Source organism: Uranotaenia lowii, unplaced genomic scaffold (assembly GCF_029784155.1).
Source record: "Uranotaenia lowii strain MFRU-FL unplaced genomic scaffold, ASM2978415v1 HiC_scaffold_30, whole genome shotgun sequence".
NCBI classification, from domain to species: Eukaryota; Metazoa; Arthropoda; class Insecta; order Diptera; family Culicidae; genus Uranotaenia; species Uranotaenia lowii.
In genome coordinates this window covers 1-71866 of record NW_026598201.1, presented here as the reverse complement: position 1 = coordinate 71866, position 71866 = coordinate 1, and the positions used below count along the sequence as shown (strand labels likewise).

Sequence of the window (71866 nt, the reverse complement as noted above, 5' to 3'; positions counted from 1 at the left end):
GAAATTTTTTTTCCACGTTTAAAAGAATGTTACGTTTTTTTTTTCTAGAATAACGGGGGCTTGAATGCTCACTTTGTAAGCATTAGTATTAGTATGAATAAGGCAAAATTTATGTTAGCCTTTCAATGATTATTCAAATTTGCTTAGGTTTAAACACTCTACACACCCTTTTCCCTCAATTGATTTTAAACATTTAGAAACTACTGTAGACAAATCGGCAATACTCAATTGATATTCCATTCCTATTTCAGTTTGGGATTTGCAATTCTAAATGAAATTTTTCCAACTAGTTTAACCCAAGTTTTATACTATTGATTCTGAAGCACTTTAATTTTAAAATTATCCTCTACTAAGGCAAGTAACCGAATATCAGCATATTACTTTCAAGTTGACCACCCTCAATTTTTGATTTTTCTTAAATACACACTCAAACCTCAATTGCAAATTTCATTGAGTGATTTGCTAAATATGCATATGATTCTAATCTTATCTTCTTCCCTATTTATGATTTAGTGTTTTGAACATTTTGTTACATTAAGAAGAACTGGTTGACGGAAGTTTCTGTTTTATTAATATTTGATCTGTTGAGAATCTCATTATTAATACAAAATTGTAAATAATCCACATATTTTTTTCTCATTTCAAACCCATTGCTTGCAGACAATTTTTTATCGATATGAAAATGAAATTAAACATTTGGATTTAAATGATAAATTTTTTAATTAGAAATTCATTTATTATCTATTTCCCAAATCTTAATTTGAATTTATAATTAAAATTTGAGACACTGAATTGTGGTTAAAAACTCAGCCCAGAATTGTAAGAAATAACTGTGGGCAGCGCACTAAATTGGACTGCGTACTAAAATTTCATACCGTAGATTCATCAAATATCCAGTACTTGAAAATAAAACACGTATTTTTTTTTTAAATTTTATGTAAAATAGTGTTAATTTCGTGTTTGAAAGATGGCTTTTGACGACGCTGGATAAACCACCCATTTGAAATCGGTTTCGGTGGTATTTACAGCTACTGTTCTTTCTTTTTATGAAAACTCAGGCTTCTCAAATACTTTCCATCGCCTACGAAAATGTGATTTTTATTATCAACGAATGTATGTCGGCATATGTCTCATTATTACCAATTGAATTATTTTTGTCATTTCTGTCATTTTTGTCACTTTTGTCACTTTTGTCATTTTTGTCATTTTTGTCATTTTTGTCATTTTTGTCACTTTTGTCACTTTTGCCATATTTGTCTTTTTTGTCATTTTTGTTATTTTTGTCATTTTTGTCATTTTTGTCATTTTTGTCATTTTTGTCATTTTTGTCATTTTTGTCATTTTTGTCATTTTTGTCATTTTTGTCATTTTTGTCATTTTTGTCATTTTTGTCATTTTTGTCATTTTTGTCATTTTTGTCATTTTTGTCAATTTTGTCATTTTTGTCATTTTTGTCATTTTTGTCATTTTTGTCATTTTTGTCATGTTTGTCACTTTTGTCATATTTGTCATTTTTGTCACTTTTGTCATTTTTGTCATTTTTATCATTTTTGTCATTTTTGTCATTTTTGTCATTTTTGTCATTTTTGTCATTTTTGTCATTTTTGTCATTTTTGTCATTTTTGTGATTTTTGTCATTTTTGTCATTTTTGTCATTTTTGTCATTTTTGTCATTTTTGTCATTTTTGTCATTTTTGTCATTTTTGTCATTTTTGTGATTTTTGTCATTTTTGTTATTTTAGTCATTTTTGTCAATTTTGTCATTTTTGTCATTTTTGTCATTTTTGTCATTTTTGTCATTTTTGTCATTTTTGTCATTTTTGTCACTTTTGTCACTTTTGTCACTTTTGTCATATTTGTCATTTTTGTCACTTTTGTCATTTTTGTCATTTTTGTCATTTTTGTCAATTTTGTCATTTTTGTCATTTTTGTCATTTTTGTCATTTTTGTCATTTTTGTCATTTTTGTCATTTTTGTCATTTTTGTCATTTTTGTCATTTTTGTCATTTTTGTCATTTTTGTCATTTTTGTCACTTTTGTCACTTTTGTAACTTTTGTCATTTTTGTCATTTTTGTCATTTTTGTCATTTTTGTCATTTTTGTCATTTTTGTCATTTTTGTCATTTTTGTCATTTTTGTCATTTTTGTCATTTTTGTCATTTTTGTCATTTTTGTCATTTTTGTCATTTTTGTCATTTTTGTTATTTTTATCATTTTTGTCATTTTTGTCTTTTTTTGTCATTTTTGTCATTTTTATCATTTTTATCATTTTTGTCATTTTTGTCATTTTTGTCATTTTTGTCATTTTTGTCATTTTTGTCATTTTTGTCATTTTTGTCATTTTTGTCATTTTTGTCATTTTTGTCATTTTTGTCATTTTTGTCATTTTTGTCATTTTTGTCATTTTTATCATTTTTGTCATTTTTGTCATTTTTGTCATTTTTGTCATTTTTGTCATTTTTTGTCATTTTTTCATTTTTGTCATTTTTGTCATTTTTGTCATTTTTGTCATTTTTATCATTTTTGTCATTTTTGTCATTTTTGTCATTTTTGTCATTTTTGTCATTTTTTGTCATTTTTGTCATTTTTGTCATTTTTGTCATTTTTGTCATTTTTGTCATTTTTGTCATTTTTGTCATTTTTGTCATTTTTGTCATTTTTGTCATTTTTGTCATTTTTGTCATTTTTGTCACTTTTGTCACTTTTGTCACTTTTGTAACTTTTGTCATTTTTGTCATTTTTGTCATTTTTGTCATTTTTGTCATTTTTGTCATTTTTGTCATTTTTGTCATTTTTGTCATTTTTGTCATTTTTGTCATTTTTGTCATTTTTGTCATTTTTGTCATTTTTGTCATTTTTGTCATTTTTGTCATTTTTGTCATTTTTGTTATTTTTATCATTTTTGTCATTTTTGTCTTTTTTTGTCATTTTTGTCATTTTTATCATTTTTGTCATTTTTGTCATTTTTGTCATTTTTGTCATTTTTGTCATTTTTGTCATTTTTGTCATTTTTGTCATTTTTGTCATTTTTGTCATTTTTGTCATTTTTGTCATTTTTGTCATTTTTGTCATTTTTGTCATTTTTGTCATTTTTGTCATTTTTGTCATTTTTGTCATTTTTGTCATTTTTGTCATTTTTGTCATTTTTTGTCATTTTTGTCATTTTTGTCATTTTTGTCATTTTTGTCATTTTTATCATTTTTGTCATTTTTGTCATTTTTGTCATTTTTGTCATTTTTGTCATTTTTGTCATTTTTGTCATTTTTGTCATTTTTGTCATTTTTTGTCATTTTTGTCATTTTTGTCATTTTTGTTATTTTTGTTATTTTTATCATTTTTGTCATTTTTGTGATTTTTGTCATTTTTGTCATTTTTGTCACTTTTGTCATTTTTGTCATTTTTGTCTTTTTTGTCATTTTTGTCATTTTTGTCATTTTTGTCATTTTTGTCATTTTTGTCATTTTTGTCATTTTTGTCTTTTTTTGTCATTTTTGTCATTTTTGTCATTTTTGTCATTTTTGTCATTTTTGTCATTTTTGTCATTTTTGTCATTTTTGTCATTTTTTGTCATTTTTGTCATTTTTGTCATTTTTGTCATTTTTGTTATTTTTGTTATTTTTATCATTTTCATCATTTTTATCATTTTTGTCATTTTTGTCATTTTTGTCATTTTTGTCATTTTTGTCATTTTTGTCACTTTTGTTATTTTTGCCATTTTTGTCATTTTTTTACATTTTTTTCATTTTTGGCATTTTGTTCATTTTGGGATCTTTTGAATTATTTGAGCATTTTAATCACTCCTGGTCTTTTATTTATTTTTGTTTTTTTTTGTCATTTTTGTTTCTTTTGTCACTTTAGTCAACGCTTTTTTTGTAGTTTTTTGTCATTTTTGTTATATTTCGCTTTTCTGTCATTTTTGTTTACATTGTTTACTGTATATCAAGATTATAAATGCAGACGTTCAAGCATATTCTAAGGTTTTCAAATTAGATACTGAATTTATAGCTTCAGAGTTTAGATGAGATTAGAAAAAATGTCATTGTCAAATTACAAATCAGAATCAAAACTGAAAATTCCATTTCTTTAAAGCTTGAGAGAATGAGATTTTACTTTACAGTACTAAAAATTTCTTTGAATTACTTTGTAGCCAATTTTATTCTGAACAAATGGAAGTTTCCAAAAATTAGTTCCAATCTCATATAATTCTCAACCATATCTGGCTTTCTAAGAATTGATCATCGAATTCGCTCAATACGAGAAAAGTTTGCAGTCTCAACTCGTCACTATTCCAAAAAAAAACAAGCTAAGACTCGAAAGATGCGCTCTGCTTTTGCCAACTTCTCCTCCCCATTTTTAATTCTTCTAACTTGAATTTCCCGCTCCGTCCCTCTTCCAGTAGCACTTTCCTCCCTCCGACCTTCCTTCAGTCGAGAATCAGGATAGCCACAAAGCAATGCTCACATGCTACGGCATAATATATTTTCCAGCTCTCAGTGCGTTGAATAATTTTCCCCTTTCCTCAAGTCGCTAAAGTCCACCAAGTCTCAATCATCCCCCCATTCCGGTATTTCGAGCTACTTTTTCGGAAACCAACCATCTTCGAGAAAACGCTCTTCACCTTCCTCGTTAGAAACGCCATAAGTAGAAGATGTGTCTGTGTGCAGTTGCTTCTATGCGTTTAGGACCAACATAACTGGCGACCAAAATTTGCAGCAAAAGTAAGACATTTCATTTTATCATCTTTTATCCCCCCCTACTCCCATCCGCGCTTGCTGCAGACTTTTCCCGGCAGACAAAAAAATCTTCCCTGCTCACGAAAAGATTCTGTATTGCCGTAAGAAGTACTTTTCTCGAAACCATTACAATCCTGCTAGTTGCAGAATGTGTACCCAACCCATACCACGGCATGGCGAAGCACAGAACAGCCAGCAGCAGCAAACCTAATGATGAAGAAGCCGATTTTTGATTTACTCTCTGGAGGAGTTTTTTTTTTGTATTATTTCGGGGGTTTGCAGTAAATTTTTTGAGATTCACTTCATGTACTGTTTTGTGCTAAAGGTACTGGTTTGGAAATGCGCTTTCTGTCTTGTTCGGATTATTTTCTCGAAAACTGGTTCGACGAACGTGTGGATGGTCTTTTGCTTAGGCATTATTAGATTTTTGCTGCTGCTGCCAATGAAAAGCATGAATCGGGAGGAAGAAAATGTGTGAAGGTGGATGGAAACCGGTCCGTCAGAGTCAGCAAACAATGGTCGACATGTGCAGAAATTCACAAAATTAATCTGATTCGAATTTGCCAAACCATTCTCAAAATTTGAAGTGGTGTAAATATGTGGCGTAAGCTTTTGCCATAAGCTGGATTTAATATGATCAAAAGATGTGCCTATTTTTTTTTTAACTACGCGAAAAACCACAACGATTATCGAAACGGCATTTTTAAATTTAATAAATGGATGGATGATGTTTTTTTTCGTTTTCGCTATTCATCTGCATGCCTAAAATCTTTAAATATAATACAGTCACTGAATAAAGACAAAAATGAAAATCTGTTGCTGAACATTAAATTTACGTTAAATTTAAACCACTGTTGAAAAACAAAACTAAGCAATGGCTAATTATAAGCTGTCTACCAAAATGCAGCGAAAAATTCTAGAACACACTTTCCTTGCTACAAACCTAAACAGTTTTGTTTTTTTTTCATACATTTATCTTCCTCAAATCATCACGCCCCCTCAAACTTAAGTTGCATTTTCCTGGCCGCATAAAGATGATCCCATCCACACAGCTGCGCTGCGATCAGTTTGAGGTGATGAGTTTTTTTTTTTTTGTTTTTATTTGTTGCGATCTAGACGAGTTCGCTGACATCTCTTGGTGTTGATTTTGCGCCAATCTCGTCATACCTTGGGGCCCGCATTCTGCTTCGATGTGTGCTTTCTATTGCATGTTCCGAATTTGTGCGCTAATTTTAGATGCAATAACTGCAACTCAGAACGAACGCAAATCAGCAAGCGCACCCATACAGTGGAAAGGCCTCACTTTTAAAAACCAAATGAAAAAACAACAAACTGCCCAAAGCCAAACCCAAACTCAAGCGCAAGAGTGCAGTTTATTTTCGTTGCAAATATGTTGATTGTGAGATGCTTGGCTTTTTTTCTTATTTTTCAAATCTGGTTCGAGTTCAGGGACAACTGGCCTTTTAGAGAAGGCAACGTCCAATTGAGCGTTAAATTTCATTTTCTAATAACGTGATGGCAATTCTAAGTCCTCGTGAAGCAGCAAGCAAAAACTAGGCAAACGTCTACGTTCGCGTGCATTATCAATATTACTTAAATAGCTAACGCTGTCAAGGAATAGTAACAGCTTTCAAATATTCGTGGAAGCACATTGACATTACATTCAAAATCAATTGCTCCGAATATGAATAAAAGGTTTCCTCTGAAAGTATTTTTGGAGAAATTTAAATTATGATAGTAAAAAAATGTTAATAGAAAACTTATATTTCACTTGAACAACCAGGAGAAAAATATTTACAAAATTACCAAACTTTTGAACAATTTTAATCAAAACTAACCCAACCATTGTGATTAGTGTCAAAGTTCAAAATAATCATCGATTTGATCGCTATAAACTTTTTTTCAGACTTTAATCATCGTACCCTCCGGGCTTTTGCATTGTCACTAATGATCTATTATAGAAACGAAAGTTCACGAACTGCGAGGAGTCAATGGCACTAATGAATGTTGGCAAATGTGTTTATATTTCTGGAAATTTTCGCGCCCGCCAGCAGTATGTTGCCCGCCCCAAATCGATTGCAAAACATTTCCTCGAAAACGACCGACAACAAAAAAAAACGACAAAAAAAACAGGATGCGATTCTAACTGTAAATTTCATTCACCTTGCAGTTTTTTTTTTAAATTTTCATTTTATCGTCTTTAATTTGACGAGAGACAACAGCAAAAAAAAAAACAACAAAAAACAAAATAGGTAGCGGGTGTTGAATGGGGCGTGCCATCAGCCTATGCAACAAATGCAATGTGTAGAACCATTGACTCCTTCAGCAGTCATTTCGACAGAACAGAATTGAACACACAACAAAAAAGGGACGCAAAGACCTACTCAAACATATCGACAACAGAGGGTTATCGAGCTTTGCACTTGCGCTGATAACCGGTCACGCGAAAACTTATTGGAAAATTGCAAAAGCGAAACAAGCATTTGACTCCGGCTGAACAATTTTACAATTTGTACAAAATATATAGTTTTGGAAACCTTTTAACGTAACTTAAATTTGGTACTCTAACAATATTCAGCTACAATCACTGGTTTTTAGGACATTCAAGGTCTAAGGGAAAATCTTTGAAACATGCTTCATAAAAAAGATGTGGGTCAGCTACCAATTGCACAAAAAATTTCGTTTAGTGCATAAGAAATCGTATGTTAAAAGCTTTATGATGGGTGTATGAATATATTTTTTTTAAAGATTATGGCAAAAAAAGAAAAAAAGAAGTGTAAAACCCATACTTTTTAATCGTTCAAACGCCGAAATGGTTTCAGTCACAACAGGAAAATTTTGGATGGTGGATTTAAAAATTGACGTAGTTTTACCCATTTTGGCATCATTAAAAAATATGAAACACATATTTTTGACGTAGTTTTAAAAGCAGCTGTTTTTTAACTTTGTGTTAATATGTGTGTGTTTTTTATAATACCTTAGTTTAATTTCCATTTGATTTTGGGTATGCAAGCGCAAAAATTATGTAATAAAATCAACTGTATTTATCGAATTTTCAAGTTGTCTATGCGCAACTCTATGTAAAAATATAAACTTAATTTGTAATCTTAATTTTTTTTTAAATTTCGAATTTCATATCTGATCGAGTTTTTAAAAGGAATTCCAGTTCAGAAATCCAAATGTTTTGCAAAGTATGAACTCTTACATTAAATTTGGAGTTAGAATTGCATTTCTATTTCATAACAGATGAGAAATTTAAGGACGACTAATGATGTTTATTTTTCAATCCTCTATGGCTAAGGTTGCCAGATTCCCCGGTTTTTTCCGGGTTTGTCCGGATATTTAATAAAAAAAATTTTGAGAACAGTCTGGCCCTGCGTGGTTGCCCGGATTTCATAAAAAAATGTCCGGATTTTGACGGGATTTATTTTCTTTATTTGACAAATCAAACAAAAAAAAACAAATTGTTTTGTAAAAGTTTTTTATTTATGCCTCCGAAACGAAATTTTTTGAGCAAGTTTTATAGAAATAATCATAAAAGGTTTTTTTTTTGGAAGCCTGTAATACGGTTAAAATCTGTCGATGAATTTTCCTGAAATTTTTTTTTCAATTATTTTTCCTTGATTTTCGTTGAGTAATTTTTGAGTTTTAGACAAATTTACTCGGATATTGCCTAGAATTTTGACATAAATTTCTAAATCAATTGCCCGGATTTTGCCAAGTTTTTATATAAAATTGCCCGGATTTGTCTGGCAACCTTATCTATGGCTATGCATACAATGCTCATCCAATTTATTTTCATTCCAACCGTATGAAGCTTTAAATTCATGGAGAATTTTTACCATCAAACCCAAACACGAACTGGCGATAAATTATGTATTAGAAGCAACAAAGCAATATTAATCTCAACAGTCTGAAATTAGCGGAAATTCAAACTTTTGTGGTACGAGCTAAAAATTACCATGAGCAGAGCATTCATAGTCTTTGGATAAGTTCTTAGGACTAGGTGCTTGAAAACTTAAAGCGATTCTTTGTTCTTCTCACTTCAATTTTTTTTGTAGATGTGGTTGATGAATTCCTTTTTTTATGAATGACCTTAATATAAGGACCGCGCAGAAATCTAAGCTAAAAAACAACGAAATTTCGCATACTATATCTCAAAAACCAGTGGACCAAATTCTACAAGTTTAGTATTTTCGAGTTACCAAAAATGGTATGTTTAATTAAGTTGAATTTAGTTTCAGTATTTCACTAACAACATTTGAGTAATGTTTCTAAGTGCAGCACACTTGCGGGAGCGAAAAAACGAGATATCTCGTACTTGGTCTGCAATGTGTTAAGATTTGAATGAATTTAGAAAAACGATTCGGAAGAATGGTACTGACTACCAAAGTTGTTTATTCTAAACCGAAACTCTGCGTATCGCAAATTCTGTAGTACTATTCAGGTTGATGAAATCATACAAAGCAACAGCAACACATTTTTCGATCCTTGCCATAAAACTCCAACGACAAAGTGCAACAACCGGAAGGGATGCAGCTGGGCCAAACAGCCAGTATAACTGCATCCTGAATGCACTCGCATTTATCCCCTCGATCCGTTCGGTAATGAAATCAAATCTCAAACAAATGCTTTCTTTTCCCACACTCCCGGTGTCCATAAAAATGGACGAAGCCCAAATATGGCGCATTTATTGCAACCAGGATAACCAGAAACATCACCAGCAACAGAAAAATAATAGCAAAAGCAGCATCGACTACACATAATATTATTGAGTGAATTAAAAAGAAACGGGAGCAGATGCAATTCGCCATCGTAGAACGAAATGCGAGAGGAAGAAGCAAAAAAAAACAGTTCGCCATCGCGTGGTTCCTTCGAGGAGTAGTTACGGGTACGAAGAAACGAAGAATATGGAGGGGTCAGTTAGGGCAGTGTGGTGGCAAATGAAAAAAAAAGTTCTGCTCCTATTGAACGAAGGTCCTTCCTACTGTAAGGATTGCCTGGCGATGCGAAAAAGGAAGCCTTTATGCGTAATTTTTTGTTGTTGTTCGGCATATATTTTGTACTCGTTTTTTTCCGTTTGTCCAATCCGCAAAAAGGATCAAGCTGTTCGAAGTTCCTTCCAATGCATGGAATGAATGTAAATTGCAAATGCACTTTTTACCTCCCCAGGCTCATTGCCCGCCCGTTTCACCCTTTCGGTTTTTTTTTTCATCATTTTTCATTGAACGACGCTCGCTGCTGTTGCTGGTTTCCGGGCAATATCTTACGATGATCGCCTTGTGGTGAAAACACAAACCAAGGGGTCTCTTCCTTGGAGGGTGAAAAAAAATTGTATGTATGAACGATCTGGGAAAGCAACGCAATCCATTCAATGGAGGGCTCAAAACACTAATGCACGAGTGCAACTGATCTGGCTGGCTGGATGAAGATGGTTTCCGGAACGGGTGTAGGCCAGGGTTGCTAGCGATTTTTCGTTTTGAAATTCCACAGTTTTTCCCGGTTTTTCCCAGGTTTTTTCCCGGTTATAAATGATGATTTTCCGAAATTTTTTACTCGTTTTTTATTTAAAATCATGGCGAATAAAAAAAACAATATAAAAGGCTTCAAATTTCTAATGATTGTATTCCAAAACTTGTAAACCGATTAGAAATCATAGCAAATACTTCGGCGTCTTGTAATACGTAGTCTTTTCGTTTCAAATTTACAGGCTTTCATGATTTTTTTAAAACAAATCTAACGAACTGGGCATCTATTTGTTGGTTTGCTCCACAATTTCAACAGTTTTGCAAAAAAATGTCCGGTTAAATTGATCTTGAAACTATGATGTAGTACTTTTCAGCCAATATAAATTTTCTAGAATTTTTATAGAGTTCTAGAAAAAAAAGTATAATTTATATAGAAATATGTTAACAATACATCGAAACATACTGTAAAATCAACTTGAATGGGGATTACAAAATTTAAAATCATCATATTGCCGGAAAATATTTAGTTATTTTTTAAATCCAGTAATATTTTTTTGTACAAATCCAAAGAAATGTTTTTGAAAAAAAAAATGTTTTTTAAAACAAAACAATGAATACCTATAGTAACAGTCATTTGAATTAAAGATTCGTGAAAATATAGAAACTGTGTATAAAACAGGGCTGAGGTTTAATTGTTTGAGTTTAAGATATTATTTTTTATCAGGGTTAAGACCTTAGATTTCGGAAACTATAAGCAACAGCTTAACGTAGAATGAATTAAAAACTTAACACTTGCGATGTAATGTTTCCTTCCTCAGACCAATTCAAACGAAATAGACAACAACAACAACATTGAAATTTCTGATGAATTTCTGATAAAAAAGAGGTGTAACTCTGCTTTAAAACGTCTCACGCTGCCAAATTATTTGCTTTTAGCATAAAATAATTTTATGAAATATAAATATCGAAAATTGAATGATTTTACGTCGAAACTGAAACTGGTACAGCCTAACCTGGATGCAGGGATGCTTTCCTCCGTGGTGTTTTTACGGAGCCGGAGAATTTCAACACCGCAGTATTATTATCATTAACTCTCCGGAGAGATTGATAGTTTTTCACCACTCTCTATCTGCTATCGAAGTACTCGAGTGTCATATACACTAACTTAAACTTGCACCGCCACCAGATCCTCACATTGGAGCAACAATGTTTGCACCGTAGAGCTCCGTAGAGTGGCAAATTTCCTCACCGGCGAGAATCACCTGCGTTTTTTGTGACTTGGCTTTGCCGAACGTAAGGAAAGCAGGAAGTTGAAAGCAATGTGACATAAGACAGTATCCATTCCTTAGCCATTCTTACAGGGCGTTCGTAAATTAATCGTTTTTAATGATGCATCTGTTGATCGATTTATTTTGGTAGATGTCAAAAAACCATCCAAAGCATTTGATTTACATTCAAAAAATCACTTCGACCAAAACCATCATTTTATTTCTACGAGTTGATAACAATTTACGAACGCCCGGTATAATAAGCTTAAAAAATTTAGTAATCTGATGAAAACGAAATCTATTTAAAAAATCCATCGTTGCAACTGGAGACAATTGTCATCAAAGTGGAAAAGTGTAATGTAAATATATTAAATAAACAATATTACACTTCAATAATACAAATACGCATTTTCATTATAGATCAACAAAAATCGAAGTTAAAACCCAACTTTTTTTTCCATATTCTTTGCATTTTTTTTTGATGATTCATGTCACATAAAATTGAACAATTCAATCAATAAGATTACCGGAATTTATCCGGGACAAAACTTGAAAAAAGTTACCGGGAATAATGCAATAAGTTCACTCGGCCCGAACTTTTCAGAAAATTGTAATAATTTAAAAAAAAGTTTTAACAAAATAAACATTTTTATTTATAGAAATCTTTAATAAGAATTGAAAGCAATAGATTTGGATTGGTAAAACATTTCTTCTTCAGATAAACAAACTGTTTCTTCATTGCTCGTCCTATTGGAACTGCCCCTTCAAGTATACTATCACTCGAAATACCCCTAAATGTAGACAATCACCTGCAATGTTCACGTGTTCAATAACTGGATCGATCGGTTTTCTCGGTGGTGTATGTGGTGAACATAAGAGCTCTCACTCTCACGCTCGTTGGTGTTGAATTCAATGTAATCTCTCCGGTGGTGTTAGTTAAACATCTCCGTGGTGAAATGCAGAGAAACTCCGTGGGAAATCGAAAAACCCGCACCGCGGAGATTCTCCATAGAGAAAATGCATCCCTGCCTGGATGTGCGAGAAACTTATATAGTGAGAGAAAACAACAAGTCTCAAGATTTGCAAAACATAAAACCTGTTGCGATGCAACTTATTTTAATTATTTGTATTTTATTTTCCTGGCAATCTCAAGGTAAAAATCTCTAGGTAGCAAATGATGAACCGGCCCTGTTGATACGGATTGAACTTCACGATCCGACATCAAGAGGGCTACCAAAAGTAAAGATGGCTAGTCGACGTAGCGTCCATTTCAACCGTTGAGAAGAAATGCTTGAATTTCGCGCGCGATCTACAAGCATTGTCTTGGCAAAAACCCGAAGCCAACCTCATAGGGGGAGGCAATCGGGAAGCCTTCTTGCAAGCTGGTGACCCGGGGGTCGCTCTCTTAGACTCCAGACGCTGATCGGAAAAGTCGCTCGTTGAAGTCGGAAAAAACCGTATATTTCAAAAACTCGTAGTCGTTGGTAAAGTGGAAGTTGTGTGGTCGTATCGGAAAACCCAAAGTCGTTGAGGCTGGCAATCTCCGACGCCGTTGTTCCGCGCATTCGATCGGTCTAAACGGGAAGTCGGTTAGTGGAAGTGCCTACTGGTTGTCGAACCTGGTCCTTGGAGGGCAGTTGAAGGTCCGCGCTAAGACGCTGAACGTAAGGAATCGGCGCGTAGTCGGTAAGTCATTTTTGCTTTTAAATTTCATTTGTTACATTTTGATTTTTTTTCCTTGAGATTGCCAAACCTTCAACACGAGATTCGCGCAAATTCAAATTGTCCCCCCCTGGGGTAAGAGTCCGGGCTAATTAATTAGATGACCGTTGGCACATCTACACATAGTGGATGGCGCTTAAGTGCCGACGGTAAAATTTGCGCCTTTTAATCTCACCAGTTAAATCCCGATACGTAGCAAACCTTTTCAAGTGAGAGTGTAATACCTCCATAAGCTAGAGTCGTTTTCCTGACTAGACCAAGGAAGTTAGAGAAAATAACACTTTTGTACCATATTGAAACTTACTCAGAATACTTCGAACTGATGCATCAACTGGTGTTAGGTGGATTTTTATCAAATACAGTTGAATTTCTAGATCACTTTAATTCATTTGTATGTTGCTGAGCAATGCTGACTCTCTATAAAAGAGAACCTGGTTAAGTTAGAAACCTCTTTAAGAGAGGAAAAAAGTTCAGTTTTGTGTTTAGTTTTGTCGTTAATAGTTTCATTATTAAATTAATATCATTTGAGTTATGCTTGTAAGTGTAGCACACTTGCGGAGCAGATAACTCGTATTTCTCCGCAATTAGTTAAAAAAGTGATAACATAAACGCTTATTTTACTGATGAACGAAAATAAGCGATTATGAGATAAATCTATATCGAGACTCTCAAAAATACTTTTAAATTTTGAAATAATTCTAAAAATATTTTTGAAACTTCGTGAAAAAAATTCAAAAATGTCAATTTTCCCGGTGAGATGCCGAAATTCCCGGTTTTTTCCCGGTTTCCCGGTGACGCGATGAAATTCCAAAGTTTTTCCCGGTTTTCCCGGTTCGCTAGCAACCCTGGTAGGCTTTCTTGATCGAAATATTTTTTTAGGTATTTCAAAACTTATAAGAACGTATAAAACCATAAGAATTTGTAATCAAAATACTAAAATCAAGTCACAAATGTTTTGGAAAATCCTTTTTTCAAATTCTTAAATATGAACGCCACCCGTGGCGTAGTGGACAGCCTTCAAGTCTTCTAAGCCAGGGGGTGTGAGATCGAATCCCGGTCACGGCATACATAGTACACTTTCGGTGGGTTGGTGGTTTTAGCATTTGTAAGATGCTAGCCATCATATCCTCGAAAGATGTACGCTTAGAGTTAAGAAAAAAGGAATCTCTTCGAGGAAACATCATGTTTCATTGAGATCCTGTATGTGTTTGTGTTCGTTTATAAAAAAAAAAAAAAAAATGTACAAAAATGTCATATCAATATCCTGTCAACACCTATGGCAGTTGAAAGTTGAAGAGGGGATTACGTTCACTCTATAAGCGAAAGAGCAACTTTCCCACTATTATCTGACATGATTTGAAGTTTCTTAAAAATTCTAGTTTTGAGAAACAGCTATTCCACGAAATATTGACTTTTTGGACTTCTTTCCTTTACACTGCAATATTTCACATAAGTACTGTACTTGGAAAAAATGCAATACTTTTTTTTCAAACGTTCAAATGCATGGATACAAATTTTCAGTGAAACTACATTGTGTTGCCATGTTTATGTGTGCACAATTTTGTGGCGTTCAGTAAAGTTGTTTTTGAGATATCGTAGAACGAAGAAGCTCATCGACTTCAATATTTGAGCGCTGCGAGCGCCACCTATATTGCACTCCATGAATCACCCCTTTTCCGAATCATGGCATTCATTGGCATCTATTTTCTGGAGCTGGATCTTCAAAATCATTCAATATTCTCTATTTGATTGAAGTTGTGACAAGCTTAGCGAATTATTGTGGGACCTTTCAAAGTGGTAAAATGCAATGAACGCTGTGACTTGTTAATTTTTTCAATCTTTATGTATCTACCACTTACTGATTTGCTGCTTCCACAGATCAGCAGACACCCCAAGTACTAGATATTGTTTTTCCAGGTGCTCGCTAAAAAGTTTGTTTTGAATTGACTACCTTTACCACTTCTCCATTCAATATGTATGTTGTTAATCCACCATGGGTGCACGGATTCACCGCAGTTTCTGCCTAAGTATGTGCTCGCATGCATTCTTCAGATGATCTCCAATGCTACGCGTACACTATACCCGGACCCCATGGCTTCGTATGAACTGTTGTGGAGTGAATGTATTCGTGTGTTGATGTAGGTATATTTTGGAAGAACGAGTCAATCAGGTGGGCTAGTTTACTAACAGGTATTCCGGCATCCGTGTATATAACTGGCCAGCTGGCAACTGATTGAACATTCCTATTATATAGTCAGTTATAGAAGGAAATACATCTTACCTGTCGACCGCTTATGGGATTCGAACCCAAAAGTTTTTCTTGCCGATACCGGGAATCGAACCCAGTACGCCTGGCATACCAATACCAGACTCGCGCCAGCCTATCCGCTAGACCACATCGGCGCTCTTTTACCACTTCTCCATTCAAAATGTTCGGATATCGTTTGATAATATCTCTCACAGTCATTACCCTCTGGAAACAATCATTTTCACTTTTACGTTTTACCCAAATTTAAGCTCACCGTTAGAGCCATTATGTAGGTCTCTTCGATCGTTTATCACATGAACTTCGGTCGAATAGTTGATTTTCATCTGTGTCTGGGACTTTTCTAGATTTTTTATGATCCTGCTCAAACATTTTCGTCAATTAACTTTTACATTGAACCCTATCCCTAGAACCACTTGACAGATCGTCACAAAATTATGTCATGTGGACATAACATTACCTGGTGGCAATGTCATGAATTTCCACAAAAATAAACTGTTGCATTTTTCTAGAGTACAGTCCATTTGGCCGCTGAAATTTCATTGGTAGGGTAGAATGAGGATATTTGATCCCTGGGGATACTCGATTCTTTCGCTATATCTCGAAATAGGAATGCTTTAAAAATATCAAGAGTTCTAGAAAAATGTGCCAAATTGAACAATTCAACAATGCTGTTATCTCAAAAAAATTTAAACAAAATACTTTTCGAGTTATTGAACTTTGTTTGAAAAATTTACCAAAATCTGTTTTGAAGATCTTTTATATCACTTTAAAATGTTTCTCACATGGAAAAATTATAATAAAAATATTTATTCCAATATGTCAATCGTTAGAGAATAATATGAACTTCAGAATGCCATATTTTCAAAGCAATGGTTAACTCTCAGTTTTTTGAAGAAGAAGTTTTCCAAAATATATGTTATGGGTATAATTGATTCCTAGAGCCTAAAAAGATACATATTTTTCCTAATGTTTTTCCAGTAATTAGATGTTAAAGGTACTTAAAATTCTGTATTTATCAAAAAACTAGAAAATTGCACATTAAAGTATGCAATGATTTTAGGGTAGTAGAAAAACTTTTAGATTTATCTTTGTCTGATGCTTAAAATCTGTGAAATGACTTTTATCTTCACATTTTACTAGATCTTTGCCTAGAGTCAGGGCATCCTGAATTAAGGATCAAGTCTCCTTCAGTAAAGGATCATATTTCCTGTAACTCAAAAAATATCGCATTTTTTTTTAATCTCACGCTTCTAGTTCATCTGCGAGTTCATGTATCGTTCTAACTTTTGAAGCATATAAACTTGAATTATACGCTGTCAGAAAATGAAATAGAAGGCGAGTTGCTAAATTTTCTCAAAAAGATATGATGAAAATAAGAAAAGGGGATCAAGTATCCCCATTCTCCGCTACCTATATTCTCGAAAAAAAAGTTTAACATGTGTCAAATTAAAAAAAAAAATGTAAATGCCGGGTTAAAAGAATTTAATGTTGTTTATGTTATTTATTGTATAAAAATCAACGAATCAAATTTAGATCCTAATGATAACTTAACTTACAAGTTAAAATGTAATAAAACAACAAGGTTCTTGACTTGATTAATATTTTTCTACGGAAATCATTTCTTGGAACGCTAAAGTCAAAGTAATTCCAAAAACAGTTGAAAGATTTAAAGATGCCTATAAGAGAGCTGTTAGTCCCTTGCACGCAAAATAATTTTGAAATTAATTTAACGTAAACTAAGCTTTCGATTCATCACATCGATTCTAGGTGTGTCTTGTGATGACTTCTTGACTTCTACGTAACTAGCGCATGAAATTCACCTAAAGTCTAGCTAACTTTGTGTGAAAACTTCTAAAGGCGTTGAATCTCCTTGCAGTGTAGATCATTTATGAAAAAAATGGTGTTGGTATCGGTCATGTTCTTCTTTGGTGGCACTGTCCGGATTGAATGTTCAGCACAATACTGTTCAGTGGTAAATTAGTTATGTATCTTTTAGATATTGATTTTTTTATAATTTTTATTTTTCTTTATTTTTAAAGAATTTTCCGAATCAACCCGCTGGCAAGAGCACCCGCAATGAATCACTGGGAAAAGCTTATTTTCCGTGAGGAGTTGCTACTAGCGCACAGAAAAATCAACAGAACATGGCACTGCTGCACTATAAGAGATGACGCGGACAAAAATCGGAAAAAAAATTAAATTTCTAAAAAAAATGTAAAAAAGCCCAAATTTCGGAACTCTCCCATTCTTAAGATATTGAATAACGAAAAAATTTAAAAAAATATATATCTAGGCTTGATAAGAAAAAAATAAAACCAGAAAATTTTGGATCACTGATAACAAAAAATTCTACGATCAATAGATATATTGTTTTGAACATTAATCTGTATAAAAAATACAGTGTTGAGTGGCTTCAAAGTCGCTAATAAAAAATAGATTATGAGAAAACGAGGAAAATCAGTAAAAAAAAAGAAGTAATAGTTTTCTAACGAGATGTTAATTTTTAACCCTCATCTGCTCTTGAATGTCAATATGACACTATTGGAATTGCGGCAGCTTGTATTTTTTTCGGGTGCATCCAAATAATGAAAATTTCATCGGGGACCCGCAAAGAATTCTTAAAATCTTAAATTTTGCATCATCACTTTTTTTATGCACGCACCCTGTAAGTCCAGGAATAAAAACTCCCTAATCGGACCTTGAGTGTCAATTTGAAACTCCTTGCTTAAAACCCAATATCTCTCTTGTTCCTCAACCGATTTATACAAAATTTATAGTTTTGCAATGTAATGTAGTATGTTTCTTTGTTGTTCACATAAAACATTTCAGTTTTCCGTTATTCAAAGTCTAAGAATAAATCGAAAAAACATTCTTCGGAAAAAGACTGTAGATCAGCAACGAAATGCTTAAAATAAATTTCACCTAATGTCCAAGAAAGCTGAAGTTTGAAGCTAAACGTTGCGCATTAAAATATAATTATTTGAAATTTTTTACGAACATTGCTCATGGTCATACCAGATAAATCTTGAGACGTGGATTGGAAAGTTGATGTAATTTGGCACATTTTTTCATTTTTAGATTGTCAAAATACGAAACACAGGATTCTTGACGAATTTTTAAAGGTACCTAGTTTTTGACCTTTTCGTATATTTGAAATTTCTCAGATCCTATTGCACCTAAATTCAATTTTGCACTGAATTTTGAGTACAATAACTTAAGATTTCCAAAATAAATTTATATCCACAAGAAAGCCAGTTTCATACCGATTCTAGTGGTGTAATAACATAAGCCCTGTGATTCTTTACACCACTATTTTACATTTTTCGTGGTCATGATCAGTGATGCGAATATCATCCAAAAGACAGTCGGGATCGTGACAGTCGCATAACATTTTCCAATGACATTCGAAAAAACCTCAATAACATTGATGGTCAGCCAAAAAAAAAGTTAAACGACTGGAGAAAATGTTATTCAGTTTTGCAATGACAGTCGCTCAGAAAAATATCATCGAATTATTCATCTTGATAACATTTTTGACTTGTAACAGTCGAAGATTCTGTTGGTCCTCTGACTGTCGGAATGACATTTTTGAATTTTGGATTCCGTGACTGTCATGGAAAAAATCAAAAAAAAAATCATGATTTTCACTGTCATGAAGTTCATTGGCCACGGCCAATCTGGCCAATTCCGGAATCCGAAAAATCAAAATGATCAGATTTTAACATGACTTATGACTTTCTTAGACAGTAGGTAAGTGAAATTGTTTTGAGCACCCCGTAGTTTTTTTTTTTGTGGCGTTTAAATAGCTCGGGGAGCTGACGCTGGAAATGAAAATTAGAGATAGTTTGGAGAAGGAAATTTTAAAGTTTAGAGTATGCAGCGTAGAATAGTAAGCGATCATGAGACGTTGGTTAGACCAACCCCTCCTGATACCAGTTGGAGGAAGGACAAGGGTGGGTTCGAGACTGGCCTCTACTTACTCCCCAAGCATCTCACCTGTCGGGAACTTATGGGATTCGAACCCAAAAGTTTTTCTTGCCAATACCGGGAATCGAACCCAGTACGTCTGGGTTACCAGACTCGCGCCAGTCTGTCCACTAGACCACATCAGCGCTATTTTGAGCACCCCGTAGTTGTTTTAATTTTTTTTTTCAAGCATGTTTAAATTTTGTAAAAATCGGTTGAGAAACAATAGAGATAAAGCGGTTTCCTTCCGAAAGTGTCATATTGACACTCAAAAGCGGAATAGGGTTAAGGGTTATAAGTAAAGCTATCTTTATGAGAAAAATTTGTACGAAAAATATTTTTTTCTTATTTTATTTTTTTGTTTATTCCTGCTACGTAAGATGACAATCTTTTTATTTGTTACAATCTGTCGTCAATATTTCATTTGTCTTTCTTCTTTTTAATAACTAACGACTAATCGTTCCGTCTGTTTGTTCTAGGATCATTTATCTATCTATGTCGTTTTACTCAATTAATTCTTCAAGCAACTTTTTCTTAAACTCTGATTTATTATTTATGATTTTTAAATCGATGGAAAGATTATTCCGATTGACAGTGCCCCAGTGGCGTTTTCTTACTCACAACTAATTGCTGTTTTATTTTACTCTAAACTTGTAAGTAATTTTTCTGTGTAAGTTGGTAGCTAATGAACTTTTAAATTTTTCGGTTTTAATTAGTCGATTATCTAAAACAGATCCATACAGATGCTTGTCATTCCAATCATAGTGCCCTCTAAATCCATCATTTTATTTCAACAATAGCTTACTAGAAATTTTCAAGAAAATTTGACTTTTTTCACTAAAACACCTAGCGCACGCTGGAAACTTACTCGAATGAGTTCAAATCTGGCCAGAGAACTTGAAAATGAATGAGGATCAAGTAAGTGGCAATGTAATCAACGAAAAAGCCGAAATGTAAACTAGTCTAATATTTAGTTTTCATGCAGTTTTTTGTGTGTTGCAGTATGCAGTTCATCAAGTTTATCAACGCTAATCTTTTCTTGACAAGTCTGCGCTGGACCTCGGTGAGTATCGGAGCAGCTGAAAAGGTATTGGTCTGGGAGGTGTTGTTTGCCATGATTATCAACGAATCCGTACTATAGCTGTGTTCAAAGATAGAATAAAATGAATTCCTAACAGTTTCAAAAAAAAATTTTGATTTTTAATCTCATTTAACAGAGAATCGGAACCACGACCACAAGCCACTAATGGTCGCTCGTCTTCGAACTCAATCAAAAAATATAAACCAAACGTCGACTTTAAATAAAGTATAAATTCTAATGCACACGCGCATTTTGACTTAGCGCAGAACACGTTCACGTCATCGCGCCAATGACCGCCAAATTACACCCAACGGGCAAATACCCCAAAAAAGAATGAAAGAAAGAAAGAAGCAAATTCGTGCTGCAAGTGTGCAATCACTCAACCGATGCAGGGAATATAGAATTTGATCCACATGCACACACGCTCGAAAACTCAAAATATGTAGCAACACGCATCCCACAGGCGCGAAAGAAGGAAAAAATACCTACTGCCGAAAAATACAAGTGCATTGCAGCGAATAAAAGCTAAACCTAAACATGTGCAGCGCATCGCATTAGAACCGAATTTGATTCTTTTGGCACATACTGTGTTTCGTATTAACCCATTTAAAAAACTCAATTAAACTTGTTAGATTGTGCCCTTCCAGTAGAGGTTAGTTATAATGCTTCTTTCTATCCTAGCTGATAGAACAAATATTCCCCAATCAACTCGCTAGTGGAAAAACGATGCTCAAAATGGGTTAAACCGCCAAAAAAGCAACAAACTGAAGCGCATCGCAGTTTTTTGTTCCGAAATTCACCCCTCACATTGCACTTTTCGCATCTAACCCGTTGATTCGCTGTACTTGTATGCACTTTCACACAAACACACATCCCCACAGGTCCCCACCCTCGTTTCCCACCCCCAACAACAACCGCAACAAGAAGGGGAAAGCGCAACCCACATCCTTCCCAGAGATACCGATGTGAGTTTCGGGTGAAAAATTGCATGTGTATCTCTTCCTTCCCCACCGCCCATTCGCGATCCTCAAATTCCACCCTTCCTCATTTACCCTTGTAGTCTTTTTTTTCTGGTACCATCATTTCCAAGGAGTCAATAAACTTTGCTTTTCGGGGCGACGTTCGAGAACTGGGGCCAAAATCTAAACAACTTGCTCGCTCGATTGCTCATCCAGTTTTTTTTTTCAATGGTTCTTTCTCCATCTTGATGCTGATAATGTTGACGGTTTGGGGCGTGTGGCCGGACTGGTTGTGTGTCACATGCATGAGGATGTGCATCCTAAACTGGAAACCCGAAATCTTCAGCGGTCGAAAAAATATGGGAAATTGGTAGCTTTTTCGAAATTCTTGGGAAATCCTGCTTACAAGATTGATTCATTTGCAAGATGCACTTGGCGGTTAACTCATCTTCCTACTATTAAAAAGCATCTGCGTGATATATTAACCTTATTTTCGATAAATAATAAACTAACATGAGCCTTCAATGAAATTTGCGATCATTTCTACTTTTTATTGATCATGATTTATAGAGAATTCGTAAGCGATAAGATCTTTTACTCAACATCACAAAATAAAAAACCCGATTTATTATACTTGACAGTGGATTGTAGCCTTTCTTACAGCCTGTTAAAAATATATTGCGATACATTTTATACAAAAATATAAACAAATGATAGTTTTCATAATTCTGAATTATTTGTAAATTAAAAAATTAAATACTGTATATAAGATTAGTTTTTTTCTTAAATATCATAATTTCCCTAAAAATAACTTTATTTGCAACTATTTGGTGAATTTTAAATTACTGGATCCTGGAATATCCTGTATGATTCCGTTCCTATACAAACTTTGAAATAAGTACAATCTCAATGAACTTTTTTTGGAGCTACGGCATATGGTAGTTAACTAAAATAAAAAAAATTAACGTTTGTCCGAATTGACCTCTGAAGTGAAGAAAACGAGTATATTTTAAACATAATTGGGTAAAATTACACTCGCTGGAGTGAAATACGATGTGGTAACGTAGAGTCCAATTATCATTCGAATTAACAATTGATTTTTAAAATTTTGATTTGAATAACGGCAATTTTGAAAAATATGTCAATAATTTTAATTTCATCATTTTGGCATTTTTGTCAATTTAGTAAGGTTTTCAATTTTGTCAATTTTATCAATTTTGCCAATTTAGTTATTATTAGTGATGTATCGAATATTCATTCGGGCAAATATTCGGCGTCGTATACCGCCCAAAACCCGTCAAGCCAAATATTCGGCTTACCGACTGAAACTTCATTAATTTCACGGAGCTGCAAGCAAGTTATTGTCTCTGTTTCACGAGCACTAACTGTTTTTTAATTGACACAGATTTTGTTACGATCTATGTGCTAATTTCTTTAGTTTATTTGGGTTGTTTATTCTTTGAAAGATGAATTTTGGATGGTAATGCTTATAAATCTAATGTGTTTTCTCAAAAAAAAAAAAGTTGACGAAACAACTTTCAAAAAAGCCTGTGTAAAAAATCGTTATCTGTGGCAAGACAACTTTTATTTTATGTTCTGTTTTGTCCATTTTTAATAGTCCCTACGTCATCTAAAAACTTTCAAATTATTCGGTTATAAATATAAATTGTCGGAATCAATAACCAGAAACTATTTTAAAGTTTAAGAGCCGTGAATATTGCTTAGCTTTGAACAGGAGCCATTTTAATTTTTTCAATTATACTACTTCTTACCGACCTAACAGTAATTTATTTGCATTCCAGTAATAACAAATAAAATATTTTGATAACCAAAATTTAAGAATTTTGTTTTGTTTTCAAAACAGACTTATTAATTTTCAGTTCAAGAATTTGTACTAGAAATAATTTGAATTTAGTCTTACAACATGGCTCATGGTTTTTCAACTATCAAAATCATCCTTTTTGTTTTTAAGATTTAAAAACATCGTTCAGGAGGGTGTTGAGCTCGAAAATTCATCAAAAGAGAGCGGTGAGTGAAAAAAGTTTGGAACCACGGTTCTAAAATATCCAAAAGGAATGTTGAAAATGCAACACAATCAGCAAATACTTATGGTTTCAGCTAAACATATTAGGTGTTTCTCTCACTTAGCTTTAGGTTGTCCATAAATCCAATAAATAATTCGAGGTCTGATTGCCCGAATAGTATTAAAATTCTCCCGGATTTTCCAGGGGTTTATTCAGATTATTTGCTAAATCAAATAAAAAACTCAAATTACTCTTTGAAAATTTGTAGATTTCATTTTTTGTTTAGTCATTACAAACAATAATAAAAACTCTAAAATTCTTTCTTTTTTGTCTTGTATGTTTTAGAATAATGCCAAAATTTTGTTCAGATTTGCCGGGCGTGTGGATACGTGTGGTAGAAAGTATGGAAAACTTGAGGTTGAAGATCATCGTTCTTTTTAACAACTTCTCAAATTCGACCTTCATCTAATTCGATATCAAATAAGCAATTTCAAATTGCTTGCCACCTAATTCGACATGTTTTGTCTCAGATTTCACTGGAACCCAATCTCTTGATAAACGCCCTCGAAGCAAGAATTCATCTGATGTCGTTTCAGTTATTGTTGACATTTTGAAAAACAGAGAGACCCCTTCTTGAAGAAGATCTGATGTGTTACACATCTGGTTGAAAATAATCGACTCAAAGAAATGAAGAGCATTCAAATGGAAGAGAAAAATAGAATTTAAAATAATCTATTTTGTATTTTTTTAAAAACTCAACAGAATATTAGACCGAATATTCGACCAAATATTTGTTTGGTCGAATAGTTGAAAAGGAATGCGGCCGTAGGCCAAATATCATTATTCGGTACATCTCTAATTAATATAGACAATTTTATCAATTTAAAATTTCCCTTTCTATTCTAATTCTATCACTATTGTAAATGACATAATTTTTTATTAAAATTGATAGATTTAGGAAAATTAAAAACAAAAGAAAAAAATATGACAAAACTTGAAAAACTGACAAAAATTTGATAAATTTACAAAATTGACAAATAAGAAAGATATCATAAAATTATCATACATGATGAAATTAAGATTAACATCAGTAACAAAATTGGCAAAAATGACGACATTGACTGAAATGACCAAATTTTAAAAAAAATGATTAAATTGACAAAGTTTAAAAAAACTTTTAAAAAAATTAACAAAAAACCAAAAAATTTTCGAAATAATCAAGATAAATTTTTTTATGAAAACAACTACGAAAGTACAACTAGACAAAATTAACCATATTGATTAAATAAATAATTTGACATAACCAACAAAATTTACAAAATTTATTGTCATTTTTGTCATTTTTACCGATTTTGTCATTTTTGTCATTTTGGTCATTTTCGTCATTTTCGTCATTTTTATAATTGGTTTATAATTGGTTTCTAAATTTTGAAAACGGCAAACGATGCCAACAGTAACGACCTCATTGATTGGGGCGCAATTCAAACTTACAGCCATTTTCATGCTCCCATGAAAAACATTTTATGAATTACAGCATTTCATAGTAGTTATTTACCGGAATTCATTCGATTCTTTCAAAGGTGACGTCTTATATGCTGCCACGAATCAATCCCAAAATAAAAATTGACATGAAGTAACCCTATTGAAATAATAACTTTACCAGAACAAAACATTCAACAATCATATTCTCAATATCGACGTCGTTTAAAGATGACCCACACACAGCATTGCACATGTTGCTTCACCCCTCCCAGAGGAAGAGCATAAAACAGAATGAACACCTCATTGATTAGCCCTCCCGACTCATGCTCGCACTCACACACAGCAAAGCCAGCCAAAGTTTATGTTTTGTTGCTTCTCTGTTGATATTTTCTTCGCATTTCGACTGGGCAGCGGCTTCGGCGGATGATTCATGCTGCCAAACAGGCCAACAGGTACCTGACCCGACCGATTGATCAATTCCGTCGCTCTGCTTTTCTGCTTGCTGTGTAGGTGATAAATGTCAAAATCGAAGCCCCCCTTTATGCTCGTGTTTGGTGAATGAATTCCGGAATGAAACTACACGAAAAATCAGATCTATTAGGTTGGATTCAAGTCTTGTTTTGATAGAATTGAATTTATTTTTGAAATATACAATGAACAAATATTTCCTTTAAAACAATTGGACGATCAACATCGAAGTCTCGGTGTAATGAATAGTTGTTTTAAAATCGATTTTGAAAATGTTAAAAAAAGAGTTGATAACATAGAAAATTTCACTGTTGATTTTGATTATTATTATTTTTACAAATCGCTCTGTTATATTTTTCAAACAACTGTCAGTCTGTTTCGCTGTGTAATTCAAACCATTTAGTGTGTAAATTCGAATTTTGGTCTTGCCATTTCGTTTAATATGTTTTAAGTCTTTTGAAGATTTTTTTTAGTAATCAGATTGCCATTTTTGAATATAAATTTACTATGTCAAGTTTTTCCGATTTTTTCCACGGTTTGAAGTACAGACCCCGTTCGTTTTTGGCAACATTCGATGTTGGCAACACTCGATTTTGGCAACATTCGATTTTGGCACATGTGCCAAAATCGAACGGTTTTTAGAAGCGACATTACCTTTTAGTTTTCTCTATAACAGGACCAACATAATTTGGACAAACACAGTAAAAACGTTTTTACGTTCAGAAAAGGTGATAGAAGCAACAACAAAAACAAAAGTTTTTAAAAAATTTATAAAATACTCAAAAATTACAAAAATTTGAAAATTTAAAAAAAAATCAAAAACAAATACGAACAAAAGACTAAAAATGACAAAATCAACTAAAAAATGATGAAGAATTACAAAAACAGCAAAAATGACAAAAAAAAACAAAGATTATAAACAAAACAAAAATAGTGCAAAATGCATCAAAAAATGAGAAAAAAAAACTTTAAAAATTCTAAAAATGACCGGAAATTGACGTAAAATAACGTTAATGATAATAAAAAGAGTTATTTTGCTAAAATAAGAGAAAAAAATTTCAGAATAAAAACCGTTCGATTTTGGCAACATTCGATTTTGGCAACAAAAAATGTTCGGGCATGTTGCCAAAAACGAACGGGGTCTGTACATACATCAGGTAGTCTAAAAACTACAATATTAAACTTATTTCATTTCATATCAATGTTTCCAATGATTAAAAAATGATAGAAATTGCTTTTGATATTTTCGAGCAGTTTCTTGAGTCAAATACTCTGTTTGGCATGGACATTTTTACTCCCGAACATGTGTTAAGTAAAATGTGTTTTTGTTCTTAAAAATGCATTAAAAGTCGAAATCTGGTGGTATCTCAAAAAATTTTTTTTCAAATATCGTCTTGAGAATTTCAAAAATCCCGTTTATAAAAATTCTTATTTTGACGTCAAATATCATAAAAATGCAAAAAACGTAGAAAAACGCAAAAATGCAAGAAACGATATCTCGAAAAACAATTCAGAAAATCGATTATAGATCAAAGATTTTTTTTTTATATAACACCAGATCTCGACATTTTTTGAATTTTAAAGTCATTTGGCATCAACATTATAATTATGATATTCCTAATTTCCTTCGCTCCTTCCTTACGTGATTTTTGAAATTCTGAAGTCGATTTTTGACATAAAAATTTATTCGAAATATCCGTTTTCGGTAAATCTCAAGTCCCAGAAAGTAGATTTTCGCTAAGAACATTTTTTCGAATTAATATCAGATTTCGATGTTTCGTGCATTTTTCAGTCATTTGATATCAAAATATAAATTTCGATTTTCCGGGGTCCACCTTACGTGATTTTTAAAATTCTTAAGTAAATTTTAAGGAATTTTTTTTTAGATAACACCAGATTTCGACTTTGTATGCATTTTTAAGTCATATGGCAACAAAATTAAAATTTTGATTTTTCCGATTTCGTTTGGTGATTTTTTAAGGGTAAAAAAGTTGAAATTTCGAACGCTTAAAGGCACCCCGAAATCAAGTTCGATTGAGCTGAAACTTTACACAGGTCAGTTTTTTAAGCCACTACAAAATGTACATATATGGTTGGTTTTCAAAATTCAATCATAATTTTTTTCCTATACATTCATTGCCACCCTATACCCAAGTACCCATGGATAGAAAAAAATATATCTAAAACTCTCCTTTCCTTCTGAATTTAAGAATTTAATTTATCAGATCAACGTCACGAGTACCGTTTTCTTAGTGGTATTTTTCCTCAAAACTCAGAGAATTAAGGAACGTAGAATCATGGGCGTCATCTAAAACCATTTTTTTTATTTCCAAAATTTTTAAAACATGTTTTATTCTTTCTAAATGAAAAAAATATGATCCTTAAATAATAAAAAAGGGGAAAAAATTAAAGTAATTTAAAAAAATTCTTCGAAATTATTCCTAACCAACCAAATGAATCGCTTCGAGAATGAACGGAGACGATTCGTGCAGTCCAGTTTAAGCTGCCGCCGCACTTGTCGTGTGTAGGTGTGGGCTAGTAATGACTTAAGACTGCACGAACGCCTGGACGGTGATTAACAAATAAACATTCCGTCAACCATTCCGTCTGCCATATTCATTTCGGGCGTAGCCTGTTAGCATAGTTTGTTTAAGCAGGTCCATTAGTGAGGAGTTTTTTGCTGAGAAAATGTACAATATTTAACTAAAGATCTGTTGTTAGTGCTGTTAAATTAAGTTGTTTGCAATAAGAAAATTGTTCGTCGTATTAAGATGGCCATTTTATGGCGATGTTTCGCCTGGACGGCATTCGCAGCATTAGTGGGTGTGTTTGCTCAATATGAATGGCAGCCTCGGGATGCCTTCGATGAGATTAAAGTTAAATTTGATCGCGCAACTGCAGATAATTGTCCAATTCTGCACATCGGTGATCTGTTTCTTCCGGATGATACTGTATCTCATTTGCCAGATATCAAAGAGTTTGATCAGAATCCGATCTTCCCCAATCGAACTGATCTTCTGTTGCTACACAATATGGCGTTGACCCGTGGGTTTTTCTGGAGTTACGTTCTACAGAGTCGATTCATCCGGCCAGCCATTAACGACACTTACGATCCAGGTATGATGTACTATTTCCTGTCAACAGTCGCAGATGTGTCGGCCAATCCATCGATCAACGCATCGGCTGTTTATTTTTCCCCGAATACCTCATTCTCGTCGTCCTATCGAGGATTTTTCAACAAAACGTTCCCACGATTTGCTCCACGAACATATCGACTTGATGATTTCAATGATCCAATTCATCTGCACAAAATCTCGACTATGAACACGTTCGATGTGCGGGATTTGGGAGCCTTTTCGCCGGATTCGATATCACACGACTACACAACTGATTACTACAAGATCAACGAGTGGTACAGAAGCTGGCTACCGGATATAGTCGAGAATCGGCATGACACCAAAACCACCTATCAGGTGGAAATCCGATATGCCAATAATACGAATGAAACGTTCACCTTCCATGGACCGCCCGGTGCCGACGAAGATCCTGGACCAGTTAAGTTTACTAGGCCGTACTTTGACTGTGGTAGATCCAACAGGTGGCTGGTGGCTGCGGTTGTTCCAATAGCAGATATCTATCCTCGACATACGCAGTTCCGACATATAGAGTATCCCAAGTAAGTTCAGCTGCGGAATTCGCGCATCCATTTCACATTTTCAGAATGATCTAAAAAACAACAAACAAAACTACAGCATTTTTGAACTTCAAAATCGGTCGCTGAATTCGAATTTAAAAAAAAAAATTCAATTTTTGGAACAGTTTTTGGTTTTTTTTTCTTTTTTTTTTGTTTAAAGCTTTTTATTTATATTTGAACTCGACCAAAATTGCCATTTTTCTTATAACAAAATAAACCACTTTTGTTCTGCGACATGGAATTGCCTTCTTTGCGTTCGCACCCTTAGTCAACAATTCTAAATTTATCACCAATACAAAAGCAGAGTTTCCTATCCATAACCTTTTGTACACATTTTGAAAGACTAACATAGCCAGAGGGGCACAAAGGAAAAAAATGAGGATTCTTGATTATTAATGTATAAAACCATAATCAAAAAAAAATTAATGCCAAACTACCCAACAAGAAAGTTTTGAATTGTATTTTTCTTAGAATCAGGAAAACCTATGAAAAAGTGAATGAACGGCGTCAAAGTCTTCGAAACATCCTAAAAGAACCTCTGAACTTATGTATTGATGAGCCTCGGGTTACTCGTGGGAATTGCAATACAGGAAATATTGCCAGGAAATTCTTCGAGAAACGGATTGAAGCAGCAGAAAATTACGGGACTAAATGTTTAGCTTTTGGAAAAGTTACAATTTATATAGCTGGTATCCCGTTTCTCCAAACGTACACAAATTGTTAGTGCTTGGAGCAGCAGTCATATAAATTTTATATTTCACCCATAGGCATGTATTCGGAAGAAGCTGGAGAAACCAGAAACAAAATGTTGGAATATAATTCACTAAAGGTTCTCGCAGCAGCTCTAGTTGGAGCAGGAGCAGGAGCAGCTCAAAGCTAAAACACAATGAGTTTATTAGGGCAAAGTTTTACATAGGATTTTTTGTTTCTTACATTTGTCTCCTTTAGTACAAGAGGAGTATCCGTTTTTTGATGCCAAGTTATACAAATAAAGAGCATAGATTTCTGGCCTAGATTTTGAGAAAATACGCATTATTACAAATAATTCTGATACCAATAAAAGAAAATCTAACCTATATCGGCCCTTTTGAAAGGAATGCTCGACTGTGCGTGGTATCAGCCTTAGATCGGGTTTTTACCGATGTGCGCTAAATATTACAAAAAGTTAGATTTAGTCAAAGGTTCACAACAATTTAAAAAGGTACTCACGAATGGCACAAACAACTTTAACAACTAAAACTATCGTTAATTTATAAAATATACGCAGAGCGTCACTTGTCTTTCTTGGTTCGTCGCAAATTTTCACTTCTAACCGTTTTCTGGTTTGACAGTTCTTAGCGTGGCCGTTAGGTCTGTTCAGATGCAGCGACGTCAGGGATGCCAGAACATTCTCCACCCCGTGAATCCGGAACGACCTCCGCCTCGCCTTGCTCGGATTCACCGTTACCTATCTCCATAACGGCCAGCTTCGCCACCGGTCTCTCGAGTCGCCCAGATGCCGTTTGTACTGCAACACGTCTGATCCTTCCATCCTTGTTCGGGGTTAGCTCCACGATCCTTCCTCGGATCCAGGTACGCCGACTGCCTTCCGCAATATACACCAGGTCTCCAAGTTTAACCGACACCACATCTTCGAACCACTTGGACCGCTTGTTCATATTAGGAAAGTATTCCTTCAGCCATCTGTCCCATGTAGCATCAGCTAAATACTGCGAACGAAGGTAACTGCTTTGCAGTGCTTGGCTAAGACTGATTGGATCACGCATAGGGTCCTGATCTCCCGTGGAGTTACCCAAAAAGTGGTTGGGTGTCAACGCTTCGTAGTCGGCCGAACTTTGAGGCATGTACGTCAGTGGACGAGAGTTTATAAAAGCTTCTGTTTCCGCCAACACCGTCAGCAGAATCTCGTCGTTGAGTTTCCTTCCGTCGTCGAGAGCTCTCATCGATTCTTTCACGCTTCGCACCATCCGCTCCCATACTCCACCCATGTGGGGAGCGGAGGGCGGATTGAATAACCAGCTTGTTCGGGCGTTGGTGAATGTGTCGGAACAGTCGACGTTGATTCTCTTGATCTGTCGTTTAAGCTCGCGATCGGCACCGACAAAGTTCGTCCCGTTGTCGGAAAATATTTGGCGTGGGGGACCTCTTCTTCGCACAAATCTCCTGATCGCCATTATGCAGGAATCCGTCGTTAAGCTGTACGCCAGCTCCAGGTGAACGGCACGGACTACCAAGCATGTGAAGACTGCTACATATCGCTTTTCCTTCCGCCTGCCAACGGTTACCTCCAACGGCCCGAGATAATCCACACCGGTATACGCAAAGGGTCTGGTATACGGTGTCAATCTTTGCTCTGGCAATGGCGCCATTCTTGGTGGATGTGGCTTACATTTTTTAATCTTACATACCTGGCAGCTTTTCGATACTTCGTTAACAGCGGACCTCAGATTCGCAATCTGAAAACGCTGACGGACTTCGTTGACAATTGTCTCTCTGTTTGCGTGTCCAAAAATTCGATGATAATGCTCCAAAAGCCTTTGGGTAACTAGATGCTCTCTGGGCAAAATTACTGGAAATCGGGAATCGAAGGACGCGTACTGCGCATTCTCGGTTCTTCCTTCCACTCTAATAACACCAAATTCGTCAGCAAACGGGGAGAGTTGATACAGGCAACTAGTTTTCTCAATCTTGATTAAATCCTCTAGGGCTCTTTCACGATTTGATATCAGCACCTTCACCTCATCAGGGTAGTGCTCACTTTGAGCCAATCGCCAAAGGATGTTCTCGGCTGATTGGTATTCGGATTGCTTCAACGGTGTTTCGATATTCGGGATGGTTCGCATTACGTATCGCTTCACATTCTCTACGGAAGGTACCGTCTCGATGGGCAATGCTTTCTTCCGTCGACGACAATTCGAAATAAATCTTATAACCGTAGCCAGTATGCGTACCAATATGGTCCATTTAGAGATTCTAGCAATGTCAATTAGCTGAATGGGAATATCAATGTGGTGGAAAAGGTAGTGGGTTCTCAACTCTTCGTTGGTGCTTTCATTCGGTGATTTCTGTTGTGGCCATCTATCAACAGGTTCGTACAGGAATGATGGGCCATTAAACCAACGACCATCCGGTTTTGGATCCGTATCTTTATTCCACTTGGTCAAACAGTCAGCGATGTTCTCTTTTGAAGGGACCCAGCGCCACTGATCCGAATCTGTTAAGGTCAGAATTTCTCCGATGCGAACGGCTACATATTGCTTGAATTTTCGGTGGTCAGATCTAATCCAGGACAAGACGGTGGTAGAGTCCGTCCAAAGAAATTTCTCCTTAATTTCCACCGTGTGGCTAGAACAAATGTTTATCATCATCCTAGCACCCAACACAGCGGCTTGAAGCTCTCTTCTGGGAATCGATTGCACCTTGAGGGAGGCCACCTTAGCCTTCGCCATCACCAAGCAGCATTTCACTTTTCCATCCTCGATGACACGGAAATACGCCGCGCATCCGTAGCCCAATTCACTGGCATCGGTGAACACATGTAGCTGCAATGTTTCGTACCCTCCAGCATGATCTCCACCACAGTAGCACCTGGGGATCTGAAGGTTGTTGATTTCTTGGAGAAGCTTTGTCCATCGGACCCATTTCTCGAAAGCTTCATCCGGAATGTCGTCATCCCATTGTATGCCGCATCTCCAAAGATCTTGGAACAGCATCTTCCCGTGGATTGTATACGGGGACAGAAGACCCAATGGGTCGAAAAGACTCATAATACATCGAAGAGCCATTCTCTTAGTCGGTCGTCGTTCGCCGCAAACATACGGCGCCAGCTCACCACGTAGGCTGGTAGGAAATTGGAAACAATCCTGCCGTGGGTTCCACTCCAGTCCTAGGACCCTCTCGATGTTATCGCTTCCCATGTTACTGATAAGTGAGAGCGATTTCTGTTCCGAATTCTCTCCGACTGCTTGTAGCACCGATTCATCGTTGCTAACCCAATTTCTCATGGTGAATCCGGCCCGAGCCAGGGCTCCTTTCACCTGAATCGCTCGATCAGCTGCTTCCTCGGAAGTGGGGGCACTATCGAAATAATCGTCCATATACGTTTTCTCCTTGATAGCTGTCGTAGCTTTCGGGAAATCCTCCCGACACTCGTCCGCTATTTTGTGCAACACGTAGATCGCCGAACAGGGCGAGCACGTCGCTCCGAACGTCGCGACGTCCATAATATACACGTCGGGCGGTTGTGTTGCGTCGAATCGAAACAGGAATCGTTGGTAGTTTTTGTCTGCTGCTCTTATTCGGATTTGGTGGAACATTTCCTTTACGTCGCCACCAAAACCGATGCGCCACTCTCGGAACTTGCATATCACTGAATGCAGGGGGACCAGTAAATCCGGGCCTTTTAACAGTTGATTGTTGAGGGAAACTCCACCCACTGAGGCCGCCGCGTCCCACACCAGCCGTCTTTTGTTCGGTTTCTTCGGGTGCGACACCACATTCAGGGGGAGGTACCAAACGCGTTCAGCACTAGTTTCTGCCAACTCTTCTTCGGTTGCCTTATGGGCATACCCTTTTGTCAAATAATCTCGTATTTGTTGGTGCACGTTAGCCTGGAGTTCGGGGTCTTTTGACAGCTTGCTCTCTAGGCATTTCAGACGTCTCTCTGCCATGTACCGGTTATCTGGGAAGCACACTTCATCTGCTTTCCACAGCAAACCAGTTTCGTATGCACCGTCACGAAACACCGTGGTTTCCTCTAGGATCGTTTTACATCGCTTGTCTTCGGCAGATTCAAGAATCGGCGCAAACGGGTTCTGGGGTTCCTCCAGAACGAAATGTTGTCGGATGAGGTTGTTAAGTTCTTGATCTGCGTCGCAGTGATGGAAGTTAACTCGTACAGAGTTCTTGTCATTTCTATCTCCTGCCTCGTTAGGCCCATAGATGGCCCATCCGAGCAATGATCTCACGGCAACAGGTTCGCCAGGTTGACCTTGCCGACTTTCGATTGGGGTTAAAATGTCAATGTTATCTAACCCAATAAGCACTTCAGGCTGCGCATCGTTAAATGAACTGATTGGAATATCTCTCAGATGTTCATAACGATTAGCTAATTCGTCGTAGCAGAGGGTTTGCTTCGGTAGCTCAAGTTTCGAAACCGTGTGTGCGGTAAAAGAATGTTGTTTCGGATCTCCTAACTTCGAGATCATGCATTTAATGAGCTTGGATGAATCTTCGTTCCGGGTTACACCGGAAGTCCACTGTAGTTCCAGCGGATGCCTTTTTCCCTCTATTCCTAGGCGGCGTGCTAATGACGATTCCATCATGGTCAGTGATGACCCTTCATCGTAGAATCCAAAAGTATCGACAGTGCGATTTCCGTTGTGCAGGGTAAGTGGAACTATTCGAAAGAAAAACGCTTTTCTGAATTCGTTGTGGGAATTACAAACAGATTTAACGACTGTTGCTTCTCCCTTTTTGGCTTGCGCCGGAACATGGAGCAACGGATGGTGCTGAACTCTACAGCCTTCGATGTTACATCGGATTCTTGATTTACACTTCCAATTACCGTGCTCATTCAGGCACATTTCGCACAAATTCCACTGGCGTACTGCACGCTTTCTTGAATCGAGATTTAGTTCTTGGAACTTCGAGCAGTTCCGAACCCGGTGATCTATGCCACCACAGATTGGACATGGCTTACGTTGTCTATATTCTTCCTGGTTTGCATTACTGTTAATGTGAGCATGGAAATGTCCCTCTTTCTTCTGCGACGGTTTTGCATACTTCGCTGCCTCAGGTTTCGGCGGTACAAGCGTAGTAACCTCACAGGCGTCCTCGGCCAATTCCTCCATATACTGGCCAAATTCCTTCAGCGTAGGCTCGGGGAAGGAGCGTTTATATCTCACCCAAGCAAGCTGATGATGAGCAGGGAGCTTCTCAACCAATTCGCTGAGCAAATCGGGATTCGATAAATGAGCTCGTAGACCTGCAGCCTCTAGCTGGTCACAAAGGTGCTGTACAGCTGTGGCAAACTTAATAAGGCTATCTAGACGCTCAGATTTTGGCGATTCGAGTTTGCGCACTTTAGCCAGCATGTTCCTTACAAGAATTTCGGGCCGTCCATAAAAACGTTTCAGTGTTTCCATTATCTTCGGCACGCTGTCAGGAAATGTCAATTTTGTTCTCACTGCTTCTCGAGCCGCCCCTCGCAGGCTTTCTCTAAGACGGACAAGATTCTCAACGTCTGAGAAACCGCAGGCAGCATTGGACGTTTCGTAACTATGGAAAAATATTGGCCACTCCTCAGGCTCTCCGGCAAACGCAGGTAATTTTCTGGGCCAGACTTGGCGAGCCAACACTTGTTCTGCAGACGGACCAATATTCAGGTTGGCAAACGCTACCGGTTGTGGGAAAGGATTTATGGGTTGCTTTGGAGGTGGTACTTCAGGAATCAGGTTCATAATTGGCACACGGATTCGTGCCGAGTGACTTCTAGGTTCGGAATGAACTGAATTCGGATTACCCGGTTCGACTATCCGAGGGAACACCTCTTCCGGATCGTTATTATTTTCCTCCAGCTGATTGCGCAACCATTCCTCAGCCTTTTGACTTCCACTCGGCGCTGATTCGGAAACACTTTCCGAACCCGAGTCCTCTACTAGCTTCTCTTCCAGCTGGTGCTTCTTCTTTAAGAAGGATTCCTCAGAAGCAAGCTCTTCTAGACGGATAGACCGTTCCTTTTCTAGGAAACGCATTTCCTCTCTCATACGGCGACTTTTAATTTCTCTTTCTGCTACCAATTTGGCCAACTCAAGTTCGGTCCGGATGCGGGCGCTGGATGTAGTAGATCTCACAGATTTGCCGGCACTTCTCACGGACGAATCTTTGTTGGATTCCGCACATTTCTTCCTAGCTCCGTTCTCAACTTCAGCCCTTCCTATTCTCGTTGAACTGGAGTGAGGAGCCTTTGATCGCACGATGGGTGTGCTGAAATCGGCGGTGTTTACGGACTCTGACGGGTCTGCAGAAGGTGGTGTGCATTTAGTGCATCTCCATGGGCGATCCTTTACGCCGGGAGATTGATTCGCACAACTCAGATGCCACCAGCCTAAACAATTATCGCACGACACCATTCTCCGTTCCACCGAATTAGGTCTGTTGCATCCACCACAGTCGAATCCATCTTGGCAATCAATTTCCTCTTCCGAATCGACCATCTCGAAATCTTTAGGGTTTTCGAAAATCTTTGAGGATGTTGGAATATAATTCACTAAAGGTTCTCGCAGCAGCTCTAGTTGGAGCAGGAGCAGGAGCAGCTCAAAGCTAAAACACAATGAGTTTATTAGGGCAAAGTTTTACATAGGATTTTTTGTTTCTTACATTTGTCTCCTTTAGTACAAGAGGAGTATCCGTTTTTTGATGCCAAGTTATACAAATAAAGAGCATAGATTTCTGGCCTAGATTTTGAGAAAATACGCATTATTACAAATAATTCTGATACCAATAAAAGAAAATCTAACCTATATCGGCCCTTTTGAAAGGAATGCTCGACTGTGCGTGGTATCAGCCTTAGATCGGGTTTTTACCGATGTGCGCTAAATATTACAAAAAGTTAGATTTAGTCAAAGGTTCACAACAATTTAAAAAGGTACTCACGAATGGCACAAACAACTTTAACAACTAAAACTATCGTTAATTTATAAAATATACGCAGAGCGTCACTTGTCTTTCTTGGTTCGTCGCAAATTTTCACTTCTAACCGTTTTCTGGTTTGACAGTTCTTAGCGTGGCCGTTAGGTCTGTTCAGATGCAGCGACGTCAGGGATGCCAGAACACAAAAGTTTACGAAGATTTCGAGAAAACCACTCCAAAAAGTTCGATCGTGTGGTTAGTCTGGAGGATATTTTTAAAAGACTCCTCCTGACATCAGATCTGTACATCTCACTATCTAATAGAAAATGTATGGAATATTCAAAAATAAGCCTTCCTGAATGCAGCCGTCATTTGATCCGTGACCCCTAACGCGTTTTTTTATTAGTTTCATTACATTCTAGCAATTAGTGTTTTTTTTTTTGTTCTCTGTGATTTTTTTGATTGATTTCTCAAAATAAACTTTTTATTCGCTTTTAAAAAAGTTGTTCAGATCTGTTAACTATCATGATGATATAAATGTTACGGTAATTCCTCACAGAGTCAAACGTAGTCAAAAATAACATAGAAACGTTATACGAAAAATGGCAAATTTAGTCAAGTTCAAATGTAAATAAAAAGCTTTAAACAAAAAACACCTTTATATAATGTAGATTTTAACAAGTTTTTTTCAAACAAACTAAAGTTTGAAGTTTTTGGTTTGCTCCATTTGAAGTTATGGCTCATAAAAAAAAGGCAATTTTTGAACACAAAATTCATGATAACTGCGAATCAAAAACAATTATTGTAAATCTGTTTACTACAAAAGATGCGCATAACAATTTGCTAAATACTTGCACAATATATGATTTTGATAAGTTGATGCTCAACAAAGTTATAACAAAAAAAACTTGTTTTTGTAGGACCACCCTAACTTGTACACGAATAATCATCATAAAACTTAAACGTTAATAGATAGACATTTCAAAGTCTTCTACAAAGTTTCATTAATTATGTTGTTCTACATAATAGCTGAAAATAATACAGCACTATGTCATTACAGTAAAAACATAATTTTCGTATCTAAGGAGTTTAATGAACCACCCTAAAATTGTTTCATTCAAAAGTAGCACCTTGTAATGTTGTATAACTTTGTCTTGGACACCAAATGTCTTAAACCAAAACCTAAACCTTAAATCTAACCTTGTGTAAATTTCAGCTCAATCGGACTTGAATTAGAAATGCTTCAAAGCGCTCCAAAGTTTAGATTTTCAATTCCCTCAATAATGACTTATGGGGGATCAAAGAAAACAGGTAAATCGATTTTTTTTGCGAAACTACTAAAAATGCATAAAACATCGAAATCTAGTGTTATCTCTCAAAAAAAAAGTTTTTTGGTAAAAAATCGTCTGCGTACATCGTCCTAGTAGGCTTTGCTCGAGTGCGGAAATGTCTTTTTTTTTTGTTTTTTTTTTATTGCGCTGCATTTTAGGGGTTCTCTTTTCTTTAAAATGTTTGTGATTTGAAATGTGAATTTAGATGAAAATTGCAAGGAAAGTAAGAAACGGCCGCGAGTTTACGTTGTGCGCCTCGTTTAAATTCTCTCCCCGTGTGCTGTTAATTTAATTTTCGCAAAGTTGTGCGTTGAATGAACTTTTTTTAAGCTGAATTGTGTGGAATGGCTTCAAAATGGGAAAAATCTAATTTTGCTAGAAAAGTGCCGTTTGTGTATTAGAGTGGAATGAAAGTGTTTAAAGAGTATCTTTAAGCAAATCAGAAGTTCAAAGTGGTTTATTGAAAAGTATCGAAATTCTAAACTACGAGGAATCAAATTGCGATTTTGATGTAGTGCCGTTCAGATAGGCAAGCCTTTTTATGTTGTAGTTAGTTGTTTAAAAGCTTGACGAAATTAAAACCTTGATGCAACGTGTTATGCTAGGGTTGCCATCCGTCCCGCAAAAGCGGGACATGTCCCGCTTTTTTGTTGAATGTCCCGCTGTCCCGCTTTTTTCTCAAAATGTCCCGCTTTTTTTCTTGGAAAACTTTCACAAAGTTAACTGATTAACACTGGAAAAAATCAAACTTTAGTCTCGAATTGAATTCTGTAAGAAACAGAAATGCTTTAAAATACATTTTTTTCTAAAATTAAGCGGCTTTTTTCATAGTTTACAATACTGAATTACTCTAAAGCTCTTTGCATTACAGCAAGATTCTGATTCAGTTAAGTGTTCAGTGTTTAATAATGGTGCATATAGTAAAAAACCGTGTAAATGGAAGTCATGTAAGAGAAAATGAGCAAAATCAATCTGCGTTAAAAAAAAAACCTAAGTGTACTTTCTTTGAACAACTGATAATAATGCTGATAATCGTATAAGTTTGGCTACACAATTAAGCTTTTTTAAGATTTTCGTAAGCGTCCCGCTTTTTTCGGCTGTGTCCCGCTTTTTTTTCGTTAAATGTCCCGCTTTTTTCTGAAAGTATCTGGTAAGCCTATGTTATTCATTAGAAAGCGCAGCCTACTACTACATTCGTTTATGTCTGATAGTGCTTGCACACGTTCAAGAAACTCTTCATTCCGCCTAACGCGTACGACAAGTTTTGTGTTTGCTCACGATATTTTCCGTAGCAATCATTTAGGCCTAGGCAAATGATATAGTGAAAAGTGATTGTATCCCTAGAGTCCAAAAAATTCACCCAGAATGATTTTTCCCCAGAATGACAAATACCAGAAATCAAATCCCAGAATGAACTGCTCCCAGAATTTTTTTTTCCTAAAATTCACCATTTACCAGTTTTCCCCAGAATTTACCAGATTTTTTCCCCCTGAATGGACCATTTCTCAGATTTTTTTTCCCCAGAATGGAACATTTCCTAGAATGCCACAAACCTATTTTTTTCCTGTAATTTCGTTTTCCCTTCTAGTTTTATCTTGTTTACTTTTGACTTAAAATTGTTTGAAAATTTCCACCTCAATTTATTTTTGAACCTCTAGTTTTCACGCAGACCCAAGAATCCCTGACAGACCAAGCGCTTTGAGGTTCCCCTAAATCAAGTTCGATTGAGCTGAAAGTTTACACAGGTTAAATTTTTCAGCCTATCTATAAAATGTAAATGGTCGGTTTTCAAAATTCGAGCATGAAATTTTTCCCATACATCCATTGCCACCCTAATAAACGCAATGTGATACAATATGTGGATTTTTTTTTTTTAAATTATTCACTTTTATTAATTTCATCACTTGATTACATCACATATTTAGCATCGTTCCTAGCAAACATAAAATCGCATTTGAAATCATAGTTCAAGTCGTCAACAACGTTACTCAGAATCGCATTTTCTATCTAATTAGTAAACGATCGTGAAAATGGTTACTTTAAGTCGGTTACAAGTGAGAGAATCCAGGTCCCAGACACAATTACTCGATCAGATCTGATGAATGCCTTACTACTACCAAAATCCTATGATTAATCCCAATCTAATTTCTCAATTTTTGTCCTCAGATACACCGCTGTTTCGGTAGTGGAGATGGATTTCGAGCGGATAGACATCAACCAGTGTCCCAAGGGTGAGGGTAACAAAGGGAAGAACAAGTTTGCGGACACGGCTCGATGTAAGAAGGAAACAACGGAATGTGAACCACTGGATGGCTGGGGATTCCGCAGGGGAGGTTACCAGTGTCGCTGTAGACCGGGATTCAGGCTACCTTCCGTCGTTCGGAGACCCTATTTAGGCGAAATATTAGAACGTGCATCGGATGAACAGTACTATAATGGGTTCGATTGTAAGAAAATAGGTTGGATCCAAAAGACGCCCATCGAGTGGTATCGACTTCCGCACTACACGAGAGAAAAATATTTGAACTATTACTATGAGTACAAAAATTACACGAAAGGACCGACTTCTCTGCATGCCGAAAAAATGAACATCAACGAAGTGCTGCAATTCATTCTGGGCGTATCGGAAAATACCTGCAAAAATTATCACCCTCAAGATCTAGAGCTCAACGGAGATGTCAGTTTTGGAGCTCGGGATCAATTCAAAAACGAAGCCAAAATGGCCCTACGATTGGCAAATTTCATCAGTGCCTTCCTGCAAGTTTCGGATCCCCAGGAAGTGTACTCCGGAAAGCGAGTTGCCGATAAACCTTTGACTGAGGATCAAATGATGGGAGAAACACTTTCCTTGGTGATGGGTAATTCTCGAATCTGGAGTTCGGCCACCTACTGGGAAAGGAGTAAGTTCCCAAACCGCACCCTTTTTGCACCTTACGCATACAAAACCCAAAAGAATAGCCGTAAATTCAAATTGGAGGACTTGGCGCGGCTTAACAAAACGGGTGAAGAATACACGGAACTACCCTACTTTAAGCTTCTCAAACAACGTTGGGCTGCAAACTTCGACTCGCTGGAGAAGAACTACATGAAGATGCGCATCCGACACAACGAAACCGGAGAACACGCCCAAAAATACGAACATTTCCCTAACTTCTACCATGCGGCCACCCTGGATCACGGCTTCTGGACGGTCCCCAAGTTCGACTGCAAGGGATACGTGAAAAAGTGGCTGATCACCTATGCCGTTCCATTCTTCGGCTGGGACAGTCTGAAGGTGAAACTTGAATTCAAGTAAGTCGGATCTTGTTTTGTAAAGAAAAGCTCAACCTTCATTGTGCTCATCTTGCATTTTTTTTTCTTCAGGGGCGTCGTTGCTGTCTCGATGAACATGCTACAGCTGGATATCAACCAGTGTCCGGATGACTATCACGTTCCGAATGCATTCAAAAATAGCCACAAATGCGACGAGAAGACTTCATATGTGAGTAGATAGATCAAAAAATGCTTTCATCAACCACCAAAAATGCAAACCAGCCGATCACCACCAGCAGCCACCTAGCAAAACAAAACCGAGAAACACTGCTGCACTAACAAAAAAAAGTGTAGACGATTCTTTGTTCTTGGTGCGGTCGCGCTTTTGCTGCTGATGCTGATGCTGTATCAGAATTTTCTTTGTTCACCCCTTTTCCCCCTATTCGAGCATATTTTTTATCTTCAAACGCCGTTCGACTAGTTGCTTGATGCAGGATCGCAAGAGCAAAAAAAAACTATCGTACGCAAACAGCACAACCGGACCAAACTGCATTCGCTAAACAAACAGTTAAGGTCTCAAAGATGAGATGACCTTCTGCTGTTGCGTTGACTGCTGCAATGAGGGAAGAAAAAAAAAGTCCTTTACCCTCTCTCGCTATTGTGCATCGCGACTAGTTTTGCTGTGAAATGTTGCTGCAAGGATCGGCTGAATACAGTTCCGATCAAAAGGTTATTTTGAAATTTTGAAAATTTTCTCTGAGAACACCATTGTGAGAGATTTTTCTTTTTGGAATAATAGCTTGTTTTTTTTTATTCTAAAATATTAGAAATATTGAAATTTGAAATGCGTACACTTACACATAACAGAAAAAGCGTTTGTGGATTCGGTATCTGTCTGGGAGCTGTAATACATTTTTTTTTGTAACTTTTCATTACGTCGAATTCGATGTTGACGACTGTTGTCCCCGTGAAGGAAAGACAAACACATTCAAAGATTTTGAATTGATTTTTTTTTTTGCAATCGAAATCGTTTGATGAGGATCGATGCCAAACGTAAGAACAACTTGCTTCATAGTGAGTAGTTATCCACCCCAAGAAAGTGCGAACAGGGGCGAGGTGTAGTAACCGGAAATTTCTTCTCAGAAAATTTGCTCGTCTCCTGGAATTCAGTCCAATATCACTTTATGCCAAAGATATTTAATTTTACGACATTTCATTGACGTTCGCGAATTGTAACTTTTTATTACTGTAAGTTTTGAATTGCAATTCAATAAACCTTATGTATTGAATCTTGACACACAAAACCTTATATTAAGAATAGGTTTGGGGGATTAAAAAGTGTACCTGAACAAGTTCAAAATTTCAAACTAACCAACCAAAAAGTCGTTTATATCGTTTGGTGCTATAAAATATTCTTAAGAATATTAATTCCAGCCTGAAGTAATTTTTTTTTCTTGTTCTCCTCCATGCTCAACTCGACGTTCAAAAGGATTTTGGAAAATTACACAAGGCCACATCATTCAAATTTTTTCAAAGTGAAAATAATTTAAGAACTTATTATGAATGATTTGGGTGCCCTGTATCCAAATATGCAATTTGATTTGTTTATCAGATTTTTTTAAATAACTTTTGAAAAAAGATTTAAAATCATTTTAGAAATTTCTGCATTTTTTGACAAAACCTTAAAAATTTAAAATAAAGGTTTAAAACCAATTATTAACATTTTTCAAGATTTCTAGTACTTTCAACTTTTGTGAAAAAGAATTTGTAGATGATTTTATTTTGAACCTTTGACCCATTCTGTAAAATACAGGAATTTTGACGAATTTTGTAAAAGTATACAATCAAATTGAAATTCAAATTCAGAATCAGTTTTTTTTTATTTCATGTAGATTTGTTAGTTCATCAGTCATCAAAGATTGGTTTCAATAAAAGTTCAACTCATGGCCGTAGGAACGGGGAGTGTTTTGGAGGTAACCCCCCTCCCATGATGGTTCAAAAATACCAAACAAAATGCTCTTTTTTAAACTCAAAATTTCAATTTTTTAATCAAATTTAGATGAACAACCAAAATGATTCAAATGTAACAATCTCGACTCAGAACTAAAACAAAAACCTCTAAATCTTATTCCAGGTCAACAATTCTACTACAGTTTTTCGAAAATTTTCACAGTTGTTGATAGAAATTTAGTCCCAAATATTGAATTTCAATAAGATTAGACGAAGCTTGTCAGACTGCCAGATTTTGCCAAAATTGTTTCACTTTGTTTGCAGAAGCAAATAAAAACTTAAATTGAGTCATTCGAATTATGTATCTTGCTTACAATTTTTAAGCAAATTTTATAAAAATAAACATTAACGATTTTTGGAAGCTTAAAATATGACTTTAAAAAAAATCAGTATTTTCTTCTTAATTTTAATTAAATAGTTTTGATATTGGGGAATGATTAGGATTAGGATGATTAGGAAAAAAGCCCGAATTTGCACGGCCCGGATACAAGCTGAAAAATATATGAAAAGCTTAGGTTAGAATTACTTCAAATTTTGTGGTTTTAGAGCAGCCTATTAACATTCAATATTTGAATTCAATGTCTGTGATCGGATTTTGAAATCTGTATCCAGTTTATTATTCTTGAATTTCAGTTAATTTTTAAATTTAAAATAAAAATACTCATTTTTTCCTCCTGAAAAGTGTGATAATCCAAATTATGAGATTAATCTCTTCAATATGGGAGCGATCATTGATAAAACCTCGTCCAGCACTGTATTCCGCTCACTCGTGTTGAGACACATTATTCCTGCGGACTGCGGATTGGAGTGAAAGATTTGTTTTTTTTTTCCTCTCTAATGTGCCAACTTCTCCCCATATTCCAGCAGCATGCTCACATTTCATCGTTTTTGCAGTTTTATGGAGATGTTTTGCCAAACACAAAACCTTCACATAATATACACACGGATGCAGTGAACCGAAACCGGCCGGTCGATTGGGAGAAGAAGGGGTCTTTAATTGTTGTCGGAAAATTCTTGATTTGTGCATCTGTGCACCAGACTGATACGGCCCCGATTACGGCTGGAGATGCACCTTTTGTGAGATTGTCTGGAATCGAGGAAGCCTTTTTTGGGGTTAATTTTGATTGTATTAAAATTTCAATCAATCATAAAGAGTTCAACAGTTTTAACTATTTTTCAAGTATACTTCCAACAAGGGTCAAATAGTAGGATGGTTTTGACTTACTAGCAATAACTTGGAATCCAAGATTAAAAAAGTTTTTTTTTTTAATTAAACCGTCATAAGACATTCTCAATTTTAAAAACTGAATGCACTTTGGAAGCTGTCATCATCCTAATGGGCGATAATGTTCATTTTTAAACCAATGAGTTCTCGATTTTAAGTTTGTGTTTAAATTTCACTTTAAACCATTAGAATACATATTAGGGTTCATCTCTTGGGACAATTCACATTGAAATTATTATACAAAAAAAAACCATAGTGAATGAAAAATTTATTTTTCATTCAAAGAATTAAATACCTTGCAGCATTTTCGACACACAAGCTTATGCTTGTTTAAAGTGAACTAAAGTTTGCTTCAGATAGAATTGGAACAAAAACAAATGCCGCTACAAATGTAGCGTTTTCTTCATACTTTTAAGAAATAATACGGCTAAAATCACGGTTTCGAAACAATTCTCGAATTTTTCCTGTAAGACGACTCATTAGGCGGTGTGTGATGTGATTGATGTCTTTGACAACCTTTCCCTTTGCCTTGAGTCTCCTCTTCGTGATTACCCAGTATTTACCAATAGGGCGGAATTGAAGGCCAGTTGGGTGGGTTAAGGTTTTTCAGAACATACTGGACCCCTTTCTCTGCATAACATTCTTGAACGGTTTTGATATAATGACAGCTTACCAAATCTGGCCAAAATATTACGAGATGGTCTTGGGAGAATCTCAATATTCGGCTTCAAGTTCTTTCATATTGATAATTAAGCTTGAAAAATAAATGAAGGCTTCATTTGAAAGAAAAATGTTGGTGAAAATATATCAAATATTAAGGAATAAAAGTAAAAGAATAAGTTTGGAGTTCAAATCAAATTTGTTTTCAACTCTTGCAAACTTGATTTATTCAGATGTTAGTTTAGATCTTTGGTTTTGAAGTATCTATAAAATTGATAATGTCAAACAATAAACCGATAAAATATTTTTCCAGCTGAATTTTCTTAAACCTGAAGATTAAGTACAAGTTATATCATGAACAAATAATTAACAGTAAAAAATTATTTCATTATAAAAATCATTTAAAAAAAAAGGAATTAATGAATCCAAGTGGTGCCAAATCTTTAGCGGAGTTGAAATCACAGATGAATATGAAATTGCAGAGGAGTTTAATGACTTCGTGGAAGTGTCGTGGAAATGTATGACAGTATTTCAGCAAGCTCTAATGACTGCTTGAATCAAATAACTTACAACTGCGGAGATTTTCGCACTTTGGTACCATTAAATAGCCAAAAGCACAGAGAACAGACGTACAAGCTAGCCCACGAAACTTGTGTAAAAATTCCAACGCCCTTTTTGAACCAATTTTTGTTTTTTGGCTGGGCCATCAGATGTCTCCAAACACACCAAAAAGAACAAGCAAACAAAAACTGAGAAAAAAATAACAAAATTTGAATGAATTTTCAACAGGTCGTATGAGCTACTTGGCATGTTTAAAGAAAATCGCTGTTGGAGTTTCGTAACACATTCGTCACTTTTTTTTTTTGTTTCGATTATAGTCGTTTTACCATCATTATGGCATTCGCGACTTTATCAACGTTACAGTTGGCGGATCGTTATTGAAAAACTTATCCGGTACAACTGTGTTCGATGTTTACTCTTGGGCTCGAACTCGTAGACATCTGCTCAGGAGACAACAGACTTGCCAACTGAGCTATATCACAAGCCCACATTCGTCACGTTGCATAAAAAATGTATCCTAAAATTTATTTGCTTTTTTCTTCAAACTTGCAAGAAGTACTAAATTTTAAACAATAATATGCAAATAAGATACGTCAATGAAACCCGCTTGGCATGCCTAGAACAAAGTTGCCGAAATCACAGAAAAATCTCTAATTGCACAGATTTTTAAGCAAATTTTCATCATAGAGTCTGTTTCGCAGAACACATAATTTTGGGAATATTCACAGATTTCACAAATTTTTTAAATTTTGTACGTGTTTTCAAAATTTTAATTTTTGATGTCAATATAAATTTTTGATTTATAGGTTTAGATTAGAAGAATATGATAAGATCAGTAAGGATTTCAATAAAATTTCAGCTCCAGTAAAATGTAAAAAAGACCCAATTTTTCATGAACCTTCAATGAAACTTAAGAAAATGTCGTCACAGAAAACCATCACAGAATTTTTTGGTAAAATCACAGAAACTCAGATTTTTTTTTTCGCAAAAACACAGAATTTTTTTTCGGCAACCTTGGCCTAGAATCAGTACTATTAGGTACTACTAGTACTATTAGTACTATTAGTACGATTAGGTGATCGTCAAGAATGTTCTTATTTGACAGGACATAGCCGATGCTTCCTCTGATTTTGATAACCGTTCAAGAAATGCGAAAGCTTGATCCAAAAGTTGTCAGTTATTCTCTGCGGCAATAGTACTAAAACAAAAAAAGTATAATTTTGCCGAGTTAAAAAATACTCTAATTACATTTATCAAGCCATAAATTGAAGCCGTTCGTTTTACTGAGATATTGGGTACTTTTTCACGATTTCATATACGATTACGCCGTTTCGAAAACTGAGCGCTTTAAAAGTTAATTTGTAACTTTTAAACGGCGCAACAGATGGCACTGTTTCCAGTCAATTTTTTACGTACTTTTCTGATGATAGCTTTTAAATTTTTACACACTTTTCTGAAGATTTTTTGTTCGAGCTTGTACGTCTGTTCTCTGTGCCAAAAGTTCATTGAAATAGTAAACAGTATTAAAAAGTTTTTCAAAGATACGTTATCTGTACCAGCGAGTCCGTTACGAGATGCTCTAAACACAAGCCTCCAAAGAGGGATAATATCTGTATCTGAAGTACTGTACTGTAACAGTAGATACACGAGAGGAAACGTTATGTTGGAAATCCAAGAAAAAGTGCAAGAATTAGCAGTAAAAAGCAGTTTTTACACTTTATTTAGTCCCAAGAAATACTTATTGCAGTGCAGTCTGTATTTAGGAAACAACATTCAACAGAATCTGCTGTGAATTTGATACTTCGAAACTGGAACATAAATATTGAAAATGGTAGCTACACAGTTGCTGGAGTATCTGGATTTTAAGAGAGCATTTCAAACGTTTGATCAGTTATTGCTGATAGATGTACTAGTGAGAGAGCTACGGTTCTTAACAGGTTTAGGAATAATTTGAATTACAGAATTCAACGAAACAAAATTTGGTTCATCTTACTCGCGATACAGAGAAAATAACTTAGGTGTCCCCCAAGGAAGTGTCTTGGGTCGATTGTTATTTATACTGTACATCAATGGTATGAAACAATGAGGATGATTCAGTCTCCTCCTGGAGTGGAAATGACTTAGAGTTTGTTGTTCCAAAAGCAAAAGCTGAATGGAAAAATATTGCAGATTTCCTAAAACAGAGAAAATTGTGCCTGAATTTTTATAAAACCAACTGGATGATCATTGGCAACCGCAAAATCGGAGAGTGTTCAAACTTGTTGATTGATGGTTGTGCAATCCAAATATACTGATATACGGTGAAATACCTAAGAGTACACAAAAAAATTCAGATCTCAACCGTAGTTTTCACCTGTTTTTTGTTCTTTATTGGGCAATTTGGGATTTTAATTTCGGATCTGAATTCTTAAGATAAATTAACCACCGTTTAGTTGATTAGTAAATTTTAGTTTCGGCACTCCGGTGAAAGCATAATCTTGAAGAAGGGTATTTGAATTGAAAATTGATAAGATGAATCGAAAAGTTAGGGAATTTTTTTAAAGATGTTGGAAAGAGCGAATGAGCATTTTGCGAGGAAAACTTATTAACGTACATCATACTTTACCCCTCAACATCTCATTATTTAGGAGAAGTACAACCGGGATAGAGGTACCTTATCCTATACAATGAAATACGGTTAATGCAAAGATTGCATGTGGTGAAAATGCTCTTTCGCTCTCTTCAACATCTATAATAATTTCCTCTATATTTTCTGTCCATCTTCATCAATTTTCAAACATAGTTATCGGAGCTAAATTTTACAAATCTGAATTCTGCATTTTGAACCTGAATAAAAATTTTAAATTTCTAATTTGAAATCGATTTTGGAATTTAAATTAAAATTTAAAAAAATCCAATTATTACCAAGAAAGGTGTTCTATAAAAGAATGCTTGATTTTCTCAAGTTTCAATGCCAATTTCAATTTGACTTTTTTAAGTTTCAATAAGAATCATGAGTAAGAATTTCAAATCTAAATATTGAAATGGTAATTTTAAATGTATTCTTTTAATATTCCGGAATGATGAGTTTCGAACATGAACAAAAATCTAATTTTAATTCAAATGCAAAACCAAGATTCGAATCAGGATTAAGTCTCAATAATAATAAAAACTGATTAAAAAAAATTGGAACCAGAACATCGGAAATGATTCAAACCTTAGCTTAACGACTAGCTCCTACAATATACAAAAGTTATATAAATCAATAAATTTCCTGGCTATGCAAAGCAGTTTTTTAAAGATTTTTTATTCTCATTTTACGGTTACACAGCTTTCAAATAAGCAGTCAAAAACGTTAAAATTAAAAAAAAATAATTTTGAAAACAAAAATTTTGTATAATATTGAATATCTTTTCTGGAGTACAAGTAAGGTTTGTGCTTCGTTCAAATGAATTTTACTGCAAGAACTAAATAATATTTTCTCCATTGCTCTTCTTCAGTAGATTCTGGACCATTTTTTGCTTCAAACTTGCTCATAAAAAAAGCCAGAAAGATGTTGAGCTCTGGCGAAAACCAGAAATGTTTTATAAGTTTAGTGTGTTTTGATTTAACAAGATTTTTAAGTAAAGTTTTTCCATCTTTCCACAACTTTCTTAACTATGAGGGTCGCCTTTGGAAGATAATACAGCGACGCGTTATGCCCGACGTTAAGTAATGTTACTCGTCTGAACTTATTATAAAGTAAACCCAAAAATTATAAAGTTTAAATGGTTTTAGTTTTTAAATGTTAACTTGAGCAAAATTGTTATTTTAAATGCATCTTTTTTGCTATGATTTGCATTACTTGGCCTATTAGTAAAAAAAAATTAAAATTCCTGACAAAACAAATATAAAAATCGTTCAAATAAAATGACGTGCTCAAATTTTTTTTTCCAACAAAAGAAGAAGAACAAAATTCTAGATGCGTTTGAGTACTTCCGGGACCTTTTTCCCCTTCGAGTGCAACCACGGTTTTCAATTCATCCAGACGGGAGTTTTCTTTCATTACATTTTCCAGGCCAGACGGTTGCGAATTCAAATTGCACCCCTTCTAGATTGCGTACTGCAGACGCATTAAATGCGAAAGGGCGTTGACCTTTCTCAAAACTGAACCGTCCTCGGATTCGAGCGACTGTATCATCCAACTTTTTTTTTTAATCGCTATCTCTTGATTTCAGTGTGTTCCCATCCAGGGCCGAGAATTTGAGCTGGGCGGCTACAAGTGCGAATGTCTGCAAGGTTTCGAGTACCCGTACGAAGATCCGATAACCTATTTCGATGGACAGCTGGTGGAAGCCGAATTTCTAAACATCGTCAACGACGAGCGCAGCCGATATGATACGTTCAAGTGTCGATTGGCCGGGGCAGCTTCGATCCGACTGGAGCTTACTATTCTCGGAACCGTGCTAATGTTCTCGTGGTTTGCATTCCGAAGGTGGAGTCAGTAGGGTGGATCCCATTTTGGGTACCGTTTCTAAATCGTACTTTTCAGCTAGGAGATACAAAAAACCATTCCGTTTGAAGAGTATTTCTTAAGATATACAGACAGAGGTTCCGTCCATACAAGAAACACACTCTTGAACTCGAATTCCATACAAATCTCTTTAGAATTACAACTCTTTAATGTTAGCAAATTTCATCCGTCCTGAAGTAAGATTAACAATGTTATTTTTTAAGCAAAGGAAAAGCGGAATCTAACAGTGCCTAGACTCGATACATTAGTGCTTTATAAGAATAATGTTTAGATAACGAATAGTATTGATAACTATTGCAGATTTGATGCCGCGAGTAGTCGCGATTTTTATTTCTACGATTTTAGCTATTCTGTAAATTTGTACCACCTAGAGAGGAAAATAAACGATATACCTTGTTTTACGATGATCGTCTTTTCTTAGAAGTTGTCTTCAAATCCATAGCCTAACTATTGAGAGGAGGGTCTTTCTGGGGTCTTAATCATTTGACCCTGTCGATGAAATTTTGAGAAGTTGATTATTTATCTTGAAACCGTCAATTCCATTCAGATGAAATATACTCTGGATTCCGGATTCCTTCAGCTAAGAATTATTGAATCTGAAAATGACCAATCAACAAAGAAGTTCATAACGGTTTTTTGGATCGAAAATTCAAACCAACCCAATAAAGTTCCCAAGCCGATGACGATGAGTTATTCCGTTTTTCTTTAAAATTTAAAATCTCAAACATGAAAAAAAAAACGATGACAACATTTGCATAAATGAAGACGCCCATCTTTTGCTTTGAAAGAAACCAAAAAAGACTAGCTTCTATCTAAAACAGCTGTCCTCATTCATTCCCTCAAAATTCCCAAAAAAAAAGTGGCAAATAATTTAACTCTGACCAAAGGTAAGCAAACATTTCACGCGGTTTGAATCGTTTTTTTTTGTCTTTTATGCATTCAATACCGATAGCCTTCAACCAAAAACTCCCGAATGCAGAGCTGACCAGGATTAGGCAAGCTCTTCCCAAATTGACCCCCTCAGGCAAAGCAGGTCTTCTTCCGATGATGGCAGCATCACCAACAGCAGCTTCCGGAAGAGACAACAAGGCACACCACACAGGAGGCGCACATCTTTCAATGGATGGTCATCCGTTTTTCCTACATGTAGGCATACATTTATCTCCTAAGAAAGCGAAAGCGACGTCCTCGCGGAGAAGCTGGCTTCGGAACCCAATCGTCTTCATTCACCCCTCTGCATTTTATGCTGCATTGAAAACGCGCCGCACCGGAATGTGTCGAACTAGAATTGCCGGCGACAGATTTTTCACGCGTGAGAAATTAGATTTTGTTCATCGTTTTTTTTTTTTTTTTGTTGAGTTTTTGCTCTTCTATTCTTGTCTTTGCATCATCACAGTCGCGGCCGTAACATCGCGAACAATGTAGGTAATCTGAAATTTTTCAATGGTGGATCCAATAAACCCGGTCATGAGGTAGAATACTCGTTGCCAAAGTAGATATAAAAATTAAATTGATCGAAAAAATTAAATGTTTAAAACAATGCATTGCCTTTCTTTTTAATTTGCGCCATAACGAATTTCAAAGACTCACAATATGGGTCCGAGGAAAACTTTCTAACGTTCCAGTGAGAATCATTCTTGTAGTGCTAGACTAGGACTGCATGATCAAAACCTACATCTTTCTAACATAAGCTTCACATAAGTCAATTGACAGATTGCCCGGATTTACACGAACTACCTCGGATATTTGATACCAAATTTCGGAATTCTGAGCTTAATTTGGGATCGCAACTTTCAAATGCGTTTTCTGGCCTTCAGAAGCGTTTTTCGGCGATCCTGTGCTTAATTTGGGATCGCAACTTTAACATGCGTTTTCTGGCCTTTAGAAGCGTGTTTCGGCGATTCTGAGCTTAATTTGGGATCACAACTTTAAAATGCGTTTTCTGGCCTTCAGAAACGTTTTTCGGGGATTCTGAGCTTAATTTGGGATCACAACTTTAAAATGCGTTTTCTAGCCTACAGAAGAGTTTTTCGGCGATTTTGAGCTTAATTTAGGATCACAACTTTAAAATGCGTTTTCTGGCCTTTAAAAGCGTTTTTCGGCGATTCTGAGCTTAATTTGGGATAACAACTTCAAAATGCGTTTTCTGGCCTTCAGAAGCGTTTTTCGCCAATTCTGAGCTTAATTTAGGATCACAACTTGAAAATGCGTTTTCTGGGCTTTAGAAGCGTTTTTCGGCGATTCTGAGCTCAATTTGGGATCACAACTTTAAAATGCGTTTTCTGGCGATTCTGAGCTTAATTTGGGATCACAACTTCAAAATGCGTTTTCTGGCCTTCAGAAACGTTTTTCGGCGATTCTGAGCTTAATTTGGGATCACAACTTTCAAATGCGTTTTCTGGCCTACAGAAGAGTTTTTCGGCGATTTTGAGCTTAATTTAGGATCACAATTGAAAATGCGTTTTCTGGCCTTTAGAAGCGTTTTTCGGCGATTCTGAGCTTAATTTGGGATCACAACTTTCAAATGCGTTTTCTGGCCTTCAGAAGCGTTTTTCGGCAATTCTGAGCTTAATTTGGGATCACAACTTTAAAATGCGTTTTCTGGCCTTTAGAAGCGTTTTTCGGCGATTTTGAGCTTAATTTAGGATTACAACTTTAAAATGCGTTTTCTGGCCTTTAAAAGCGTTTTTCGGCGATTCTGAGCCTAATTTGGGATCACAGCTTTAAAATGCGTCACCTGGCCTTTAGAAGAGTTTTTCGGCGATTCTGAGCTTAATTTAGGATCACAACTTTAAAATGCGTTTTCTGACCTTTAGAAGCGTTTTTCAGCGATTCTGAGCTTAATTTGGGATCACAACTTTGAAGAAAGGAAAAAGAACTAATCTTACTTGGAAGAAGAAAACAAAATCCTCAACGCATCTTATCAGTTTTTAAATTTCTTTTAGATATGTATTAGACTATTAAGAGTTATTGAATATGTTAGTAAAAATAACAACCAGGATCTTTCTTCCCTAAGTAAAAATAAAAAAAAAACTTTAGGTACTTTTTAATATTTAAACCAAAAAATATTTGAAAATTTCATAAACCTTCATGGAAGGAGGAGGATATTTAGGCAATCGAACCGGATCAATTTTTAACTAAATTTTATTTTAAAATATCAGGGCATGCCCATGGATACATCCGTGCCATCTGGAACTCTTTTTAGGGGCCTTTCAGATACCACGTGGACAGAAAAATAAGATTTTTGACACCCCCCTCCCCCTCCGTGGACAAGCGTGAACATTTGGCAAACCCCTACCCTACCCTCTTCCCCAGATGTCCACGTGGACAGATTTGATATTGTTTTTTTTTTTTCAAAAACTCATTTGACAGTTAGAAAACACTACTTTTTGCCTATTTGTTATTGGAATGGTTGATTTAAAAAAATAAAGAAATAGCATTACCTGATTTACCTGATATAAAATTATTTTAAATTTTTTAAATTTCTTAATTATCATATTTATTAGATACTTGCTTTCAAGTGGTTTTTAATTGTTTAAACTTAAACTAGGAAGCTTTGTAATTTTAAGATTCAAACAGTAAGTATGCCCACGTGGACATGACCCAAACCCCTACCCCCCTCACCGTGGACAAGCGTGGACATTTCCATACACCCCCCCTCACCCTAAGTTGTCCACGTGGTATGTGAACGGCCCCTTATCAAAATCATAAGATATGCCACATTCTTCAGAACCGATGTCGCGGTTCTCAAATTTGAGTAAAATTCGTTTTGCATTTCAAAGTTCAAGCCTCAAATTTGTGATTTTAGCGTTTAGCCTGCAGTCATGCTGTCAAAACACGCGACGAATGTTGTTTTTATTTATCCGCACACCCAAGTGCTTTCTTTCGCGGAGAACGGAGGCAGCGGTCATTTCCTTGTTACGTATTTATTAGCTACTATTCAAGGCCAATGAAATTTGTTTCATGCGTAGAACTCTATTGGCAATAAGCAAACAGCTGTGATCCGTTGCAATCCAGAATAATTGCACCCCATTTCCCACGTTCCATAATCCTTGGACCCCTTTCAACGAGCCACCGATCAACTACATCACATTTTCCTCTCCAATCCTCGAGACGGTGATTGATAATCAGGTAAGCAAACACGTCATTCGATTAATAAAAGTCAATTGCCACAGGAATTATATAACGGATTCTTGTCTACGGTATCATTTGTACAATTATGCTTCTGGTCGGCAGACGATTTATATTCACTTTCGTTCGATAGTAATCTCAATAAAAGTCAGCCGAGTGATTACCAGAGAGAGTTATCGATACAGGTGCCGGGGCTCGTTTTATTACTGAGGCTTTCAGAAGCGTGACACAGTGTATGCCTCTACTATCTTATCGGACTCATCGTAAAACCACCGTTCTCATTCGAAACCCATTCATTGCAGGTTTAGATTTGATTTTCGACAAAGAGTGCACGAGAACGATGGCCGCCACAATGGGACGCAAGCTGATCGACAGCCTGAAGAGCAAGGAGTTCCGGGACTATCTCATGAGCACCCACTTCTGGGGTCCAGTGGCCAACTGGGGCATCCCGATCGCTGCATTAGCCGATTTCAACAAGGACCCAAGGATCATTTCCGGAACGATGACCACTGGTATGTTTGGGTTTGGAGATTAACTACATTTTTAAATTGATCATTCCAATATGTGATCTCGTCTGTTCACATTGATAAAATCGCAGATGCAATCACGAGCATGAGAGTTTGCACGGCGTGGTATACAATCGCGTGCCGACAACGGAGCTGATAAGTCAATAAATTGATGAACAACCTAAGTCTAATTGACAGTGGATATTTATTCAAGATGTTAAATAGCATTGAGGATGCGCTTGAGCTTGAATAAGCACGTATATGATTGACTTGTTCCGAGCGAAAATAATTTGAAAACTGAAAATGATTATCGCGTTGCCCTTTTTTCGCATCAAATAAGAAGTGTTTAAATTCACGAACGCGAATTTTGTATCTTTTTTGAATCATTTTCAATCCAGTGCAGTCAGCTTTTCAATTAATTTAAGGGTCATAACCGAATAATACCGACAAATGTATGGGACATTTGACGGTATTCTTCGGTGGTGATCCTTAATTTAAATGAAAAGACTCAACTTCAATGCACCCTTGTCAAAAATGTTTTATGTTTATACTCTATAATTATATAAGGGTGACAATCAAATCAATGTTTGATTCTTCAATGGTTTATCAGTACTATTTTTATCAAAAGAGTCGTGTAAAACTATATCAATTTTTACATTTTTAGCATTATGCCTCTACTCGTGCGTGTTTATGCGTTTCGCGTGGAAAGTAACGCCTCGCAATTTGTTGCTTTTTGGCTGCCACATCACAAACTTCACGGCTCAAGGAATCCAGGGAGGACGATTTGTCGAGTATCACTATTTGGGAGGTAAAAACCGAGCAATTGCACCAACCCCAGCAGCAGCAGCAGCACCCGCTGCTGTGGAGGCAACCCCAGCCATTCATGCGGACGATAAGAAGAAAAAGTAAGATTATGGATCGCAATTCAAAGAGAAATTATGGGCACGAAGCTAATATTGCAAATACTGAAACTATCCTACTACTGTAACCACGTACTATGCGAAAGTCGCAACGTAACTAAACAAGTTAATAGTGATGTCACAACACAACCCAGAAGAATCAGCTAACGGAATCTTAACACTTTTATCATTTGAATCGTTGAAGCTGTAGGCAATGCTAGCAAAAACATAAGTAACGAAATTAATCGAAAAAAAAAACAATCGAAAACAATGTGCTTCTCACAGATAGTAGATAACGAACGGTGCTCTCGAATTGTCTCCACTAGTGGTCTTTCTAATAATACAACATTTCACATCTTGGATTAGTTTTGTGTATAGAAGTGCTGGTGTTTTTTTAAACTAGATGCAGGTTTTTCTGCCGTGAATTAGAAAACAAATGTTCAAGTAAACGCAAACAAAAAAGTCCTTATAAGACATATTTTGAAAACATACAAAAAAGGGAAATAATTGAATATTTATACGCAATTTTGCACATTCGTAGAAAGTAGATAATAGGTTGATTGTTGCACAAGAACACAATTTAGGTAAGAGATTCAAAAAAAACCTTGACCCACAAATACCTCATGTTTTAAATCCCAATGATTTCGAAGTAACGCCAAACCACCTTTGCCCAAACAATACGATCAATTCAGTTTATAGCCAGATTGAGGGTAGTTTTGTTCCTTGTCCATTAACGTAACTGGTCGAAGTGATTACTAAAACTTGAAATAGTTCAAATCATACGGGAAAATAGTTTTGTAGGTGTAACAAATGTGTTAAGATTCATTTCTTGTTTGTTATAGTACCACTCTAAATTTAAACAAACGAGAATTTATCCAACCCTTGGGAACATTTTACAACCAATTACACATATTGGAAATCGAATTACCAGAATAGAGGATGTAATGTATCGATCTGAAACTGCCGATTGAAACAAATGCAGGTAAACCGAATAAAGCTCAGTTGTTAATAAAAAAAAATTAAATTTATGGTTTGTTTTTGTGCCCCGTGTTTGAACAATCCCTTTTATCTGTGAATTTCGTTATTTTTTGTAGTTTCATTAGCTTAGTAATTATTTTAAGTATTTCCTACAGCTTCACTGTTCCAATCATCAAACATTTATACTTAACAATTTTTTGTTACATTTTGCTTCTGTTGATACTTCATGTGGTCTATGTTAATTATTTAAGTACTTATAGCAAATGAGTTCATTCGGTTATGCTTCATATAATTTTCCATCTTTTCCTCTCATTTCATTTATCAATCCGAGATTATCGAAATGTCAACGAATCACTGATAAAGGAAAATATTCTTGTATGAATATTTTCAAGATAACGTGAATCAAAATTTCTGAATAACGGAATTCTGACAGAACACGAATTTTAAGTCGCATTCAAAGATTCCATTCAAAAATCAGATAAGGTCCTTTGATTTCAAATTTATTTTTAGCCACAAGAGCTAAAAGTTTGGAGTTTTTTTTACTCAAAGGGATTTTGTAACCGAAAAAGATTGCCATTGATTAGTACAGATTTCGATAATTTTAAATTATCTTGACATCGTTGACCTTCTCTAAAAAAATTTTAGTTTGCATTTCATCTATGAATTTCATTGCCTATTTATCCCGTTCCAAATTTGTTTCGAAATTTCAATGAGCTTCTTATGTGATAATGCTCCAAAAAAAACTCTTCGAAATTGTGGAAAAAAAACTTCTCTTTCTTTTCAGAGACCCAGCTGAATCGGCAGTTTCGTCGATAGTATTTTTTCTCGTGTAATAAAACAAATAAAACAAACTATGTGACCGGTAAATGATCCACTGTGATTTACATCTTTCGTGTAATAAGCCAACTAACTGATAAGACGAAACGAAAACATTATGTACTTTTTACTAACATTCTTATAAATGCTACGGTAAATAAATGAAAATATTTCATTATACATGAAAGTTTAGGATTTTTTCATTGCAACAGTTTAAAAAACAAAACCATTTGCCCAAAATTGTATCGTCGCATTTTAGCGTTGAACAAGATTTGCCAATAACCCTTAGTTCAAATTGTCAAAAATTCAAATTGGTAGTCCTCTAGCCAAAAATCAAGATCAACTTACTGTCAAAAAAAATCGCAAAAAGGAATTAAGTATATAATTATTGATTACCTGTTAAAACAACCCTAGTTTCTTAGAACCGTCAACCCGAAAAAGAGGGAGAACTAAATGGCAGTGATATACAATAACGCTCACATCCTTTATCGCCAATCCACTAGAGAATGCACATCTATTGGTAGTTTATTTTAAATCGAAATTTTAGTCGGCCTCAGCCACATCCCATAATCATTTAAGGAAGTGCAAAATAATTTACCTTATTAATGTAGAACGCTAAAATGCCAAACTTACCTTAACTGTCCCCCGGCTCGTAGTACTTCACTCTAAGCCGTCCAAAATCGCCTCCGGAATGATCAGTTCATCCGGATAACTGTCTTCATTGTCCAAACCGATACTGTCCTTGCCGAGTAGCTCTTCGTAATCAATAGATTCATTTTTAACATCAATATCTCCCTCTGGTTGTCCCGAATGACTATCGTCACCCTGTTGATCCTGGCCAGGTTGCAACTGTTGCAGATCATCCTCATCGGCCATTGGGTGCTCGTGTTCGCCTCCGCGATCTTCGATCGTAGAGAACCTACCCGCTATCATGATGAACACTTTACACTTGGTGCACTTCCAGGCGACGCGTCCATCACTTATCAGTCGATCCGAGGAGTAACGATAGCCCTTGTAGACTACAAACCTCTGACCACGTTTTCCCGGAATCAATTTGTAGTACACCTGTTCGTTGGTTTTAACATCCTGCATATAACCCTCGATAACGCTGGTAGAATCGTAATCATCCTGTGGACGGAATTAACGGAATAACTTAAAGTCAAACAAAAAACCTTACCCAATTATTTACATGAGGAGCATGATTGTGAGCCCAATCGCTCTCCCGAACGACCCGCCCGAACTGATCCGTAAACACGATGGCCGGACAGTTGAACAAACTCTTCTTGAAGCAGGCCCAGCGTGACATGTTGCGCTCGATGCGTGGGTAGCCAAATTCGTACCCACGGTGCTTCATGACATTCCACTTGGCCGATTTTGTATTAAGATTCAAATTGACAGAAGACATTAATTGTGTATGCTGTTGAGGAATCAAAGGTTGCGCCCGAGGGGCTACCGGCAGTTGCCTTTGCACCACCTGACCTGGCGGCATACTGTAAGGAACAGATGGTTCTGGTGCTAAGTTTATAGTATTCCTATGGGTTGGGTGGTTGTGCGGTTGACCGTTTGTGGAACAACTGACGAAGCCTTTATGGAAAGAAATGGCTGCTTTGCAACCGTCGCAAATACATCTCCAATAGGTTGTCTTTTTCATACTTGAGGTCTCAAAGCGAAACAGGTAACCGTTTACGATAAGTTGCATTTTCGCGAACGAACCCTGATTGCCCGTATTGATCTTATACACCAGCTTTTGACCTGTTAATGTATCGATGACAGTTCCACTTGTTGGAAAAGGAGGAGCAGTTCGCTTTTCCGCGTAATGATTGTGCGGGTTAGGCCCTTTCATAACAAGTCCACTAGGAGTCACCTGGATCGAGGCCCGACATTGTAGCTTAGATTTGTACATGCATCGCCAATTGACGTTACCATTAGCACGAATCGTTGCACAAGTATACCGGTAGCCTCCGTGATAGAAATCCTGGACATGCGGGCGTCGAGCTCTACTAGGAGGCAGCTGTTTTAGAGCTCCCGGGAGTCCTTCTTGCGAATCGATTTCGTCATCGCGAATGTCAAACTCATCCGAATCGATTGGATCGCCCTCAAAATCATCATCATCGTCGCTTATTTCGGCGTCATCTCCGTCCTCTAGCTGGACATCATTATCGGTACCATCCGGATTTTGCTTACGACGCTTGGATTTGAGCATTTGGTCGTTTACCAGACATTGTTCCTTGTAGAGAAAAAATCTAGTCACCTCTTGGACACAGGGCCGACAAACATATGAATCGTAATCAGCATCGAATGATATCTGTAAGAATAACAAAAAATCCAAATTTAGGTGTTGAAGTTAGATCACAAGCTAAAAAAATACCCACCGCAATGGTCAAACATCCGGAAATCCGTTTTATCAGTGTATCGTCCGGAGTTCCATTCGGCGGAAAGAGAGGATTTAGCTGCTGTTCACGGGACAAACATAAACGACAGAAACGGTGCTGACGTTGCTCTTCATCGGGAGCGTCCTCGTCGCCAGCAACCGGTGAAGACTCGCCGGCTTTCTCTGCCGGTTGAGGACGACGTTTACTGGGCCCCGGAATCGGAACTTCCTCCACATAGTCTTCTTCTTCCTCATCGTCATCATCTTCCAGCTTGATGACCGGAATCATTTCACTTTCCTCGTTGGCCTGCTGCTGGAACGAGGACAGCCTTCGTTTTCGTGGCCGTAAATTCTGATCCTGCTGTTGCGTCCGGCCGTTCTGTTGCGAATACCAGCTGGTGGAAGCCATTCTCCACGGTTTAATTTTCGGGAACCACACAGCCCCTTACAGAAATTACACAACGGAAAACGAGAAAATTATCCACCGCGGACAACTTCACGGAAAAACAGTGAATTTATTGCACTTTGGAAATGCAGCTTTACCTTTTTTTTTTTTTTTTTTTCCTTTGCTTTTTGGACTGGGACCAAGGTTGGTCCATCTCGTCTGTATTTTTGTGTATTCATGATCATGTTGTTTCCGACGTCTTGTCGGTTTCTAGATTTGAATGTTCACTTCTTTTAAGAAATTTGTTATTTCTTTCATATCCATTTCACATTCGTCTCTGAATATATTTTCCAGGGGTTTAACATATTCTAAGCAATTGTATTTATTGCGTATTTGGTTGTATTTCGTGCAGTAGTATAAAATGTGTCTTATATCCTCTGTTTCATCACAGTGTTCACATCGATCGTGTTCCTCGATGCCCCAGCGCGCTAGTCTTTCTTTCGTACTCGTGTGTTCGCTTCTGATTCTGCTTAGCATTTTGACTTCTCTTGCATTTAGGTTCAAGGTTTCTGACCAAATATTTTTGTTTGGTTGTTTGTTTATCTTGTGATGTAGTTTTCCTCGTTTTTCGGATTGTATCGTGTAAAAGTTTTTCCAATCTGTCCAAACTTCTTTTTGACTGACTATGATAGCATCATCTCTCGTGATTCCATGGAATTCTGACTGTCTCTCATGCGTTGTGTTGACTGCTGCTTCATCGGCTTTTTCATTTCCTAGTATACCCTGATGGCTTGGTATCCACTGGATTCGTATCTCTGCGTTACTTTCTAGTAGTTCCTTATATATTTCCCAAACAATATAGTTCTCTTTTTGAATTTTTTCGTTGAGGATGCTGTCACAGGCACTTTTTGAATCAGTGAGGATTACCGCTTTGTCATATTTGTTCCTTTTGATTAATTCTAATGCTTGCATAATCGCAAAAAGTTCTGCGTTAGTGATGGTAAAGTTATCGTTCAGCTTTTTCGCAATTGTTTCGGTTCTGTCCTCATCATATATTGCATAGGCTGTTCCTGCTGCCGTTTTTGATGCGTCAGTGTAAACTTTTTTGAAGAATTTATACTTTGCTTCCATTTTTTCCCGAAATATTGTTTGCCAGACCTTAGCAGGGATCGATTGTTTTTTAACTTGGTTCTCTTCTTCCAGTGTATGTTTCACAATTCTTCTAAGATTCAGTCCTCCATAAAATTGCAGTCTTCTTTTTTTGTCTATGTCTTTATCCGAAGGGTGTACTTGGAATATTAGGTCCCTATGCTTGTCGGCCACTTCAGTTAAAAATGATCCGTTTGGGATTTCTCGTGCCAGCGTGTCACTTACAAACTTGAGCAATGGATTTCGACTGTATACAATTTTTATAACATCCTTTTTAGCCAATCCTTCCCTTCTGAAACTTAACGGCATCTGTCCAGTATCGGCTAACATTACATTTATAGGAGTACTTTTAAGATATCCCATAGAGATTCTGATGTAGGCGTTCTGTATAACCTGTAGCTTATTGAGATTCGACCTAGCCGCGTTTCCATATATCACAGCTCCGTATTCCATTCTACTTCTTAACACTGCATTGCTGACCTTTATTAATGTTTTAGGGTTTGCTCCTACATTTTTCCTAGCTAACAACTTAAGTAGCCCTATTTTTTGTGCTGCCTTGTCCCGCATTGTTTCTATGTGTTTTCGGTGTAGCAGTGCTCTGTCCAAAGTATAACCCAAGTATACGTGTGTGTTAACTATCTTTATGTTAGTTCCTCGAATTTTTAGTTTAATGTGATCTATTTTTTTCTTCGTAAAAGGGATCATTGCTGACTTCTGCGGACTTATACTTAAGTTCAGGTCTTCCAGTGACCGTAATAATTTCTCTACAAAGATGTTCAGATTCTCCACCGCTTCTTGGATGTTGTTCCCTTTCCCGACTACCGCAAAGTCGTCTGCGTACTGAATCAGCTTGCACTGCTCGTCTTGTATTTCATGTAGTGACGCTGTGTAAAGGTTGAACAGCACCGGGGATAAGGGACAACCCTGCGGTAGCCCTTCGCTGATCTCCATTTCTACTTTCCCTGTTATGGTTTCCAGTGTCATAACTCTGCTTCTAAGGTATTGGTATAACCAATTGAGTATCCTTCGTGGCATCTGCATTTCTGTTAATTTTCCCAATAATATGTTTGTGCTAACTGAATCATAAGCTCCTTTGACATCGATAAAAACTACGGCACTTTCTTTCATTTGTTCTTTGGCTTCTAATACTTCATTAATCACGTAATTAATACATGAGATTGCTGACCTGTTTTCTCGGAATCCGAAGGACAATTTTGGGATCAATTCTTTCATATTAGCTAATTCTACCACTCTATTCTTGACAACTGCATTGATTAGTTTAATCTCTACGTTCATAAGAGCAATTGGTCGCTTTGAATTAGGCAGAGCTGGGTCTATTCCTGGTTTTGGTAACAGCCTAATATCAGATGTCCTCCATCTTTCAGGGATCTTGCCTTCAACGAAAACTCTATTCAGCATTTCAAAGACTTTCAGAACTATTCCTCTATCTAATTTTTTTAACATGCCATAAGATATCCCGTTTTCCCCAGGTGCCGAGAAATTTTTTCTACTTCTGAGTGCCTCGCTTAGTTCATCGTACTGTATCGCCATCTCATGTTCTTCGTGTTGGTTATTATTAGTCTCCAAAGGTTCAGCTATTCTATTCAGTTTATTGCCAAAGTAATGATTCATAATTACCTGCCCTTCGTCGAATTCCATTTCCGAGATTTTTCTATTTTTTCCCATCAGCGCTGAGTCTATTCCTTTAATAATGTTCCATAACTGTCGGCTGGGTGTTGTTTCATCTACTAGTTCCATCAATTCCTGAACGTACTTCCTTTTGGTTCTTCTGACAATTTTTTTAAACTCTGCTCTTATCTTTTGGAGCCTGATGTAGTTTGTTTGAGACCTGCTTTTGTTGTATTCTTTTAGGACTTCTCTTTTTTGTTTGTAGCTCTCCTCTATTTCCTCCGACCACCACCGTTTTAAGTAGTTCGCTTTCTTATTGTCTACCACGTAGCTTGCTTTTTCGACAGCTTCTTCGAAAATTCCAACCATTTCGTCTGGGTTGTAGATATATTGTGGTCTAATACTATTAATGGAATCCACTACTTTTTGCTGGTTGATTTTCTTTCTTTTCCCACTTGCTATGGGGAATGCTCCTCCTATTTCCATAGCGATGACGAAGTGAGGGCTTTCAAAGCTCTCTTCTTTTACGGCCCAATTACACTGCTGAGCAATACCTGCTGTGGCCAGGCTTAGATCGATCGCTGAGTCTCGACCTCCAATGGGAGTCAATTTAGTTGCAGCCCCGTCATTCATCATAATCAATTTTGATTCAATTACTAGCTGGTAGATAAGGTTCCCTCTTGCACAGTTGTCAAACATTGGACTCCAAGATACGTGGTGTGCATTCAAGTCCGCTCCTACAACAATCTCTCCAGTCAAATTTTCTAAAAAACTAAAAAGTCTCTCAAACTTTGATTTAAGCTCAGTGTTAAGGCTCCCTCCAGGGGGTAAATATATGGATATAACATTCATTATTTTTAGATTTCCTTTGTTTAGTTTGATCGTTATTCCTACCATTTCTATTGGGAATATTTCAGGAGTTTTTAGTACTTGATAGTTGAGGCCCTGCCTCACCAGTACTCCGACACCGCCATACCCTTCTTCACGGCATTTGGATATTAATTCGAAGTCTTTCATTTGGAAGTTTTCAGATCGTTTCAACCAAATTTCCTGCAAAATCGCTATATCGACGTCATTCTTCTTCATACACGCGTAAAGTTCTTCTCTCTTTTCTAGGGGTCTAATGCTCTGAATATTATTCTGGATTATATTTAATCTTTTAGATTCCATTTTGATTTTCTTGGTCTATTCTTTCGGAAATATCCGTTTCTAATATTTTGTTTAATTCTTCGTATATCTCTAGGATCAATTGGTCCGTTTCTATTTCAGTGCGCTCCCCTTTTAATTTGTGTATAATTCGGTCTCTTAGTTCTTTCAGGGTTGTCAACCAAGGGTTTGGTCTCAAAAGTTTCATCATCTCCTTTCGCAGTTGTTCAATGAACCGCTCTACTTCCGTTGCCTTCTGTATGTTTCCTGACCATTCTCTCCCTGGGCTTTTTTGGCTTCTTTCAATTGAGGTGTTTTTGACAACGTCTGTCCAAAGCTTTTGCGCTCTATCTCGGTGTTTTTGACGCTTTACTCTACCCCTATTGGGTACGTAGGATGGGCCGACTTCATCCTGCGTAATTATTGGAGAGTCCTCTTCTTCCAGAATTGCGAATCGGTTTTTTGCTAGTACATTTGTTTTGGCTTCTGTATATGTAATATTCTTACTCATCATTTCTTTCATTATAGTTTTCCTCTTCGATCTTTCGGGGCATGTCTTTTCCGATGCCAGGTGTCCTCCTTTGCAGTTTATGCACACAGTATCCTGGTCACAATCTGCTGTTTTGTGTGCTTTTCCGCAATTTTCGCATCTTCCTTTTGCATCTCTGCATAACGCTGTTTTGTGGCCAAACCTCCAACAGTTTCCACACTGTTTAACCGGAAAAATGTAGAGCTCCACAAAAAAATTGCATCCGAAAATTTTTACTGAGTTTAATTTTTCTTTGCCTTGGACAGTAACTTTCAGATTGGTTGTGTTTACTAGCTGTTTTTTTTCGTTTAACCTTTTGGTCCTCTCAATCTTCAGAATTCTCTGTTCCGTTTCGATATCCTTGGGTTCTACATCGAAGTCCAATGGAACCCCTTTGATGAACCATATCGTTTCCTTATTTGCTCCGGGAATAAAAATTTTTGCGTTATTAGAATCTAATTTCATTTTGATCATACCTGAGTAGTCCTTCTTATCCTGTAGAATGATCTTGTATCTAAATTTTCCGATTTTAAATATCTCATTTGTTTTGAATCCCTTTCCGTAGAGTAACTTTCCTAGTTCGACCGGGTGTTTGGGATATTTATCCAATGCTTCTTGTGTAAAGTGTATCGGTTCGACGTATACCGTGTCCAACACCTCACCTTCTTTCTCATTTATTTCTTTCCTTTGTGTATTCGATATCATTCCAGCCTTCAACTTTCCTTGGGATGATGTTGCTTCATTTGTCTGCGAAACTCTTCTTTTCATTTGTGTTGTTGTTGTTCTTTGTGGCATGTTGTCCGCTTGACTACGTGTCAGCCTGCCTTGATTTCTTGTCGTCATTTCTTTTTGATCTCCTTTATTCTATTTTTTCTCACTTTTCTTGTTAATTTCTTCTTTTCCACTCTTCACTCGATTATCACTGCACTTTTATTTCGTGATAAATTTTTGTCCACTACTGTACTTCTTCACTTCTCGCTTTTAACACGCGGCTAATTAATGGCCGCCATTTTTCCACTTTCACTTGAACTTTTAAAACCATAATCTCGCTCAACACTCGCGTCGAGAGGCACCGAAATTCTCTAATCGTTATTAAAAGACCTTCTTCCGATAAGATTTTAATATTTCCAGCGCACAACTGAAGTTTTCACTCGCGTAAAATTGATTTAAATTGGAGCACTATATTCAACGCGACCGATCCACGCAGGCACTCTTCTTCTCCCTTTACCTTTTTGATGGACACTTTCTTCGAAACTCCCTCATTCGCGAAAGAAAAAAAAATACATCCAACAACAAAAACACCATGACAGTTGCACATTAATTGGCTGCGTACTTTTCATATAATCGTTCGGTGCTGTCAGATTTTACAGCACTTAATTTTTAGTCAAGACACCAGTAAAACGCCTCAATGTAAATAAATAAATCATAACCTTCAGGCGTTTATGCTTTCCATCACAAAATTTTAATCCAAAGTTGCTCTTCTGATAACCTTTTTTAATGCAAAAAATTCAGCAAGATTTGAGATTCGGGAAAACAGAAAAAAAAGGTGAGAAAAGCTTGAATAGGTCATTTTTAAACTAAACATTTAAAATGAATGCTCAGATAATAAAACAATAAAGCGACAGAAAAATTCAAAATATCTGAACATTTCCAAAAAATTTCACATTTCGGATTTGATGATGTACAATCGTCGAAAAGATTTCGAATTTTCCTAGGTGCTTGGCAAATCCCATCTGTCAACACACGTGCACCAGACGCGGACTGTTTACTTATAGAATTCATCAAACTGAGGCACTTAACCTGGCCTTCCGGCGGCAGCCTGAGAAAAACAAAAATCAACCCTCCGTAAAGAGCGCTGAGTTCCGCAATGTCCTGATTCATGCAGGCACGGGAGAAAACGAAATGCCACCCATCCATCGGCAGCGATTACATAAAACTCTCCTCCAGTGGGGGGAATTTTCTCAGTCCGAGTAGGGAACTTGACCGTGATATAACCGAAAACTGAGCTAGCTCCGCGAAAATCTTGGTTAGAGCGTTTTTTCTCTACTTTGGCTTCCTGTTGGCTTAATCTGATAAACTTTTCAACTAATCGAAGATGCAAATCTAACCAGCTCTACCTCCACATCGTTTCAACTGCTTGGCTCGCCCTTTTTCCAGTTGTTCGTCATCATCAAATGTAAGAATCCCGCAACGCAAACGTGTGAAGGAAAACTTTTAACCTGTTCATTGACCTAGGATCACAGAGTGTGTTATTGGTTCGGTTCAGGGGAGTGTTTTTCAGTGGCACTAAATCGAGGCAAATGTATCGATTTTTGTTTATTTCTGTGTTTTATTCGTTTTCCAAACCTGTGCAGCGACGATCAGTGTGATTTTCTCCTCAAGTGATCAATTATTTCAAGTGGAATAGGTAATATGTGTAGCAAGCAGCAGGAATCGCCATCCCGATAACTGGAAACCATAAGGAAAAAGTGAACAAACTGTTTTCCAGGCGCGGTGGACCAGGCGAGGGAAATTCTGTGTCGCTCAGTGAAACAGAAGGAGCCCAGTCGATATGGGTTTATAACTGCTTGTGAGTTCTGTAACTTGAATCGCAATGCCACTTCTTGCGAACTATGGGAATCTAACAACTGTTCCGTTGAAAAATTACCAGCGCGAAATAAGTATCGAGTGCTTGACAGTAAGAACAATTGAGTTTATGATATTTTTAGATTTCAGTCAACAACAAAAAAACTTTTCTAGCCCTACTTTCTATTTCAATCAGCACGATTTCAACCGATTGAGTTCCTTAAATTTTTGGAAATATTCTAGCCTTCATTTAGGCGTTTAAACAACGTATTTTTTTCAACTTTTCATCGGGTCTCAAGCGAAATTGTCACATTGAAAACAAGAGGATTACAAAATTAGGAAGATCTTCATAAATTAATAATGTGGAATTCAACAGCACTTGATTTCTGCTTAAAAAATTGTTTTTTAGAAGATTTTTTTAACACAACACTAAAAAAATCTTTTTGGAGACATTGCTAAAATTCTATATTGATAACTTCAGCCATTACAAGTTTTAACAAGTAAGTTCCCTTGTTCTATTCGAAAGACACCCCCACAAACTGAAATCGAACATCTCTCAAATCCAACAAGTTATTCTGCTCGTGGGAAAATTATCAAAACTTGATTAGGAAGATGCCGTATTTTCACAGCACCATTTAGTCGACTATGGCATTCCTCTCATGTTGAAGCGGCTATCAACTGTTTGTACAGACATATGTACATGTATTTATTTTTACTCAAGAGTGGTAGCAAACACTCTCAAAAAAATGAACGCCCAAAGATATGCAGCATGCCGATAGAACTCTCGGTTGCGGAGAGCTTTTCTTCGTGAACAACAGAGAGCACTCAAAACAACATCGGTTGGGGAGCAACTGGCAGAAAATCGTGAAATTCCGTCGCTCTCGGGAAAAACGCGGAAAACCAGTATCTACGGGTTGGTTCGTTCGTTTAATCGGTGTCGTACAACCTGATCGGCAGGTTCACTCGGAGTGTGTTTTCCTGTCTGTCCTGGTGGTGCCATTTCCTGGTGCTAGGCATTTTCCTTCATCATCATTTTCCTACTGCTGATGCTCACTGAAGTTGTCTTTGTTGATGGTGATGAACGTTGAACGTTTGTGGTTTGGTGGTGATTCTTATGGTTTAGCACCCTCTTAGCTGAAGCGTTTTTATGTTCGATTTCCAACTCGGCGCGGCTGAAAAACGGCAGCTAAGAGGACAGATCCAAATGTCACACGAACAGGATGACTTTGAGCGACTGTTGCGGGAAGAAGCTTTTATAGGATGGTTTTCATTTTAGAGGGAAAAAATCATGTAAATTTACTTCTGTAATTGATCAAATTTTAAAAAAAACATAGCTTCAAGGTAAAAAAAAGTAATATATCCGCATGCACCAGCAAGTTGGTAAGGGGGGATTGTAGGAAATAAAGGATGAAGCTCAAATCAAATCCTACCGACTGCGCCATAGTAGTGTTCTTACCTATTTTAATCACTGCCGATATTTTTTTCTGAACCAACTTACAAAACCTATTATTTTTTTCATCTTTACATTTCGCGCGTCTATCATTTACAAATTTGCTTAACTGAATGAGGTTTCAGAGAAATTCATTCCCTCACTTTCTCAAGTTCTCTTTCATTGTATTCGTACGCGCACTCCAAGTGATGCCATTTTTTGAGAAATTCAAATCATCATCCTTTATTTCCTACAGGGATGAATTTCTTCATCGACAGTTTTATCAATGGGTTTTGCAGTGAAAGCTTTCATCCATTCATCGTCGCAGGCAATCGTGACAAGAAAGAACGAGACAGCAGAATGAAAATTGTGACCGGAAATTGAACAAGGTTGAGTTCTGCAACGGGAAAGGAACGAGGAAATGTTTTCCCCATCCGACCGAACTTCTTCAAAGTTTGGTGTCGTGTAGTGTCGTGCTGTGATGTAATTAGCCATTTGGGAGAACGCAATTCATGGAAATTCCACACGGTCAAATAGGTATACGAATATACATGCATCGATAGATCAGCAGCAGTAATTCTATAGTGTTAAGTGATGGATTGGAGGCAAGCGTAAAGTGTAGCGTTGTCGTGATTTGCTGGGTTGGCGACAAATGATTAGAAAAATCTGAGCGGAAAACCGGAAGTGAACGTACACATTTCGCAGAACTACTGGAAGGGTGGTGTTTTCGATTAGAACGAAGTCTCACGTCTGGAAAGTTCCGAGGTTCAATTCGTTCGAGAAATGGAACAACGATGAATGCAACGAATGTCATGGTGAGTAAAGATTTAACATTATTTTTTTTTTATTATCTACTTGACAAACCCCACGGATTGCTTCATATTCATGACATGATACTTTTGATATCATATTTGCTTGAGATTGGGATTTCTTACAACTTATGGCACAAATTCAAACGATAGTCTATAGGAGTTCATGATTCACTTTATTTACTGCTCCGTTGGAGGATGATTGTGGCTTTTAACATTAGTAGGAGATCCAGAAAAAAAATTCTTGAATTTATTTGAATATTTTTGCCCCTGGAGTTAGGCACCACCATTAACATTTCTTTGATTATGAGCGTGGGTGTTGAAAAAGTTGATTATTAGGGATTATAACCTTACACATCAAAAATCATTTTTAACTTTGTAATCTTTGGGTAGTCATTCGAAGGAGGTCGCAGTGAACTTGCTGTAGAGAAATTAAATAATGTTGCAGGGGTGTTCGTGGGAATTGAGGGTTTCTTCTTGGCGAGGCAATTCACCAAGCTAACCAACCCGGCGATCAACACCGCGAAAAAGTTCCCTCGACAACCCACCATCAGAACTTAGGAAAAACTTAGAGCGAAGTGACAAAAACGTAGAGCGAAATGGCGAAGCGAAAAACGAGCAAAGAACGAGGGCAACGATTGGGGATGGTTCAAGGCCGATTGAGAATGAAATGACCAACCAGTTGGTGAACTCACAGCTCAGAAATTATATAAATGGAAAATTGGAAACTGAAGAAGGATTACGTTCCCGAGAAAAAAGGTTAGATAGTGCTTAGGAAGTTTTTGGTGAAAACTGCAAACGTTAATAAAGGTACCAATTGTTAAGCCTAGGAGTTTTACCTTTGTCTTCCCGAACTTCCCTGCAACATAGTATTTGTGTAGCAAGCGTACCGACCCTAGGGATCGCTAGGGGTTCACAGCACTTTCTAACGATTGGCTAACAACTTGTCTCACAACTTTTGAGATACTTTCAATAGCTTGAAGGCGCTAACTTCTTCCCTCAATTGCATATCTTATGGCGTTTCATATACATATTTCTGTAGTAAATTTAAGAAAAGGACATGAATTACTCAACAAATTTATGTTTGGGTTGAAAAAAAGTCAGCTGCGATCTCCATTCGACTTTTACCTGTCGATTATCTGAAGAGATAGTAAGTCAAGGTCTTTGACAAAGTTTTTCAGCAGAAAAGTTCCTCTAGAGCAGGGTTGAGCATCCTTTTGTAGAAACGGGCCAATTTGATTTTGAAATCTTTTCGACGGGCTCCACTCAAAAATCTTAATCATTATTGATTATTTTTTATTGATTTGAACATTTTCACGAATATTTATTCTTACTAACAGAAACATAATGCACTTCCCTTTTTTATTCAAAAGCTAAATTTTTGAAGGTTTTTCTACAGTTTGTGAAAAGATTTGAACCGTGTTCTAGGTACCCCTTTTCAGTACGAACTGTTGTTACAATTCGTCATCACTTCAGTTTTAAAGTTTCAAGGCCAGAAAAATATATGTTTGACGTTGAATCGTTATTGAAATTCAAAGACTTATTTTTTTTTCTGGGAACTTTTTTTAAAAGTTTTTCTCAATTGAAATTTTGTTCTCGAAGGCTTGGTTTTTTTTTCTACAAACGGTAAAAAACTGCTTTCTAATTTGATGTTCCGTATAAGATCATTGAATTATACAGCAAGCAATTATACAGAATTATGCAGCAAGGTTGGTTTTTAAGCTAACTTTGTCAAAATTCCAGTTAACATTCTTGATTCTATAATTGTTTTCACAGAATTCGTGGATTTTCTTCATTTTGTTTAGATAACTACCACTGAGCTGATTATGAAAATCTTATGACTTTGGTAACGTTTATTGCTTATTTTTAAGTAATATTACTCAGTTTAACGATGTTTGGCATGATTTTTCTGTGAAATTTCTGAAAATATCAACATCTGTTACCGGTTGGTTACAAATCGTTTGATTTTTGTTTTCATTTTGTAGTTTTGTATGTTATATTAGAAAATTCATGTTTTTGTAAAGTCTCACAACAAGATAGCACCACAGTAGGCTACATTTCTGCAAGCTGCTGTCAATTGATATTGGAGGAAAAGGAGGAATATTTGGAAAATGAAACGAAAAAGCCGAAAAGGAAGCTTGCTTCCGTTTTTCGAGTCTCTTCTGTACCAGGCGTCCGTGTGTGAAGTCATAGCTTCCGTTTAGTGTCTGTGACGTTCTAAGGAATT

The 71866-nt window shown here is 36.5% G+C and overlaps 4 protein-coding genes across 7 annotated transcripts; 2 read left to right on the top strand and 2 right to left on the bottom strand.

Moving 5' to 3' along the window:
* Positions 1 to 28028: 28028 nt before the first annotated feature.
* Positions 28029 to 50699, top strand: LOC129759880 (uncharacterized). The gene is made up of 4 exons (XM_055757421.1): positions 28029 to 29116; positions 40264 to 41388; positions 41461 to 41578; positions 50002 to 50699. The coding sequence occupies exons 1-4, from the start codon at positions 28212 to 28214 to the stop codon at positions 50269 to 50271; spliced, it is 2418 nt and encodes an 805-aa protein (XP_055613396.1). The 5' UTR covers positions 28029 to 28211; the 3' UTR covers positions 50272 to 50699.
* LOC129759881 (uncharacterized) lies at positions 30038 to 31373 on the bottom strand. Of its 2 annotated transcripts, XM_055757423.1 has the most exons (3): positions 30344 to 31373; positions 30208 to 30282; positions 30108 to 30144 (listed from the first exon to the last, which is right to left on the bottom strand). In XM_055757423.1, the coding sequence occupies exon 1, from the start codon at positions 31306 to 31308 to the stop codon at positions 30481 to 30483; it is 828 nt and encodes a 275-aa protein (XP_055613398.1). In that variant the 5' UTR covers positions 31309 to 31373; the 3' UTR covers positions 30108 to 30144; positions 30208 to 30282; positions 30344 to 30480. The 2 variants fall into 2 exon arrangements, with proteins under 2 accessions (XP_055613397.1, XP_055613398.1); XM_055757422.1 differs by having other exon boundaries at positions 30038 to 30282.
* Positions 50700 to 54149: 3450 nt separating the features above from the next.
* On the top strand, positions 54150 to 57814 carry LOC129759879 (mitochondrial pyruvate carrier 1). 3 transcript variants are annotated; one of them, XM_055757418.1, is made up of 5 exons: positions 54150 to 54428; positions 54562 to 54661; positions 54731 to 54940; positions 55599 to 55839; positions 57596 to 57814. In XM_055757418.1, the coding sequence occupies exons 3-5, from the start codon at positions 54769 to 54771 to the stop codon at positions 57642 to 57644; spliced, it is 462 nt and encodes a 153-aa protein (XP_055613393.1). In that variant the 5' UTR covers positions 54150 to 54428; positions 54562 to 54661; positions 54731 to 54768; the 3' UTR covers positions 57645 to 57814. The 3 variants fall into 3 exon arrangements, with proteins under 3 accessions (XP_055613393.1, XP_055613394.1, XP_055613392.1); XM_055757419.1 differs by having other exon boundaries at positions 54534 to 54661; XM_055757417.1 differs by lacking the exon at positions 54562 to 54661 and having other exon boundaries at positions 54151 to 54428.
* A 306-nt stretch (positions 57815 to 58120) lies between these two features.
* LOC129759882 (uncharacterized) lies at positions 58121 to 60532 on the bottom strand. The gene is made up of 3 exons (XM_055757424.1): positions 60000 to 60532; positions 58817 to 59932; positions 58121 to 58755 (listed from the first exon to the last, which is right to left on the bottom strand). Exons 1-3 carry the CDS (start codon positions 60405 to 60407, stop codon positions 58288 to 58290), a joined length of 1992 nt encoding a protein of 663 aa, XP_055613399.1. The 5' UTR covers positions 60408 to 60532; the 3' UTR covers positions 58121 to 58287.
* Between the last annotated feature and the right edge of the window lie 11334 nt (positions 60533 to 71866).

Coding starts and splice junctions, on each gene's coding strand:
- LOC129759881 (XM_055757422.1), bottom strand. CDS start 31,308: ATGGCGATCAGGAGATTTGTGCGAAGAAGAGGTCCCCCACGCCAAATA.
- LOC129759880 (XM_055757421.1), top strand. CDS start 28,212: ATGGCCATTTTATGGCGATGTTTCGCCTGGACGGCATTCGCAGCATTA. Junction 41,389..41,460: donor AAGGTGAAACTTGAATTCAA/GTAAGTCGGATC, acceptor TTTTTTCTTCAG/GGGCGTCGTTGCTGTCTCGA. Junction 41,579..50,001: donor GCGACGAGAAGACTTCATAT/GTGAGTAGATAG, acceptor TCTTGATTTCAG/TGTGTTCCCATCCAGGGCCG.
- LOC129759879 (XM_055757418.1), top strand. CDS start 54,769: ATGGCCGCCACAATGGGACGCAAGCTGATCGACAGCCTGAAGAGCAAG. Junction 54,941..55,598: donor TTCCGGAACGATGACCACTG/GTATGTTTGGGT, acceptor TTACATTTTTAG/CATTATGCCTCTACTCGTGC. Junction 55,840..57,595: donor GCGGACGATAAGAAGAAAAA/GTAAGATTATGG, acceptor CTTTCTTTTCAG/AGACCCAGCTGAATCGGCAG.
- LOC129759882 (XM_055757424.1), bottom strand. CDS start 60,407: ATGGCTTCCACCAGCTGGTATTCGCAACAGAACGGCCGGACGCAACAG. Junction 59,933..59,999: donor CCGGATGTTTGACCATTGCG/GTGGGTATTTTT, acceptor TTATTCTTACAG/ATATCATTCGATGCTGATTA. Junction 58,756..58,816: donor CTCACAATCATGCTCCTCAT/GTAAATAATTGG, acceptor TTCCGTCCACAG/GATGATTACGATTCTACCAG.